This window comes from Populus nigra, chromosome 13 (assembly GCF_951802175.1).
Source record: "Populus nigra chromosome 13, ddPopNigr1.1, whole genome shotgun sequence".
NCBI classification, from domain to species: Eukaryota; Viridiplantae; Streptophyta; class Magnoliopsida; order Malpighiales; family Salicaceae; genus Populus; species Populus nigra.
The window spans coordinates 155,982-228,070 of NC_084864.1; the positions used below are offsets into that span (position 1 = coordinate 155,982).

At 37.8% G+C, this 72,089-nt stretch overlaps 4 protein-coding genes across 4 annotated transcripts; 2 read left to right on the top strand and 2 right to left on the bottom strand.

Moving 5' to 3' along the window:
* Positions 1–16,543: 16,543 nt before the first annotated feature.
* LOC133671679 (polygalacturonase-like) lies at positions 16,544–18,142 on the top strand. The gene is made up of 3 exons (XM_062092503.1): positions 16,544–17,020; positions 17,108–17,397; positions 17,532–18,142. The coding sequence occupies exons 1-3, from the start codon at positions 16,589–16,591 to the stop codon at positions 17,983–17,985; spliced, it is 1,176 nt and encodes a 391-aa protein (XP_061948487.1). The 5' UTR covers positions 16,544–16,588; the 3' UTR covers positions 17,986–18,142.
* Positions 18,143–36,007: 17,865 nt separating this feature from the next.
* On the top strand, positions 36,008–37,510 carry LOC133671425 (uncharacterized). The gene has a single exon (XM_062092195.1). The coding sequence runs from the start codon at positions 36,008–36,010 to the stop codon at positions 37,508–37,510; it is 1,503 nt and encodes a 500-aa protein (XP_061948179.1).
* A 16,186-nt stretch (positions 37,511–53,696) lies between these two features.
* On the bottom strand, positions 53,697–55,682 carry LOC133671427 (uncharacterized). The gene has a single exon (XM_062092198.1). It carries the CDS (start codon positions 55,680–55,682, stop codon positions 53,697–53,699), a length of 1,986 nt encoding a protein of 661 aa, XP_061948182.1.
* Positions 55,683–66,977: 11,295 nt separating this feature from the next.
* Positions 66,978–68,976, bottom strand: LOC133671624 (polygalacturonase-like). Its single transcript, XM_062092433.1, has 4 exons — positions 68,486–68,976; positions 67,986–68,275; positions 67,487–67,715; positions 66,978–67,392 (listed from the first exon to the last, which is right to left on the bottom strand). The coding sequence occupies exons 1-4, from the start codon at positions 68,918–68,920 to the stop codon at positions 67,174–67,176; spliced, it is 1,173 nt and encodes a 390-aa protein (XP_061948417.1). The 5' UTR covers positions 68,921–68,976; the 3' UTR covers positions 66,978–67,173.
* Between the last annotated feature and the right edge of the window lie 3,113 nt (positions 68,977–72,089).

A 72,089-nucleotide genomic window follows, 5' to 3' on the forward strand; every position in this document is an offset into this window, starting at 1 on the left:
AAATCAAATGAAGGACAGTTGAAATATTGCATCACCACATGGAATCTAGTAGCTTATCAACCTTTGAAATATTGCATCAACTTCTTAGATGAGTTGAAATATTAATTAATTGGCTTATACAAGTCAAATAAGAGTTCATTTTTTCCTGAAAAAAAACGCTCTAGGGTCAGCACTAAATATGCTTCTTAACCATTGAAGCCAAATTCATAATCGATGTTTAAGGTTTTAGGTTAATAGCCTTAGTTTAATTTGCAAAAAAAAAAATGTTGCTGCAAATAATATTATTAAACTCAGTGATTTATTGATCCGAGATCTAATTTGAACTGAATTTCAAATTAAATTATATGAGAGTTGATCTAGTTAACTGAGTGAGTCAACTCATTATCCTATCAAAATCTAGATTGATTTTTTTAAAAAAAAATTCAAAACTATATTACTTTAATTTTTTTAAAAATAAAATAAAAAAATATTATTTAATCTAAGTTAACTCTCTCTATTATTTGTGTTTTGGGCAAAGCTAGATTTAATAACATTGGATTTAAGTAGCATGAAGTCATAATTGCACAGAAAATGGCCTCCTAACTTACAAGATTGGTTGTAGAATAATTAAGTCGCTCAGGTTGTTCAATGTGCATACTAAAGAAAGCTTATAAATGCAAATACCTCATTTATATATGTGCGTGTGTAAATGGAGTTTCTTAGTCACCATTGAAACGATGGAAAGAGGTCACATGCATGCATGGCATTTTAAATCAGATTATTGAAGAAGAAAGCCCCATGTGATGAACTTGAATAATAATTCAATGTCTTCGTCTTATCCCGAGAGTTATAGTCTCTTTGCTTTGTGACACATCAATATTAATCTATTTGTTTATGTTGTCCTTGCATTTATTTTCAAGATCAGGAGAGTTGAATTTCCAGTATATATGATGTGCCGTACAGTTAACATGACCAAGATCATGTGGTAAGTTAATTAGTTTGATACTCCAAAAATACAGGCTGCCTAAAACAGGGAAGCCCTCAAACAAGGCAGGTGCACTTATGACCATACTTGTCTTTTCACATCGATTTGCTTCTTCTAGATAGCTACACAAATGATCTAGCTGGCTATTTTTTCCCTTGGGGTACGTGGCTAGTTAGTTTCTAAATAATATAGTCTCATCTATTGGATAATTTTTATGTTGATATCTGATGATGTTTAAAAAATTTAATAAGTTTAATAGTAAGGTTTATATGTTGGATTATCTATTAATCTCTTGATTTTAGTAATTTAATTTATTTTTTATGATCAAAGTAGCATAATATTATTTAGTTGTATTTGTTGAATTTGTTTATTAAATTTAATATTTTATTCAATCAAATGATATTAAAAATAGACAAACATATTAAATTGATTAAATAAAATAAAAGTGCAAAAAAAATATTATGCAAGGAATATGTACATATCAAAAATATTATCTGAATTTATTTTCAAAAATCAAATATGGACAACACGATCAAAAAACAATCTCTATAAAAAAAAATTAAATAAGCAAAAACAAAATTACAAATGAGAAATATTAATTGAAGCATAAATTTAAAAATTATTTTTTAAAAAAAATATAAAAAAAAGATATCAGTAAAAAAATTCAAAAAAAAAATTATTGTCAAGTTGTTGTGGCTTAACTCGTCAAACTTATGACTCAGATCATGAACTTAACCAGATTCAATTGTTTTTCCCTGAAATTTATATTCAATCTAAAAAAAAAAGAGGGCCCCTATTTTTGAGAAAAAAATTAAGTTGGTGACACGTCGTCCACCAAGATAGACGACATACCATCTAGAAGCTGAAATTGTGCAACTAGTCTTTTAGCAAAAAAAAAAAAAAACCAATTTGCAAGCTATTTCAACTTAAAAACACCTTATCAACACCCTTATAACATCCACAAAAACATTTCATCAACTCCAAATACCTAAAAAAATAGTTTTTCTTGGTTCAAATCTGGTTTTTCATGCAACATCAAGACTCTAGACAACCACCATGAAGCCATTCTCATCTCATGGAACCCTTGGACACCAAGAAAATCCATTTTGGTGGCCGGAAACAGAGTGAATGGTGACTTCCTCTCTCATAATCAGATTCCAACAACCCCTCTCTCTCTCTCTCTCTTCTCTTTCTAACCAAAAACTGAAAAATTACACAAATACAATTGTGTATCAAAATTTATTTTTTAAACATTTAAGGGACCTGAATTGTATACATAACATTATTTTAAAGATCAAGGACATAAGTGTATTTCTCATGCAATCTCTAGCACGCCACCCATGTTTATTTTGGCTCTCATTCTTTCATTAATAATAATAATAATTATAAAGAAGGAAAACCAAGTTTATTAGAACCATGTAGTAAAAAGTCTCCATATATTGGAATCAGAATGGAGGACATGAGGCTAACCTTTAAGAACCAACAAGCAGGTGATTCTAGTAACAATAATGATAGAACAACTTTGGGTTCATTCGGCCTAGTAACTGCCTTTAATTAGTACCAATCCTACAGGAAAACTATATCTTACATGCAAGCGATTAGATTAACTAAGGAGTTTGTTGCTTGAGCTTATGGGTAACGAAAGGGTTGACATTGCGTATAACATGAACTATATGAAGGTATTTGAGTGATTAAAAGAGGATTCATTACCTTAGGTGAATTAATTTTTTTTTTCATTTGTTCTCAAATAGTATTGACTGAGAAATCCTTTGTGAGGTGGAATGAGATTTGATAAGGAATTCAAATCTTATTCAAACGATCAATGACTATTATGTAGAGAACAAACATATTTAACATGACAGACATACTCCATGCTTTTATGTTAAGTTGGAACATAATTGATGAAAAGATATTAATGAAACTGAGAAACTGATCACTAAAATAATATTAATTATTGAATTGATAGTAAATTAAATTGTTTAATTTATTATTTCTTTTTAATTGTAATTATAATTATAATTTTGGCCAACATTTTAGGAATCTAATAGGACACATATATTATTAAAGAATGTATATATATAGGAAATATTATATGCACTATTCTAGTGTTGTAATCTCTACATTTATTATTGTATATTGCCCTACACATATAAAAATAGAAAATGATTGACTAATAATAAGTTAAGTCTCTTACTTCTTCTCAACTTGGTATCAGAGCCTTCTACCTTCATAACTCCTCTCTTCCTCTCCCAAGTGGACTCTATTATTGTTGCCGACTTCTCCTTCCACCATACTAGCATTGCAACCAGGCAGTCGACCACTCACAAGCTACTATCGGTGGTGCCCTCCCACAGCAGCAACAACCTCCTCTAATTGTAGAACAAAAAATTGACTCTTCTTCTCATGTTTCTATCATTCCTCTTCACATTATAAAGATATCAACTCCAACTATAGTTGCTTTGTTTAACACTTAGCAAGTTATTTCGTTGAAGCTTATGAACACAAATTATCTATATTGGCGAATGCAGATGAAGCCATACCTTCTTGGTCAGGGTGTTTTTCACTTTAGTGAGGGCTCAATGTCATGTCATCCCTCTTACATTTCTGAGAGTTCTACTGGTTTGTCTTCGGCAATCAACCTCTCTTTTCTTTGTTGGAAGCAACAAGATCAACTTATTTTAAGCGCATTACTCTCCTCTCTCTTCATAGATGTGTTGCACCTTGTGGTTAATTATCATACCTCGCATTGTGTTTGGCGCACCATTGAAAAAGCTCTTGCATCTCTGTCTAATTCTCGTATTATGCAACTTCATGAGTCCTTTCAAAATCTTCGGCAAGGTGATACTTCGATTACTATGTATATGCAATAAGTAAAATTGTTATTTGATGAATTGGCTACTGCTGACCGGCCCATCTCTCTTGAAGACTTCAATCTCTATGTGTTTTATGGTCTTCAATGTGAGTTCAAAGACTTAGTAACCAGCCTCATGACCAAGGTAGAATCACTGTCATATGCCAACCTTCATAGCCATCTCCTTACCTATGAATTTCTACACAAGACATCCCTTCTATCCATGGATACAAGCTCACCCCTACTGCCTCAGCCATCACTACTACCAATGCCTTCTGCTCATTTTGCCATATCCCAGCACAACCCCAATTTTAGTTGTAACAAGGGTTGTTCTCGTGGCAACTAGTGTCCCAATAACAACCGCCATAACCACCAAAATAGGTTTGACTATCGTGGCTTCCATTCCTATACTTCTGCTGACTAGAGGCAAAGCAACTAGCAGTAAAACAGGCGCCCCTCTGGGTTTGGACAGTGGTCCTATCACTAGTTTTCTAAGTAGAATGTCAAGTGAAAATTGTACTTCACCTTTGGCCTCACAGCTCCACATTATGCACAGCTTTGGGGTAGTGGCTAGAAACCTTCTGCCCACCTTGTTGTTGGTAATGTTTTTGGCAACACTTGGTTCCCGGACACTAACGCGAACCAACACATTACACCTGATCTTGCAACTCTTTCACGCATCTGTGTTTTATGTAAAGGATCTCATCACCAAGGAAGTGCTCCTTTTTTTGTTAAAGTAATGATGATCTTTATGTTCTATCAGAGTCTTTTGCCATGTCCATTCCTCAAGCTTATTGGTCTCTTTGGGTCTCTGCGATTGTTGATCTGTGGTATCGTTGATTGGGTCATCCTACTTCCTACATTTTAAATTTTTTAGTTTTCAAAAAATAAAATAGTTTGTACTTATAGATGCTCTTTTACTTAATGTCAAGCTTGTTCGTTAGGCAAGTTGTCGTGTTTGTCGTTCAGACCTATAGGTCACAAAATTACTTCCCCACTTGATTTAATATTTAGTGATGTTTGGGGTCTTGCTCCTATATTTTCTTTTGTTGGTTTTCGTTACTTTGTTATCTTTATCAATGTATATACAAAACATATATGATATTATCCTATTGTAGCAAAATTAGATCTGTTTTCTACATTTCATCGCTTTCAAACACTTGTTGAGCATAAGTTTTTATGTAAAATTAAATCTGTTTAAACTAATTGAGGTGGTGGATATCATAAATTAAATCGATTCTTTCAGACTATTAGTATTCATCATAGGTTAATCTATCCTCATATCCATTGTTGTACCCTCTCGAGAGCTCGACGTCGCGGCGACCCTTCCTGGTAGCAGGGATTGAATGTTGGGGTCTTTGTTTAGTGAAAAAGGGAGTCGCCACCTAGTATTATGGTTACTAGGAAAGCTAACTGGTCTTTCAGAGATTCTAAGGCAAGGGACTGGTTGCGTAAAGGGAAGGTTTTAGCACCCCTAGTACGCCTTACCTAAGGTAAGCTGCTTGGTGTTTGGTTTGCCTATAATTGCTATGGTGTTGATGTTCTCTAATCCCATCAGTTTCCTAGGATAAGTCTGCTATGATGAACGAACTTGGGTTCAAAGTCTACGGGGAAGAACCCTTGGCCAATACGGATCATACTTTTAGATATGTCTATAGAGTGCCAAAGAGAAACGATGCAGATCTCTTGAAGTCTATGCTTGATTTGAAATAAATTTAGAATTTATGAATTTAGAGACATCTAAGATAGAAATCTGAGGAGATTCAATGCGCTTAAGAGCTCATTTTTCCCTTAGTATTTCAAGTGTTTCGCGACTCGTAAATCGCAGGGAAGAGAAACAAAACAACTAAGTTAGAAAATCTAAGGAAATTCAAGGTGCTTTAAAAGCCCATTTTTGCCTTAGTATTTCATATTTTCTTGACTCATAAACTGTGGAATCAAAATTTTGAAATGTCCCCAATTATAATTGAGGCTTCTTTCTAGGATGTGCAATTAAATTGTCCTAAATAAAATTTTAGGCACAAATCTGTCATTATGTTAAAAATAAACAAGTTGTATTCCTATTAATAATATTTTGGACATTTACCTTTCATAGGTTTATTTTCCCTTATATTATTAAGGGATAATGACTTTGTTGTTCCTAAAAAATATTTTGATATTTACCCCTTGGGGTTTCTCTATCTAAATATTAATAGTGAAAAATGACAAATTATTCCCAATAATATCTTGAATATTAATCCCTTTGGGATTTCTTTATCCAAACATTGGTAGTGAATAATAACAAATTATTCCTAATAATATTTTGGATATTAATCCCTTTTGGATTTCTTTATCCAAACATTACTAATGAATAACAAATTATTCCTAATAATATTTTGGATATTTACCCCTTTGGGATTTCTTTATCCAAACATTAATAGTGAATAAAGATGAATTCCCAAAAGTAAGATTTTTATATTTTTGGAATATTGGCCAATACCCTTTAGAATTTACAAACATGTTGTAAATCCAAGATGTAAGAAAATAATTTTTTTGTGTTTAAGAAATCCATGCTAAAACACATTTTTTTTAAACCTCGAATATTTGCTTTTCTAAAAAAAAAAGTAATTTAAAAATATGTTAGGGTATTAACCGTATGCAACACGCCAAAAACATTTTTATATTTTAATTAAAAAACACTATTCATCACAACAATTAAATACAAACATCACAGCCGAAATTAGCAAAACATCATAACAAGTTGTCACATGGTGTAAAGCACTGAAACTAACATTTTGAACTAAAAAGAAACAATGATTAATCGCTGTTATCCTAAAAAGTAACATTTTGCATTTAGGTGTAGTGGTAGCAACATTTTGAACTCCAAAATTCCGCAAAGATTAGTAGCAGAACTCCAAACTACAAAAGTAACATTTTGAACTCAACATCTTATGCCAGTTTCGGTGCCCCACAACCCATCCTCTGTTATCCTAAATCTTGAATGCCGCCATGCTCATGAAAGGCAAGAAACTTGCGGGGCCTAGTACTTTTATCCTATGCATTAGAAACCAATGGCTAGCTATCTTGTTAAAAAAACATGATCTGAGAGTCTGTAGAGAAAAACAAAACCCCGTCTGAAAAGGAAACCTCCCTCATGCCCTTTTATTTTCTCCTCCCCAAAACTTCCCTTACGTTATATACTTCCTTCTCTGCCCAAAGCTTTGTTTAGAAACAAAACTGCTCCCCCTACGACATTCTGCAGCACCTGCTCGCAGAACCAAGAAAATGGGGCGCAAACCGCTGAGCAATCTCCTCCTTACTTTACCTTTGACCCCCAAAGGAAACCTTCCTATTCTTGCCGTTTGGAGTTTTTTTCAAAAAAAGAACTCTTTAGAGCTTGTTAAACTCCTTTTCGGCAAGGTAGGATAGATTGCAGTCGAGCTCTTCTCTCTTTTGTTATTTCCTCCCTCTGTCTTCTCTATTGCGTTTCTTCCTTCTCCGTGTTCACCCTCTACATTTCCCCTACTCTCTTTGTTTTCTCTTCCTCCTCCCCACATAAAAACTGCGCTTCTAAAACCACCACCATTCCTATACTACATTCCCCGGCAAGGAGACACTTGAGCTGAGGGAGGAAGACGCAATGAAGACCATAAATGCTCACGGTCTCTCATAGAAATAAACTAAGAAAGGAGCATGGAACTTTAATGTAAACAATAACCTAACTAAAGATCATGGAAGTATCAGTGGGCAAGCACAAAACCTTCTGTCCAAGCCAAGAAAAAAACTGGACGTTTAGAGCAAAGCGGGGAACAGGTTTTGGAAAATAAACAAGCAAAAGACACCAAGTTTCACTACAGCAGAAACTAGCAGCTATATCTGAGGATGCTGCTCGGCCATAAACTCACGGTCCCTCATAGTAATAAACCAACAAAAAAAGCATGCAGCCTTAACGTAAGATCAAGAGAAAAACGCAGCTGCAACGATACAAGTAATCCAAACTATAAAGCATCGCAATGACAGTGGGCAAGCACAATCATAACAGAACATCTAGAGCATAAACCTTAAAACAGGTTTTGGGAAAGAACCACACAACAAAATGCCAAGCTTAAATATGTAAAGATATAAAGGCTCTAGTCCTGCCACATGTCAAAAGATTAGAGAATGAAATGGTTAGAATGCTATTAGTAGTTGTTACTCTTGTTTGTCAGTTAAGAGAATTAGTTAGTATTGTTTAGTGAAGAATAGATAACGTGAATAAGCTTCTTACTGTAGCAATATATAAACTGATGTCAAATAAGGGAACAACATTCACTTAATAAAACAGTGAATCAAAAACAGAATTTCTTCTTCCTCTCTATTTAACAGAATCCTTCTCTGCTTTTCTTCTTCTCTCTCTATTTCTCTTTTCTGTGTAAATCTTACTATCCTAACATGGTATCAGAGCTTAGGGATTCTTGATCTTGAGACCTTAGCTTCTGCACTCTATGATTTCTTACTCTTGTTTCTGATTCTGGCTTCATTCTCATCTTATTAATGAAATTCTTCTGTATTCGTTGATGTGTCTATTATTTGTTTGATATATTGTCAAACTGAAAAAATTCTTCTTCAAATCTTCAACTTTCTGCAAGATTCTTCCTTCTCAATCTTTGATTCTCTTCTTTTCTACTTCTTGCACTCTCAAAAATGGTGACTGCTTCTCAACTTCAGATTGTTCAATCTCCTATCAATATTTGATTCTCTTTTTTTCTACTTCTTGCACTCTAAAAAATGGTGACTGCTTCTCAACTTCAGATTGTTCAATCTCCTATTACCTGTTTGCTTCCTACGGTTTCTACTGTTGTGACAATCAAGCTTGATGATACATATTATCTCATATGGCACTTTCAGATGCAAATTCTTCTGGAGAGTCATGGAATTTTAGGATTTGTTGATGGCTCAAGAAATTGTTCTAAGTCAAATTGATGCAGATTCTGATCTTGAAGGTGTTGGAACTGATGATCATCAGCTTCGAAAAATGCAGGATCGAACTACAGACCTTCAGTTTACAAGACCTCCAGATTGATTATCATTTTGTATCAAGGGACTACTGTTACAATCTCATGCTTGGCTCCTCCAAGCCTGTGATTGAGGGGGAATGTAAAGATATCAAAGGCTCTAGTCCTGCCACATGTCAAAAGATTAGAGAATGAAATGGTTAGAATGCTATTAGTAGTTGTTAGTCTTGTTTGTCAGTTAAGAGAATTAGTTAGTATTGTTTAGTGAAGAATAGATAACGTGAATAAGCTTCTTACTGTAGCAATATATAAACTGATGTCAAATAAGGGAACAACATTCACTTAATAAAACAGTGAATCAAAAACAGAATTTCTTCTTCCTCTCTGTTTAACAGAATCCTTCTCTGCTTTTCTTCTTCTCTCTCTATTTCTCTTTTCTGTGTAAATCTTACCATCCTAACAAAATATAGCAAAGAAGAAAAAGACTAGAAACCATACCTGCGGATGCTGCTGGTTCGAATGAGGTACAGACAGGGGTGAAAACCGCTGTTTTTCTGCCTTTGAAACTTAAAGAAAGCCTTCCTCTTTTTGCCGTTAAGAGTTTCTAGAAAACCCGTAGGTTTGATGAACTCTTTTTGACAATGTAGGATAGACTGAAGATGATGTTCCCTCTCATTCTCTTTGTTTTCTTTCTGTGCTAGCTCTCCCTGTTCTTTTCTTTTTTTCCTTTGTGTTTAAACTCTCCCTGTCTCCTCTCTTTTCTCTCTGTACTTAAACTCTCCCCGTTCCCCTCTCTTTTCTGTTTTTTCTTGTTTTTTTTCTTCCTCTCCCCCTCCCCTTTTTTACAAAGCAGTCTGTTATATATGCAAGAACTGAAGACCACCCTCACATTCTCTCATCTCCACCGTATGTCTTAGGGAAACAATCCCAGCCCTTAGATGATGATGAGGCTCCTCTTTGCGTCTTCTTTCATAGCTGGCTCAATGAGGTGCAACGGTTTCCCTTGTGAAATCTTGACTGGCAGCTAAGGACATGGCGTGAAGAGGTGTGTTGTCCTGCACACGCCAGGTTGCAGGGGATGCAAGGACGGGAGATTTCAAAAACTAGCAGGAAACGGTTGTAGAGGAGGGAAGGGAATGCAGACGGGGTACAGTACCATGCTAATTGTATTTTCAGGATGGGGTTGTTCTCATGCGGCACTGTTTAGCTAAAGAAGTGAAAAAAAAGAAAAAGAAAAAAAAAGAGACAGAGACAGTGTCGTTTAGAAAGGCAGTAGAAATGCAACCCATCGTGACAGAATTTCTGTCATTTTCTAATCCTATCCCTGTTTTTTCTATTTCTTCCCAAAACCCAACCAAGCTCTTCTAATCTTTATCTGCAATTAACTCCCTTATTTCAGTTTTTTTTTCAATTCAGTCTTGCAAACTTGGGGGGCAAAAAACCTTTTTGCGCAGATTTTTTGCGGCAAGATTTTTTGCGGCAGAATTTTCACTTTCTCAATAGATATTCAAACATGAATATCTTAAACTTCTGATATCGAAATCAAGCAATTCAAAAACCAAAATTCATCTATGTGTGTAGGACTACAACTTTCACGAAGGATTCAAGGTGAGATAAAATCGTTTTACAGAACAGAAACGAGCAGCAATCTGGTTGGTAAAAAAGGGTCTCCTTTAGCACATATGGCTTAAAAAATGGGTAACAACACCCATGAATAAAATGGCACAGTTGAGCATCGCCATCGACATATTGTCAAAACCGGTCTTACCCTCCTAGGACAATGTAGTGCTCCGTTAAGATTTTAGAATTATGCATCTGAATCATCATTATATCTTATTAATCGCATGCCTACTCTTGTCCTCCAAAATAAATCTCCGTTTGAGTGTTTGTTTCATCGTACTCCTGATTATGATTTTTTGCATACTTTTAGGTGTCTTTGTTTTCTTTTTTTGTGTCTATATCATGCTCATAAGTTGGATTTTTGTTCATCTCCATGTGTGTTCTTAGGATACAGTTCCTCTCATCTTGGTTAACACTTTCTTGATCTAACATGTCAATGTATTTATATCTCCTATCATGTTTGTTTTCATGAATATATGTTTCCTTTTACAAATTCTAAACAGATAGCACAACAACCATTCACCTCCTCCCAATAAACTCACCTCCTAACCTTGGGTCCTTCCCTAAATTTTCACACTACTTCCCCACTAATTCACCAAACCAACAGCTCTAACCAGCCACCTACCGCACCTCTTTTGATCCACCACTCGTCCACCATGTCTGCCACTATTCCATTGCCACCCAACCCCTCTATCAATATTTGCTTTTTTTCTAATGATCATTGTGCAAGAACAAGTTCTCCTTCTTCAGAGTTGCATGTTTCCAGTTCTGCTACTATAGAGAAGCCTGGTTTTGCCATAGGTTCTCCACTCTTTGTTGTTGCGCAATTCGGTCCTTCGACAAGTTCTCCTACTAATCTACAACTCTGTGTCGATCTCTCCTCATATCCTCTCCAGTAGCTCACGAGTTCAAGTTCTTCTCCCTCTTGATCTATCGCTTATCAGTATCCCATGGTCCTCCATCCTCGGCTGTCGAAAACCTCCTTGCTCGCAGCGTTTACAGCTACCTCTGTTACTCCAATCTATCAAGTAGTGTCTCCTCTTACCTATGAACCTATTGTTTTTTCTGATGTTGACAGGTATGAGGCTTGACATGCTGCTATGCACGAGGAAATTCAAGCCTTGTGCTCTAACAACACCTGGTCCTTGGTTCCTTTTCATCCTTCAATGAATGTTGTTGGTAGTCGATAGGTGTACAAGATAAAGCATCATGTTGATGGAAGCATTGAAAGGTATAAGACACGTTTGATTGCTAAAGGTTTTACTCAGTAAAAAGGCATTGATTACTTTGAAACTTTCAATCCTATTATCAAGCAGACGACTGTCAAATTAGTCTTCTCCATTGCTGTTTCGTGTAATTAGAAGATACATCAGCTTGATATCTATAATGTCTTCCTCAATGGCTTTCTTGACAAAGAGGTCTATATGAAATAACCCTAGGTTTTGTTGACTCTGCCTTTCCTTCTCATGTGTGTAGATTGCATAAGTTGCTATATGGTTTAAAACAGGCTCTGCGGGCTTGGTATACTTGTCTAAATGATTTTCTTTTTTTTTATTGGCTTTCACACCTCCAAGGTTGACACCTCTTTATTTATCTTGTTTATTGGTGCTGATATCTTATATCTTTTGATTTATGTTGATGACCAAATACAGTTGTTGAGCTCAGAGTTCAAGCTTCATGACTTAGGTGCCGTTCATTATTTTTTAGGTATTGAAGTTTAGTCCACCAGTATTGGTTTGATGTTATGACAACATAAGTATATTCTTGACATCCTCACTCTGGCTGGTATGACTTCTTGCAAACCTATTGATACTCCTATCTCTACCTCCAAAGTTACCATATTGTCAGATCCCTTGGTTTGTGATCCTACACGGTTTTTTTCATATCATGGGTGCTCTTTAATATCTCATCTTTACAAGATTAGATATTTGTTTTGCTGTTAATAGAGTCTGTCAGTTTATGCATGCTCTTACAGATTCTCATTGGGTTGCATTAAACGTATTTTGCGTTATCTTCAGGGTACGACAACCTATGACTTACATATCACTCGCAGTTTATCTTTTGCATTACATGGCTTTACGGATGCAGATTGGACAGGTAATATTGATGATCGTAAATCTATGGGTGGTTACCTTATTTTATTTGGTCAGACATCAATTTTATAGGAATCAGGTAAGCAACGTACAATTGCTCGCTCCTCTACTGAGACTGAGTATAAAGCCTTAGCAGACAAAACTGTTGAGGTTATCTGGTGTTAGTATTTATGGACATATCTACATATCCCTTCTATTTCTGCTCCTACCATTTGATGTGATAATCTAGGTGCTACTTATTTATTTATGAATCCTATCTTTCATGCCCATACAAAACAGGTTGAAGTTGATTATCATTTTGTATGAGATAGGGTTGTGAAGAACAAGATTTAGATTTGTATTATCTCCTCTCAGGATTAACTTGTAGATGTCTTCACCAAGTCACTTTCTACTACTTCTTTTACTGTTTTTCACTTCAAGCTTTGGTTCGATCCTCCACTCTTGGCTTTAAGGGCCATATTATAGAATGTATAAATATAGAAAATATTATAGGCACTATTCTAATGTTGTAATCTCTACCTTTACTATTGTAAATTTCCCTACATATAAATAGAAAAGGATTGGCTAACTAATAGGTTAAACCTCATACTTCTTCTCAACTCACATTAAGAACCATTAATCAAAAATTGAACTGAGATAATTAATCAAGTGTAACTTGATTGAAAATAATTTTAGAAGTTAAGCACTAAAATATATTTAATTCAAAGATTATAATTTTTGTATTAGAATATTCAAGTAATGACTTGATTGATTAAATTTCTAAAATGATCCTTAAATAATATAATATATAGATATTATTTAAGGGCAAAATGATATTTTACCGTTGTATATGGTTTTTAGATTTTTTTTTATAAATAGTAAGTTACACCTCTTATTTAAAGAGTTGTTGTCTATTAGATAGAAAAACTAAAAAAACACAAAATTAGAGCTAACACTCTAGGTATAACAGTTCCTCTTTCCTAAATACGATTTAGGAGATTCTGTTTTTTTTTTCATCAAAGGTAAGTAAATATATCAGATCAAAAAATATACAAGGTTGAAGAACCAGTAAGTACATAAACAAGATTTACAAAAAAAGGAACTTACTCGCTGAACAAAACACCAAAACCAAAAAGAGAAAGCACTATCAAGCTAAAAGAATTAGCTGACAATGGTTAGATGAGGAACCTAATCAAAGATAAGATGTTGAACCTAACACATGGCACAAAATAATATAAACAACGAGAATGACTAAAGTGGCAACCAGAACAAAAAAGGAGCTCTTAACTATAGCACCAAAGCAAGACAAGCATGAACAGCCTCAGCAAACTAAAAAGCAATACCAACAGCCATCCTGAATGATAAGAAACTATTCATGAAAGTGCAAAATCATGTAGAACAGAACTTGGAATTTGCGAAAAACAAAAGAGACTGGATTGCAAGAGTTATCAAAGACTCTCTTGTTTCTCTCTTCCCAAATTAAGTAGATAAGAATACTGCTAGCAGTGTTGCTTCTGCCAGAAGGAAGATCACAAATTGCACTATTAATTGTCGACATTCTTTTGTGCCGATTTATTGGTGATTCTTATTGGTGGTTCATGTGAATTACCGTTGGATGCCAAACAATTTGATGACTTATGATTTGCGACAACCCAACTTTTTAAAAAATATTTAAAGTTGAAGAAGATCAGATCTTCAGGTAATAAATCCTTATACAACTCTAGATCAATTTAATAGGATCCTAAGACCTTCTGAATAATTTTGTTTTATTATTTCAACTACGTATATGATATTTGGGAACCAACATGTTGAGCAGATAGAATATGCATTAAAAAGCTCCTTGATTCCATAGAAACTTCCTTGATTCGATCTAGGGCAGTACTACCATAGATCTGGGAATAATAATACTCCACCAATTTCATCTTGAATCGAGGATCTAAGATGGCTGCTACTGCCCAAACCCAAATTACACTTGCTTCAATATCTATCAACTTGGCTTGCATCTTCGATGCCATGGAACTAAGAAATGTTTAAAACACTATACACTCAAGTATTTAACTTCTCAAGCTCTTATTCATTTACATTCTAACACACAGCAACACGCACAATTCTGAATGCATGGCAATTGTATTTATAGAGAGATTATAAGCGCAATACTTCAGCAATTGATCCCAGATCCCAGACACCCTTTTTCATTCATAATTCGTCTTTTATTCTTGTCATGAATGGATAATTTGAGTATTACTGTTACAGAATTCTCTTGTGCGACGGAGTTTGTAGAAGACAGCAGTTTACGAAGGTGAAGAATTGCACCAGCTTCTACAATGAAAGCATGGTTTTCTCTTCCTACTTTTGCTAACAAACGTATCCCACGAGCAGCTACTCTTGCTGGCTGATGAATGTAAAGTGTTGTTGTTCGTCAGCTGGCTTCAACTGCAGCTTTGGAAGGCATTGCTGCTACAAAAGCCTCCATAGATGAATCTGTATTCTCTCTCTGAACTTTTTCCTTCACTGGAACAGGAACCTCACCATTGACTTCAACCTTTTCAGGTCCTGCTGCCTCTGCAACTGCTTCAGCAGGTTCCTCGGGCTCAGTAGCTGGTCTAGATGCTGCAGCCTTCTTCTTTAATTTCTTAATTAACTATGATTTGTTTTTTATTTCAATATAAAGAAGAAATTAATCGGACTTAATTTTGTTGTGTATTTTGTAGGTACTTGGATTTACCAAATCAGAAAGTGTAATGATCATGGGATTAAGATGTTTCACATAGTCATCAATGGCTGCCAAAATATAAAAATGCAAGGAGTGACGCTCTCAGCTTCCCGTAAAAGCCCAGATACAGATGGTATTCACGTGCAATTATCTACTGGTGTCACTATACTAAACACAAAAAATAAAAACACGAGAAAATTTTTATTAATTGGTGTCGGCACCACTAATTTATCTATCGAAAATGTTGCATGTGGTCCTGTCATGAATAAGGTAATAAAAACAATTTTATATACATTTCTTATTTGTTTTCTTTGGATTACAAAGGAGAGACTCGAAGCTGATATCTGTAAGGGAGAGGAGGGGCATGAGTGATAGCTAGACTACAAACTCATAATTAACTCATAAACATTTCTTTGAAAATTACTGTGGTAACTATATATAGTAAGTTTTTTTGTCATTAAATGGAGCAATGGGAGTCTAGGCAAGGATCTTGAAGAGCCTGGTGTGCAAAATGAGATGGTTAAAAACGTTACACACGCAGGTAGCCAAAATGGTTTAAGAATAAAGTCTTGGGCCGGGGAGACCTAGTAATGGTTTTGCCAAAGACATTCTTTCCCAACTTGTTGCTATGAACAATGTCCAAAATCTAATTGTCATTGATCAAAATTACTGCCATGAAAATAAAGATTGTCGTGGTCAGGTAACATGAATTCTTAATGATCTGAGAATAACAGGGATTCCATTGGAAGATGTAAAACTCATAGAAATGGACCAGCTGACTAGCTATATTGCACCAAATTAATTACTTAAGTGACATTCTTAAAATTTACTGTGCTCTTGATTTCTAAAACTATACGTACGTCTCACATGGCTGAATTATACTGTACGAGTGCTCCATACTCAAGAAGAACATGCATGCCTTTTTTGTAAGCCACCCAAGCAAATTAAATTATTAAACACCTGGCCAATCAACCAGAAACTCCAATATGTTATATAGTTTATACATGCAAGAAAATGAAAAACTAGACGGTATGATCATATTTTGATGCATATCAAAACATGGGCATAAGTTATTATACTCAATCATCTAGTTAATATACGACATAGCAGAGGCCTAATCGCATTGAATTAATTCTTAAGCATTTACAGATATTAGCTTAAGAAATTATACAAACAACTCATTGACACCGTACATAACACAAATTACGTTAAGTACATGACAACATGAGTGGAACATGCAATTTCACTTGTTTTGTACGACAACAATATTTAATTCGTATGCTAGCTAGCGAGTCCGACACCATATATATATATAAATGGCTTTAAATATAGATATTGTGTTCATCTAATTCCAATATCTCCTTTTCATCATTTCTTGAAATTGAAACCGTAAGGATGGTGAAGATAATACTAGTATATTGTGTTCTTTTCCTCTTATTTGCAGCCTCCTACCAAGCATCAAATATGGTCTACAATGTCGTCAAACTTGGAGCGAAGCCAGACGGCAAGATCGATTCTACCGAAGCATTTACGAAGGCATGGACGTTAGCATGTAGCTCAACATGGCCAGCCATGGTATATGTTCCTAAGGGGAGTTTCTTGATCAAACCTGTAGTGTTTGGTGGTCCATGCAAGAATAAAATATTGTTCTCCATTGATGGAACAATTGTGGCACCATCAAATTACTGGGTTTTCGGCAATTCTGGATTTTGGATTTTGTTCTACAAGGTCACAAGGGTTACTGTTTATGGTGGCACTATTGATGCAAAAGGAGGTAGCTTTTGGGCTTGCCGGAATGCTGGAAAAAATTGTCCACCAGGATCTAGGGTATGCTACTTATTAGTATTCTAATTGCATTTCATTGAGGTATGGATAACAAAAGGTCTTTAATTTCTTGATTAATCAATGTTGCAGTCCATATCATTTGTGGCATCTAGCAACATCATGGTTAGCGGATTAACATCAATCAACAGTCAAATGTTTCACATTTCTATAGACCATTGCCATAACATTACACTTGAAAACATGAAGATTAGTGCCCCTAGTTGGAGTCCCAACACCGATGGCATACACATGCAATCTTCCACTGGAATTTCCATCACCAACAGTATGATACAGACAGGAGATGATTGCATATCCATAGGTCCTGGCTCCAAGAATTTGAGGATCCATCGCATTGCTTGTGGTCCTGGACATGGAATAAGGTCTATTGATTTTCACTTCAATTTTTTTCTATTTTTCCTTATTGATTAATTCATAACGAGACAAAGCTTCTTCCAAAAGAAAAAAACAATTTTCCTTCTAACGTCTTTATAAAACATTCTTTATGCTCTTGCAGCATTGGTAGTCTAGCCCTACATCAAAATGAAGATGGTGTGGAGGATGTGAAGGTAACGAGTGTTGTTTTCATGGGAACTCAAAACGGAGTTAGGATAAAATCATGGGGAAGACCAAGCACAGGGTATGCTCGAAACGTTGTTTTTGAAAACATTATCATGAAATATGTCTATAATCCAATCATCATTGATCAAAACTACTGCCCTAGTGCCAAAGGTTGTCCTAAGCATAGCTCTGGAGTGAAGATTAGTGGAGTGACATATAAGAACATAAAGGGAACATCTGCCACACAATTAGCAATGAATTTTGTTTGCAGCTCAAGTAATCCATGTAAAGGACTCAAATTGGAAGACATAAAGCTAACGTATTACAAAAAATCAGCCGCTGCCACATCGTTTTGTAAGAATGCAAATGGGAGCAATAAGGGACTTGTGATTCCCCCGAGTTGTTTGTGAAGACAAAAGTAAATTATTTTCTTCATATTCAAATTCATTTATATTCATTAATAAACTCAAAGAATGTGACTGGATATAATATATGTGTTATGTATAAAGTACAAGAAGAATAATAATTTTTTTTTTTAATAATCAAGAAGAATAATATTTCTATCAATTATTGACTTCTTTTTCTTTCCTTTCTTTTATTTTCTTTCCAATTCCTTTGTTTTTACAAGTCTATATAAATAAGGTTGCAATTAGTTAGTATACTAGGAAAAACATTTTGGGAATTTATTCTCCAACATAACATTAATATTGTCGGAAGAACATTTTGGGAATTTTGTTTTAAAAATGGTTAATAGACATATCAATTTGTGAAACCTAGATTGACATATTTTTTGTGAAATCTAAAAACTCTATCTTTCATGTCATATCCTAATTTTGTACTCCTTATGTTTGTAAAAAATGTGAAAAAAAAACATGTCTTTTCAAAAAATTTAATATATTGTAATTATTTTTATTTAATTTTTTTTATAAATAAATCATAAAAATCATAAAAAAAGATATATATAATTGTCATAACCCAATTCTGGGTTATTCCCCAAAAATTCATTATTTTTTCAAAATAAAAATCAAAAAACTAAAATAAAGGCTGGCAACGTGGAGAAAGCAGGCCGGGAAATCAAGCTACAATTTTTGGAGGAAATTCAAGGCCTAATTGTACCCCATTATGCCCAAGAATGGAGAAAAAAATGCAAATTCATTAAATGATTATTGGACTAATTTGCATAAAACTTAAGTCCAATAACATAATTAAATTTTTAATAGGCCAATTTGATTTAATCATGAGCCAAATTAAATTTTAATTATGTTTAAGAATTAATTTGGGTCCAATTGAAGGATTTAATTAAGTGCAAGGACTTAATTATACTTTAAATGAGTCAAATTAATTTTATTTGGGGCTTAATTTGTGAAAAATTAAGTTTGGTGCTTAATTTGGGCTTAATTGAGAAGATTGGAATTTTAAGAGACCAAATTTAATTTTTACCAAGTTAATTGATTGAAATTAGGGGCCAAATTGCAAGAACATTGAAGTTTTGGGGTCAATTAGGGGTTAAATTGAAGCAATTGACAGCCAAGGACGTTTTTGTAAAAGGCGCCAAACTATAGGGGTGAAATTGACAAAAAACCGGGGGTGAAATTGAAAGTTTAATGGTCAATTAGGGGTTAAATTGACAAAATCCGAGACCAAGAACAATATTGTAAAAGGCGCGTAACTTCAGGGCTGCAATTGAAGTTCATTAGGGCTTAATTGCATTTAAGCAAAAGTTTAGGGTCTATTAGGGGTTCAATTGAAAGCATTTTAAAGAGGGAGGACTGAAATGAACTTTGGCCAAAATCAGAACTTTGGTATTGTTCATCTTCTTCTTTAAATCTCTGAAATAACTGCTCAGGTTACCTACTTCGCAGGTACATTTAATGCCTCTACACTCCACCAAACTTGCACGAACATGATCCACTACAGTTCCTCTACAGCTCCATGTCAATAGTTCAGTGTGAATGACAATTAATTGACGCCGCCATCGGCCTAAACATGCCAACTTAAGCAGCTTTTTCTATAGATTTGACAGTGCACCATGCCTACTTTGAGACAATGGATGGGATCCTTCCAAATAGAATTAAGGGCTGAAATTTTACCCCGGTGTAGACAAGATTACCCTCTTCCACTGCCTATAAATAGAGGCTCCATTGGTGACCTGAGGGAGGAAAACATGGGGTCCAAAGTAAGCCCCAAAACCAGCCTTCCTCCCTCTTCCAGCTGTAGATTTTCTTCTTCTGTTTCTTCTTCTTTCTTCCTCCGCCACAGGAAACTAGCATCGTCACCATTTCTTCCTCCAGCTCCGCCTTGAGCAACCAGCACCACCAAGCTTTGCCAAGACCACCGGCCAGCCACCACTACGTCTGTAATAAGCCACCGTGAACGTCTTTCTCTCCTCTGCAAGACGTTCCTTCTTCCTTCATCTCCACCGTGTCTTCAGCCCCTGAAGACCCCGCAAACACCTTTCTCCTCCACCAACAGACGGCGGTGCAGCCTCCCTGCAAACCCAAATCCACACTAGTGGAAGAATAGCCACCGCGACCATCGGTCCCTCTCCCCCTGCAGATTTTCTTCTCCTTCATTCATCCTGCTCTGCCACCTGCCACCAGCTTCACCACTGCAACCACTAGCAGCACACCGTCATCCTCGGCCAGACCACTGCCGCGCCAGGTTGTCCGCCTTGTCTCCCCTTCCGCTTCTTCTTCTTCTTCTTCGCCGTCTCTATTCACTGAGTGAATAGTAGGACGTGAATTATAATTCATGTCTACTGTTCATGCAGTGGACTATATCTATTTTAAAAAAAATTCAAAAAAATTCATTTCAAAAAATTGTGGTTTTCTCAAATATATTTTTGCCAATTTTTCATTATATCGGGTTGTATATTTACACTATAAAATACAAATCTGGTATTAAAATACCGGTTTTCTCCGAAATATTTCAAAAAAAATTCAAAATATTTTTTAAAAATATCAAAAACTTTTAAATCAAATTCCCTTTTCAAAAAAAATAATTTATGCATACGGCCAAATTCTAAAATTTTTTCAAGCATATTTTTCATTAAAAAAATAAATAAATAAAAATTGCATCTTTTTCATGTTTAAAAAATAAAAAATGGATATCATAACCAGTTTATGATTATCCACTAGAATTTGGTCAAAATATCAAACACCTTTTTCCAATCCTTTTTTAGGATCTAGATGTAGACTTTAATATTTGTGAGGTGTAAAATTACACGATAAAGTACACCCTTAGGTATTAAAGATGCAAAGTGTATAAATGCAATGCTAAAAATTCAGACTTTAGAATGGTTAGGATTTAACCCAACTCTCTCACGAAGAGAGATCTGCCTTAAACCTTAGAAAAGACCAACGAATAGAAATCCGACTTAGAAAAAATTAATCAAGCAACAATGCAGCTTACCTTAGGTAGAGTGCATTGGGGGTGATGCGTATTCCCCTTGCACAACCAGTCCCTTACCCAGACTCTCGCAGACCATAGGTTCCTAGTGATCATAATACTAGGTGGTGACTCCTAAATATTAATCATAATTTTATGATTAAGTCCAAAAAACCTTCCCAACACACAACACCTCACACCAGGAGGCATGACAAGAGCCTCCGCCGTCGCCAGACGACGTAGCGCCGGTGCTCGCACACCCCACGACAAAAATAATAAAACACACACACACACACACACAGAGTTGGGGTTTGAAATTGGACCAATAATTGAGTATCACAAAAAAAATGTTTGAGAATTGTTTGGTTATAATTGAGCGTTGAATTGAAGAAGAAATATAAGAAGAAAATGGTCTGATTTGGCTAAGATTGAAAGAAATTGGATGAGTTTGAAACAAATAATCAAGTTAAAAAATCAATTAAGGACCTAATTGGAAAAAAAACTTGACTTGAAAATAAAGATCGGAAGAACTAACAACTAAAATGAAAGAAATAAAGAAATTAGAGGAGTCTTCCTAATTCGGCTAGGGGAGAAATTGAAAGAAATCAAGAAAAAAAAAGAAATTAACAAAAAAAAAAGTAGTTTAGAGATCGAAGAGCAAAAGGCGTTGAAATAGGAGGACTTGTCTTAAATTTTACTTAATTCAATTAGGAAACCTAATTCTAATTGAGGAAAAGAAATGACACGATTTCACTTAATATGAAATGATTTATTTTGCCTAAATTAGAAAAGAACATATTATGAAGATTCAAAGCAAACAATGTCATTTTGTTCCTAAAAGTTTGTAGATTTTTGGTAATTGAAGAAGATAATAAAATAGGGTGTTGTGTAAAATAGGAAGTTTAAACTAATGTGGCAGTCATCCTCTCTTTATATATATAAATAGGGAAACATACAAATGATAATGTAGACCATATTACATAGAATAAATCTATACAAGAAAACTACAATATTTTCTATAAGATAACACATTCTATAATACACCCCTTCAAGTTGAAGGTGGTGTCCACATGAAGTTTGGACCGTAATTAAACAAAGGTAGAGTGAGATAGTGGCTTAGAAAGAACATCAACTAATTGGTCAGTGGAGGATATGAAATGAATCTGAATCTCTTTTTTGGCTACTTGATCATGAACAAAGTGATAATCAACTTCAACATACTTTGTATGAGCATGAAATATCGGATTAGTAGACAAATAAGTAGCATCCAAGTTGTCACACCAAATAATAGTGACAAAACTAGGAGAGAAACATAAATCTCATAAAAGATAGTGAAACCAAAAAACCTCAGTAATGTCATCAGTTAAAGCTTTATACTTATCTACAATAAAGGAGCGAGCAACAATCCGTTGCTTGTCAAATTTTCATAAAATATGAGTGGTGCCAAGAAATAAAATGTAAGCCTCGATGGACTTACGATCATTAATACTATTAGCCCAATCAGCATCAGTAAAACCATGAGGAGATAATGAAGAACCATGCGTAAAGTGCAAGCCAAAAATAGTCATACCTTTCAAATATCACAATAGGCATTTAACAGTAGCCCAATGGCCCTCGGTAGGAGTATGCATAAATTGATAGACCTTGTTCACATCATAATATATATCTCTCCTAGTAAAAATGAGATATTGAAAAGCACCAATAATTTATTGAAAGCGGTGGAATCTAAAAATAACTCACCAAACTGCAATCCAATCTTAGAAGTAGAGGCCGAAGTATCAATAGGTTTGCATGATGACATACTAGCACGACAAAGAATATCAAGAATATATTTATTTTGATTAAGCATGAGACTCATACTAGTAGGAATGACTTCAATTCCTAAAAAGTAATGAGCATCAACCAAATTATGAAGGTTTAGCTTAGTAAAGTAATGAGACAATGAACCAGAGCAGAGTTACTACCAATGAGTAAAATGTCATCAATGTAGACAAGAAGATAACATATATCACAATCCATAGACAAAATAAATAAAGAGGTATCAACTTTGAAAGCCCATGAACCAATAGAAAGAAGAAAGACACTTAGTCGTGTATCTGCTTATGTTTTTCAGACCAGGTTTGCCTTTTCTCCATACTACTGTGTTTCGGTGCTGCAACAAGTGGGAGAGAGTTTTATAGTGTATGAAACAAATTCATCCCCTCTTGTATTCTCCACTGTCAGAGCCACAAACAAATCTCTGTAGAGAGAGCTCTACTATGTTGAAGTTCAATGTATACTCATGTTTCTTAGACCAACATCCTATGCTACTAACTGGAATGGTGCTAATGATGGAGGCAGTTGTTGGGTTCTACTGGAAGATGTGGAGGCTTTGAACAATTAACAGTGCAACTGAAAAGAAAGGAGATTATCTTTCAATGAGGACTAAAGGTGTTGCTATTGCTATTCACAACTAAAATGAAGGAGAGGTAGTGCAACTTTAGTGTTGTGGTCACTGCTGGTGGAGTGCTGAGGAGAAGAGCTAATTTTTTCTTGTGTGTGAGACGTGGACTGACAGTGTTTCCAACAAGAGACAGTGCATATGTTCCCTTTCCATTCTTGAAACTCAGCACTTGTTCAAGCAAATTTATGAGTCTAGCTACTTCACCTTTACTGCTTTCAACTTCCTTTTGACAATGAGCCTCTCTCTAAACCCTTTCTTCATTATCCATCTTTTTTCACAATCTAGTGTAATAGACCTCAGATGGGGGAGCCTATATTTCAACCATGGAGTATATATAATAAATGTATAAGGATGTTTTATATGATAAACTCACCCTTTAAGGGATGACATATGGTCGTAACTCTTGTATAATGAAACAAGAATTTTTATTCTTACTCAAACTCTACAACAGAAATTTCATAAGTGATGGCTATTATGTCACCTGTAAGTCCTGAATTCAAGATGCTTCAAGAAGGACTTGCTTAGATGCAAAACAATATTTATAGAGCATACATCTTAAAGGCAAGTTCTAATCTTTTTACATGAGACAGAGGGTAGGTTTGCTACTTGGTCTCTACCAAAAGGGTCTCTTGTTGTCCTAGTGATCACCCTCTTGAAGACAATATAGGGGCTTAGTAGGCAATGGAATGGCACGTGTACCAATCATTACCATTCTAAGCACTCAGAGAGGAGTTGGGGTTTACACAAACTTAAACTTTGAATAAAATTCATAACGTATGTCGCACCCTCGCGAGCGGAGCGCGGCGTCGCAGCGATCCTCAGTTAGTTTCGGGGTCTTTGTTTTGTTTGTAAAGGAGTCGCCACCTAGTGTTATGGTCACTAGGAAACCTAACTGGTCTTTCAGAGATTCTAAAGGCAAGGGACTGGTTGCATAAAGGGAAGGTATTAGCACTTCTAGTACGCCCTACCTAAGGTAAGCTGCTTGGTGTTTGGTTTGTCTTATAATTGCTATGGTGTTGGTGTTTTTCTAATCCCATCAGTTTTCTAGGTTTTGATTCAAACTAAAATTATTAGGATAGAAATCCAAGGAAGTTCCATGTGCTTTAAAAGCTCATTTTCCCCTTAGTTTTTCAAGAGTTTGCGACTAGTAAATCGCAAGGAGGAGGGACAAAAATTTAGAAATCTAGGGTGCTTTAAAGACCTATTTTTTTTGTCTTAGTGTTTTATACTCTCACATCTCATAAACCGTGGAATAAAAAATTGAAATGTCCTCGATTATAATCAAGGCTTCTTTCAAGGATTTGTGCGGATTTATTACTCCCAATAATATTTTGGATATTCGTCCTTTAAGGATTTCTTTACCCAAACATTAGCGGTGAATAATAGATGAATTCCTCCAAAAATAAGATTTTTGTATTTTTTTGGAATATTGGCCAATACCCTTTGGAGTTCTACAAACATGTTGTAAAATCCAGAAATGCAAGAAAATAATTTTTGTGTTTAAGAAATCCATGCGGAAACACATTTTCAAAACTTCCAATATTTTTGTATATATAAAAAAAAAATTCAAAAACATGTTAGGGTATTGGCCATATGCAACACACAAGAAAACATTTTTTATATATATTTTTTGTCAAAATGCAAACATCACGAAAAATATTCACCTATTCCAAAATTCGCAAGAAGCTTAAAACAATTAATCTCAAATAAACAAGGTTCGGCACACCAATTTAAAACACAAGTCAACGTGCACAAAACATAAAAAAACAAAGTCCTGAAGCTAAAAAAAATTACAACATGAATCGTGACCCCCCCTGCAAACTGAAAAAAACAAAGAAGAAAGTGTGAACCCAGCATCGGCAGAAAACAAAAGAATCCTTAACTGAAGAAAGGGACCCTCCCTCACATTTTTTTCAAACTCTCTCTTCTGCACCTAAGCACTTGTTTCTATATAGCGTTCCATTGCAAGAGAACGCTTGAGCGACGAGAGAAAGGGGTGGTGGAGATTGTAAAAGCTCACAGTTTTTGATCACCAGGGAGTAAAACACAAGAACGCATCTCTAACAGTGATAATAAACTAAACTTAAAGACATGGGAGGGACAGTGGGCAAGCAAGCAACTTTGTTGCTAAGATGGAAAATGAACGTCCCCGAAACAAAAGCAGCAATAGATTTTTTTGAAAAAAAGAACAAAAAACCAAACAAAGCTTTAAATATGTCAAAGATGAAGGAAGTCGAGACTCATACCTGCAGATCCTGCATGTTTCAAATGCAGATAATGAGACACAAACCGATGGAAAAAACTTCTGCCTTTTACCTCTGAAAAACCAAAGAAAGACTTCCTCTTTTGTTCTCTTGGCTTTTCTGGTTTTACTGTCGCCTGCCTCTCTTTTCTCCTCTCTTTTTTCTTTCACAGTGACGAAAGGATCAAAGAAAAAAAACCTCTATGTTCCCCTGCTATCTGTGTTTTCACTCCCTGCCTCTGTTGCGTTTTTCTTTTCTGTCTCTCTCTTTGCTGTGTTTTTTTTTCTGCCTCTTACTCTCCGGTTTTCTCTTATTTTTCTGCCCTCTCTTTTCCATTTTTCTGCTCTCTTTCCTCCCCCTTTAGGTCATTAGAAGGGCTTATATATAGTCTAAATATGTCTCTATTTAGGAAGGATTTAATGCATTAATCCTAGGACGTAAATCCCTACTGATTTGCAGTAAAAAAAAAACGCAAAAGGAAGCTTTAATATTCTGATTTTGTTCTGGTTCTTTACGTCTGATTTCTTTCCAGTTTTAGAGGAGGGTGTGACTATTTTCTTTCCTTCCATAGGGCCAGCTGCTCCCTTTGAAATAAGACAATAAAAACTTGGTCTTCAGCTCCAAAAATCAGGCGTGATGATAAAGGAAAAAACAGCAGAGAAAAAAAAGAAAGAAATCAGCTGGAGTGTGCAGCTGCAAGGTCCTATTTTCCTTATTCGGTGTGGTAAAAATCCTGTCATTTATGATGATCCAACCCCCCTCTCCAGCTTTCAATGTCCTTCTTCAATTCAATCCCTCAATTTAGCACATTTCAATTCAGTCCTTGGTCCAAAAAAAATCCTTCGAATCAGTCCCGCGAACTTGGGCAAAAATCCTTCTCGCGGTCAGGAATCCCTACTTTCACACTAGATATTCAAACGGGAATATCTTGAGCTTCTGATATCGAAATCAAGCGATTCAAAAGCCTAAATTTATCTACGTGTCTAGGACTACAACTTTGATGAAGGAGTCGAGGTGAGATAAAATCGTTTTATAGAACAGAAACTGGCAGTAATCTAGTTGGTCAAAAGGGATTTCCGGGTCTGACTCAAAAACTGACGAATGCCGAGAATCCTGATATGACTGAGAGTATGAACTACGAACAAAAATCACAAAAACTAAGCCAAAAATAGAATTTTTTTTAGTGCAGACTCGGGTCAATATCCTTCTCGCGGCAGAATTCTCTGCCTTCACGTTAGATATTCAAATAGGAATATCTTGAGCTTCTGATATCGAAATCAAGCGATTCAAAAGCCAAAATCATCTACGCGTCTAGGACTACAACTTTGATGAAGGAGTCGAAGTGAGATAAAATCGTTTTAGAGAATAGAATCTGGCAGTAATCTAGTTGGTCAAAAAGGTTCTTGATCTGACAATGCTAAGCATCCAAATCTGATTGAGAATCTGCCCTAAGAACAATGATCTCTAGGACCTAATAAAGGTGCAGGTCAATTTTTCAACATGTCATGAGTGACAGAATATACCTAGGATGGTTAGATATCGTACGAAACTGAGTCAGAATCGGAGCCTAAGTTGGAACCAAAAAATTACGACAGCAGCAGAACTATTTTTTAGTGCAAATTCTGAGGGATTTATTCAACCTTAAAGACCAGATAAAAAAGAACGAATTTAGCATTATGAAGACTCCTAATCGACCTAAGAAAACCTGATGATTTTGGTAGTAAAGGGGAAGGATAAAAAGAGCAGAAAACAGCTCAAACAAGGTTTCAAAACACAAAATATTTCTTTCTATGCTTTTGTCAATCTTCTGGCGAATATGAGCTAAAATCCTATACTCTGTTTAAAAAAGGTATACACCGTCTCTAGCACGTGCGGTCCGAAAATGAGTAACAACAGATGCCCCCTCTTTACAATGCTTACGAAGCAAAAAATCCTCAATGTTTTGCATAGTAAGCTTGTAAAGAAATAAAAGGTCTTCTTGGCTTGCTAAGTGATCTACTCATCCAAAGACTTCACTTCTTTTCTTTTCCTTTTTTTTTTTAGAAAATTGGTCTATTTTCATGGGCTACCTGCCCTTTTGATTGGGTTAACCTAAGATCCTATCTAGCGATCTCCTTTAACCAAAGTTAAACTCTATGTGTGGTTGGGTTAACCTGAGATCCCATCTGGCGATCTCCTTTAACCAGAACCAATACAAAAATGTGTGTGTAGTTTTATTATGACGGGTGACCTGCCCAAAATGAAAGATGGTCTCATTATAATGGGTGACCTACCCAAAATGAAAGATGGTCTCATTGTGATGGGTGACCTACCCAAGTGGAGAGAAGAGAAGAGTGGTCTCATTCTTATGGGTGACCTACCCAGGGGAAGAATGGCCTCATTATAATGGGTGACCTACCCAGGTAAAAAAAAATGGAGAATGGTCTCATTCTAATGGGTGACCTACCCAAAAAATGGTCTCATTGTGATGGGTGACCTACACAGGTGGAAAAGAGGAAGAGTGGTCTCATTCTTATGGGTGACCTACCCAGGGGGAAGAATGGCCTCATTATAATGGGTGACCTACCTAGGAAAAAAAAAGATGGAGAATGGTCTCATTTTAATGGGTGACCTACCCAAAAAATGGTCTCATTATGATGGGTGACCTACCCAAATAGAAAAGGGGAAGAGTGATCTCATTCTAATGGGTGACCTACCCAGAAAAAATGGTCTCATTGTGATGGGTGACCTACCCAAGTGGAAAATGATGGTCTCATTATGATGGGTGACCTACCCAGATGTAAGAGAAAATGATTTTAGAAAGGGGTCTCTATATCTGGAGACCTGCCCGTTTTATTTTATTTTTATTTTTTTATTATTATTATTTAGAAAAACTCCATGCTTTTTCTAGGGAATGGTCTCAACATCGGATGACCTGCCCGTTTTGAATTTCAAAAGAAAACATCTTACCTCGAGGAAATGAAACAGTGCTGGTTCATAATTCATATTCTTTTCCATAGTACGTTGACTTAAGACTCTGTCTCTTAGTGATTCCCAAAAACTTGGAACTAATTTGGCTTTCGTCCCACCTTTCCTGCCATGTTAGTGTTATGACAATATAGCATGCATGTTTTTGTTACCTATCTTTGGAAACATAGGTCCCCCTTTCGTTGTAAACTTCTTCGAGCTCTTGTTTCCATTTGTTTGTCCAACCTTTTCTCTTGAATCGGAATATGCTCTGCACACTATACTTCATATCCTCTTGGTGAAGAGATCTTTGGTTCCTTATGGGGCCCTTTCTTGCTCCATTAAGTATTGTCTTTTATTATCATTTTAAAAGGAAAACTCAAAAGATTTGGTTTTGTTCATGAAAACTGAAACTTTCAATGCAATTGACAATTCTCATAAAAAGATGCTTTTGTAGAAGTTCTTATGATGATACCCCTTTTGTCTTTGGTTCACTATAGACCCCAATGTGCTCTTAGTACACTTCTTGCCCCCAGTGTGGTATGCATAAATATGCCAAGTTTAGATTTTATTTGGTTCCCTCCAATTGATGGAGTCATTTACTTAGTCATGTGTAAGAAAAGAGTTTGTTTAAGTGAAAGATTTCAAATGCTATGAGATCATGCTTTTTATGAAGAAAGGTTTTTTTTTTATAGAGAAAATTCATGGCCAAACTTTATTTTATTGATTGGGAGATTACGGAATACATCAAGCGTAATATTTCCTTACAGAGTCAGAATTCACTGGCCTAACTAGATCTTCTCCATCCATTCTAGATAACAGCAAAGCTCCTCCCGAGAATGCTTTCTTCACCATGTAAGGGCCCTCATAGTTCGGCGCCCATTTACTCTGATCTTCTCCTGGTAAAGGCAATATTTTCTTCAGTACAAGATCTCCTTCGTGGAATCCTCGAGGTCGAACCTTTTTGTCGTATGATTTGGCCATCCTTCTTTGGTTAAGTTGATGATGACAGATTGCGGCTATCCTCTTTTCACTGATCAGATTCAGCTGTTCATATCTAACTTTTGCCCATTCTACCTCTTCCAGCTCAGAGTCTACCAGTACTCTCAATGAGGGGATTTCCACTTCTAAAGGCATAACCGTCTCCATTCCATATACCAACGTGTACGAGGTGGCTCCTGTTGAGGTTCGGACTACAGTGCGATACGCATGAAGGGCAAATGGCAACATCTCATGCCAATCCTTATAGATGACTACCATCTTCTGAATAATCTTTTTGACATTCTTGTTAGCAGCTTCTACCGCACCATTCATCTTTGGTTTATACGGCGAAGAGTTGGAATGCTTGATTTTCCACTTAGCGCAGAGTTCTATTATCATCTTGCCATTGAAATTCTGGGCATTATCAGTTATAATCTTTTCTGGTGGACCATATCGACAAATCAGATCTCTCTCAATAAATTTCTTCACTACTTTTTGTGTCACATGAGCAAATGACCCGGCTTCTACCCATTTTGTAAAGTAGTCGATAGCCACGAGAATAAACCTATGACCATTGCTGGCTTTTGGGTTTACAGGTCCAATCACATCAATTCCCCACATCGCGAAGGGCCATGGAGATGTCAAGTTAAATAGAGGAGTTGGATGGGCGTTGATTTTGTCACTGTATACTTAGCACTTATGACATTTTCGGACATAGTCGATGCAATCCTTTTCTAATGTTATCCATAAGTAACCGACTCTTTGTATCTTCCTAGCCATCACGTGTCCATTAGCATGGGTTGAGCAAATCCCTTCATGGACTTCTCGTAACGCGCTTTTTGCCTCAAATTCATCCAAACATCTCAACAAAGTCCCGTCGGATGATTTCTTATACAAAATCTCCCCATTAAGATAAAAATCCATTGCCAACCTCCTCAAGGTCTTCTTGTCGATTTTGGATGCCCCCATGGGATATGCCTGGTTTTGGATGAAATTCTTGACATCATAGTACCAAGGGTTTCCATCCACTTCTCTTTCGACTGAGCAACAATGAGCTGGGTTATTTCTGATATTGATGTGTACTGGTTGTACCTTGTGCCTAAAGTCTATTTTGGCCATAGATGCTAGTGTAGCCAAAGCATCTGCAAACTAGTTTCCTTCCCTTCCTAGATGGGTGAACTCTATTTCCTCAAATTCTCCAGCCAGTTTAGACAGGTATTCTTGGTAAGGCTTTAACTTCTCTTCCTTGGTTTGCCATTCTCCTTTTACTTGGCAAATGATCAGCATTGAGTCTCCATACACATCTATCTTTCTAATGTTTAGCTCCAATGCAGCCTCCAAACCGAGAATGCAAGCTTCATACTCAGCCATGTTGTTGGTGCACCCGAACTGTAGCTTAACTGAAACCGGATACTGCTTCTTATCAGGAGAGATTATCACTGCACCCGCTCCGTTACCACATACATTTATAGCACCATCAAAGTACATAATCCACCAATCTGATTTCTCTTCCTCGATTGCAAGCACATCTTCATCGGGAAATTCAAAGTCTAATGATTCATAATCTTCCATAGCATGGTCAGCCAGGTGATCGGCAATAATACTCCCTTTTACGGCTTTTCTTGTCATATATACTATGTCATACTCAGCCAATAGAACTTGCCATCTTGCAATTCGGCTTGATAAATAGGGCTTTTCACAAATATACCTCAACAGGTCTAATTTGGAAATTAACCACGTAGTGTGATACAACATATACTGACGTAATCTCTTTGCAGCCCATGTCAGTGCGCAACACAGCTTCTCAATCACAGTATACCTAGACTCACATTCTGTGAACTTCTTGCTCAGGTAATAAATGGCCCTTTCCTTCCTTCCGGTTTCATCGTGTTGCCCAAGTACACATCCCATTGCTGTTTCTGTTACTGTTAGGTACAATATCAATGGCCTTTCTGGTACAGGAGGAACAAGCAGGGGTGGACTCAACAAGTACTGCTTGATTTTCTCAAAAGCCTCTTCGCACTCTTCATTCCAAATTCTAGGGTTCTTCTTCCTTAACAAACGAAAGATCGGGTCACAAGTCGTGGTTAATTGGGATATAAACCGAGCAATGTAATTCAACCTTCCTAAGAAACCTCTCACATCCTTCTCAGTCCTGGGAGGTGCCATAGATTGAATAGCCTTTACTTTGTCGGGATCCACTTCTATCCCTTTGTCACTCACCACAAATCCTAACAACTTCCCAGATTTCACCCCGAACGAACACTTCGCCGGGTTATGTCTTAACTTATATTTCCTTAGTCTTTCAAACAATTTCTTCAATATTTGGACATGATTCTCTCCCTCTCTAGATTTAGCAATCATGTCATCCATGTATACTTCAATCTCTTTGTGCATCATGTCATGAAACAAAGTCACCATAGCCCTTTGGTAGGTGGCCCCAGCATTCTTTAAACCAAATGGCATGACTTTGTAGCAAAATGTTCCCCATGGTGTTACAAAGGTTGTCTTCTCTTTATCCTCTTTCGCCATTTTTATCTGATTGTAGCCCGAAAATCCATCCATAAAGGAATATGTGGAGCTGCGTGCTGCATTATCAACCAACATATCTATGTGTGGTAGAGGGAAATTATCTTTAGGGCTAGCCCGGTTTAAGTCCCTAAAGTCCACACAAACTCTGATTTTACCTTCCTTTTTGGGTACCACCACTATGTTTGACACCCATTGCGGATACTTGACTACTTCCAAAAAACCAGCATTCCATTGTTTTTCAATTTCTGCTTTTACTTTGATTAAGACCTCCGGATGAGTTCTCCTCAACTTCTGCTTAATCGGTTTGCATCCTTCCACCAGTGGTATCCTATGTACTACGATATCCGTATCCAAACCAGGCATATCCTCGTAGGACCATGCAAAGATATCTACGTAACCTCGGAGCAGTGCAATCAATTCTTCCTTTTCTTCAGGGGTGATCAAAGTCCCTATTTTCAGCTCTCTCTTGATTTCTTCATTACCCACATTTATGGTTTCAAGTTCCTCTTTAGCGGGCCTCCAAGCCTGTTCATGCTGTTTTATTAATTTTATGAATTCCCCTATGTTTTTCTCCTCCCATTCCTCATCTTCTACAGCTACTATGTATTCTTTAAAGTTTGGCCATTCATTCTCAATGTAAAGTGCAGGTGTTGTTGTGGAGGATCCACTTTCAGGGTTCCTGAAAGCGGAAAGTGATGTGTAAATGCTCAGTAAGACATTAAGATGAATTTTGAAAATGCATGATCTCATTAAAAGGAAAGGATTGGCTCAAAAACAAAAATAAAATCCAATTAACATCTTGAGCCTCGATTGTCAATGAATAAAAACAAAATAAAAAAAAGGCAAACAACATAGATAAAATTATAATCCAACAAATCCTTGTTGATTACATTTTGAAAACCAATAGAGCTTCTTGGGTCTCCCAATTCTGGAACTTCTCTCCTTCGGCTAGCTTTCGAATGAAAGTCCTGTCGGTGACTTCTTCCAAAGTGTGTGTCATCACCCAATTTTGGGTGATTCCCCAAAATTCGTTTTTTTCCAAAAAATAAAATAATCAAAATAAAAAAAATAATAAAATAGAGGCTGGCAATGCGGAGAAAGCTGACCAAGAAAGGCTGCAAAAATAGGCAAAAATCAAGCTGCAATTTTCGGAGGCCCAAATGTACGCTGTTATGCGCAAAAATAGAAAAATGCAAATTCAAAGGTCAAATTAAATGAGTATTGGACGAATTTGCATAAAAATTAAGTCTAATGACATAATTAAATTTTTAATGGGCCAATTTGATTTAATCATGGGCCAAATTGAATGTTAATTATGTTTAAGAATTAATTTGGGTCCAATTGAAGGATTTAATTAAGTGCAAGGACTTAATTACACTTTAAGCGGGTCAAAATTAATTTGAGGTCTTAATCGGTGAAAAATTAAGTTTGGGGGCCTAATTTAAACTTAATTGAAAGATTGGAATTTTGAAAGACCTAATTTAATTTTTACCAAGTTTTTGCAAAAAAAAAAAAAAAAAAAAAAAAACGGGTCACTGTTCATCATCTTCCCCGCGAAACTGCCCGAGTGGCAGACTTCAAGGAGCATTTTCGGCCTCGTTTCTTCCTCCAAATCCGACAACCCGTGCACCAAAATGTCCACAGGAAACCCCTTTATCCTCGAGAATGGTCCGGTCGGGTCGAAAAACTTTGAAACGACTTCGTTTATTGGCCCAAAGTGGCCACCTCGTTCAGTCTGCAGCCTTGGATTGCCAAAATTTGGCAGCTCGAGGTGCACACTTTGAACCAACGGCTTGGATTACTCGAGTCGAATCAAGGGCTGAGACTTTTTCCACATTGAATACAAGATTACCCTCTTTCCAGCCCTATAAATAGGAGCAATTTTCATGCTCATAGGACGGAGGAAATCGAGCTCAAAGTTGGCCGAAAACCAGCCTTCTGTATTCATTTTTCCTGCAAACAATCCTTTTTCTGCTTCCTCTCTCCACCGTGGCCTTCAGCCACCACCACCTTCATCACCTGGCTTCTCACCATCATCCCCACCTCCAGTAGCCATAAAACCATCTCACGTGACAGTTGCACCACTTCTCTCCCTCTCTCCTCTGTAAAAATCTTCTCCTCTGCCACCGTGACTCCAGCAGCGGCGGCGACAGCAGCGGTAGCATCCACCACCTTGCCCAGAAGCTCTCTTACTTCCCAAAGGCAGCCGGGGTAGCAGTTCTCTCCTCAGCCACACCAACAGCTCCAGTCGTGAGCTTTCCTTCTCCTCTGCAGGACTCGTTTCCTTCTTCTTCCAGCCGTGACCAGTGCACGCCGCCGGCCTCACCACCTCCAGTTGCACCGCGCTCCACCAGCCAGGCCGCTAACTCCCTCCACGCCAGGTAATTCTCTCCTCCCCTTCCCCTTCTTCTTCGTCGTCTCAGTTCTCTGTTCGAGTGAACAGTGGACGTGAATTATAATTCACGTCCTACTGTTCACGCATGAACAGTAGACGTGAATTATAATTCATGTCTACTGTTCATGCAGTGTATTATATCTTTTTTTTCAAAAAAAAACAATTTCAAAAATTAAAAAAAAATCCAAAAATCATTTTAAAAAAAAACTTGTGACTCTTTTAAATATTTTTCTGCCAAGTTTGCTTAATATTGGATTGTATACTTACATTGTAAGATACAAGTTCGGTATTAAAATACCCGGTTTTCTCCGAAATATTTTTTTTTAAAAAAAAAATTCAAAAAAAAGAAAATTTTTTTATAGCATACGGCCAAGTCCTAAAGAATTTTCCAAGCATGTTTTCAAAAGAAATTCTATCTTTCTCACATTTTAAAAATCCAAAAAAAATGGATATCATAACTAGTTATGATCATCCATTAGGGTTTGGCCAAAATATCAAAAACCTTTTTCCAACCTTTTTTTTTTAGGATCCAGATGTAGGCTTTAATATTTGTGGGGTGTAAAATTACATGATAAAGTACACCCTCGGGTATTAAAGATACAAGGTGTAAATAAATGCAATCCTAAAATTTAGATTTTAGAATGGTTAGGATTTAACCCAATAAGATAGAGACTCCCTCACGAAGGGAGATCTATCTTGAACCTTAGAAAAGAGCAACGAATAGAAACTCGACCTAGAAAAAATAATCAAACAACAATGCAGCTTACCTTAGGTAGGGTGCACCGGGGGTGATGCGTCTTCCCCTTGCACAACCAGTCCCTTACTCAGACTCTCGCAGACCATAGGTTCCTAGTGACCATAATACTAGGTGGCGACTCCAAAGAACCAAGCAAAACACAAATAATAGAAAAAATCGCCAGCGGACGCCGCGCGGATTTCCGAAGTGCGACAGAATGGCGACTCCACTGGGGATAGCCATGTCTGGTCGGACTAAGCATTGATTGTTTGATTGTTTTCCTTTTGTTGGTCTTTAATTTTAGCTCGCATTTTTACTGCTTTAGCATGCATTTTAATTTTGCGAATAAACCCAATTCTAGGATTAGGTGGGGAGTAGCGGTCTGCCTCATGACTTTCAGTCGGGGTTCAGATTCGTGAAACATCCAACTATAAACTGAGTGTTTACTCGGTAATAGCGGTCACAATGTGTCCTAATCATTCCTTGTAAACCCCTATACTGCCTTCACGTGAGGTGGTCACTGGGCAGTTCATAGACCCTTTTAAGACTAGGTAGAAAGCCTACCCATCATGTAATGACCTAAAACCTTCCTTTAGAGCATGAACCCCTTACATATTCATTTTGCATGGGTTTTTTTCAGTCATACCCAATGTACCTACATTTGCATCCACACACATACATCCATCCATTGTAAATAACATACATACATGCAACAGGTTGAAATATAGGTCCCCAAATAGCCTATAACACCCGACTCTGAACACAAAACATGGAAGGTGAAGAGCGTGCTCACCGTGACGCCCATTTCCAAGAAGAGTTAGAATCTCTGAAAGCAAGCGTGGCTCGCCTCACTAGCTTACTCGAGCAAACACTTAGAAATGCCTCTGGTGAAGGTCCTTCCAACCGGCCTGCTATTTTTGTTCAACCTCCAGCAACAGCTCAACCCGAAGAAACAATGAGTGAACATGGTCATGAACCTCCACACAATCCAACTTTTGTGCACTCAATGCCACCAGCACCAACCCCCGCAATCATAGATGCATTTGCCAATGAGTCCCACAAGACCAAGTCATCTGATGACATTGATAAGATGGCAGCGCTAGAAGCTCGAATCAAAGCCATTGAGAGGGTAGACTTGTACAATCCAGTACGAGCAGTAGAAATGTGTTTGGTCCCAAATGTGGTTGTCCCGAAGAAGTTTCGTGTTCCTGAATTTATCAAATATACTGGAACACAATGCCCCATAACTCATCTCAAATCCTACTGTAACAAAATGGCAGAAGTAGTACATGATGAAAAACTACTAATGCATTTTTTTCAAGATAGCTTAAGTGGGGCGGCATTAAACTGGTACATGAGATTGGACAACACCAAGATCCAAAGATGGAAAGACTTGGTGGATGCTTTTGTCAAGCAATACAAGTATAATATGGACATCACTCCTGACAGAACCAGTTTGTCCAACCTAGAGAAAAGGGACAAGGAAAGCATAAGGGAATATGCTCAAAGGTGGAGAGACCTAGCTGCTCAAGTACATCCTCCACTCCTGGATAAAGAGATGGTCACTCTATTTGCCAACACGCTCAAGGACCCATACTACGAGCATGTGATGGGTAGTTCAGCCCAACAATTTATTGACGCTGTGGTAGTAGCTGAACGCATAGAGCAAGGAGTAAAGAGTGGTAGAATCTCTGTATCTGTGGAGAAAAGGGGCTTTGAAGGTAAAAAGAAAGAGGTTGACTATGTTGAAAGTGGATATAAGGGTAGGAAGAACCCATTCCAGAACTATCACACTCCATCCCCTTCGCCCCAAATTTCTAACATCAATCTCAACCCTATATTTCCCACAAGAAAACCTGAGCCTCAAACCACACACCAAAGAGTCCAAGAACAACTACCTCCATTACCGATACCCTTAAATGAGATGTACCAAAAGCTACTAAGCATCGGGCATATAGCTCCAGAACCCTTGGCACCTCTGCAACCACCTTACCCTAACTGGTACAAGCCTGACCTTACTTGCGAGTACCATGCTGGTGCTGCGGGACACAACATTCATACTTGCAGTGCCTTCAAGAAGAGGCTTATGCATTTGATTAAAGCTGGATGGATAACCTTCGAAGGAACTCTAAACGTGGGTTCGAACCGTTTACCCAATCATGCTTCAGGTACTGGTTCGGTGAATGCACTAGAGGTGGAATGTTTTGAAAACCTCAAAGCACTGATGGCAAGAGCAAGGTGTGAAAAAGGAAATGTGCACTCTCAAGGATAGAGAACAAAGTTCTGCTATAGAATGGGAAGATGGAGCCTACCCAATTATTTCCTTTTGTTTGATCATGTCTGTTTCAACCTGTTTTAGTCTTGTTAGCAATTTAGCTCATAATGCCACAAGACTTTCTCTGTCAAATGAGCCTTTCCTGTTAATAAAATCATGTGTTTTCCTGTGTTCATGACATACCTTCATTTGTTTTGTTGTTTCATGTAAATAACACATTGAACATAACCTTTAAACATGAAACCATTGTGCCAAGAATCTTTGGGCGTGTTTCCCCTTTCTTCCAAAACTATGCATGTTTTCACAAGGATTTTTGGGAAATCAAAGTTTAGTACAAAAACAAAAATCATGTTGGTGTTTGTTCAAACAAACAAGTTCTAAAAATTGAGGTGATTCCTTAGAGAGGTAACCATACACCTAGAAAACCCAAAAAAAAAACACCATGAAGTGACTCCAAAAGCTGGGTTTTAGTTGCATGAATAATGAGAAATCACTTTGCATACTCGCATGAAAGCAAGGCTTACCGATCCTAAATGCATGCATTTGAGATGAAGAAAGGCCATCTTTGATAATCCTCTCACTAGGCTGAAATATATCCTTTGCAGTCCCCTTTTGAGCCTAATAGTGTTTTTTGGAAATAACCTTGACTAGGATCACACCCTACACTGGGGGGCAAGTGCCCAAAAAAATCCTTAATGATTGAAAGTGCCCAAATAACTGTTGGGGGCATGAAAAACCTCAACGATTGAAAGTGCCCGAACAATACTGGGGGGCATAAAAGAAAATTCTCAATCATCGAGGGTGCCCATACAAAGCTAGGGGGCATGAAGAAAAATCCAAAGGATCAAAGAATTCTGAGCATAAAAAAAAAACAAATGCAATGATGCTCAAAATCAAATGAAAAAAAATGAGAAAGAGCCCAAGCCCAACATTGGGGGGCACCGTGGACCATTTTACAAATCAATTCCAAGGTCCAGAAATCTATGAACAAAAGAGTTTGGGATATAAGCACTAGTGATCCTTAGTCTTAAAGTCCCTTAAACACCTTTTAAGCCTACAAATATCCTTTTCTTCATAGCCAAGAGCCCAAGCCTACGTTACGTGCCTAATCAAGCCCTTTCTGATCAAAGGCAAGCAATTTGGATCGGTAGGCAGTGCTTTCTCATACGAAGCAAAATCATTATTCATGCAAATAAAATGAATGCTTTAAAGACGGTTCTCAATAACCCTAAAATTGATATTTCAACCTTTCATGTCACTTCTTCACATTATCGTCGAAAAACGGTTCTCAATAACCCTTAAATTGAAATTTCAACCTTTTGTGACCAACCAGATGTCACTTCACATTTTCACCAAAATCAAAACAAAACGTTTCCATCATTTCTGAAAACCTCTCCATAGGAATCACTTGAATTTTATCAGAATGAGTTCTGCTTTGAATCGATGTCAAAATGATTTCTGTATTTGGAATAGCTTTGAAATTCCAAAAATTCATCATGAAAACAATTCCTTGTCAAAAATCAAATCTTCCTTCATATAGCCTCATCCCTAAACCCGAATTGAATACTGGGGGGCATGATCAAGCTGGAGGGCAATCAAAAACATCTAGTAGAGCTGGCTCCATGATTCCCTTTCTAAGAAAATCGTCGGGTAAAATTGGCAACCCTTGAGTTAAAAGGGCGGAGGACAAAGAAGTATGATGATATCAAGTCCTTCCAAGTGGTCAAGATCACAAGATATGACTCGAGTAAGCAAGAGCGGAAAGAGCCATCGAAGCTTACTATTAGAGACTCAAACTTTGAGGAAAGGAGAACTCCATGAAGAAAAGGGGACCTACATTTCTCAGGTAAGTATACATGCATATTGATCATGATGCATTACTTTCATCTTTGATAGATCAGTGTCTCATCATCACCTCTTTTGAGCAGGCTGTTAAGCCCTCATCATTTAGGTAGTGTGTTTTCTAACCTTGCCTCCTTTTTTTTTTTTTTAAGTGGGCCTTCGTGCCCTCACATTTTAGGTAGTGTGTTTTCTAACCATACCTCATTTTTAGTGGGCTTTCGAGCCCTCACATCTTAGGTAGTGTGTTTTCCAACCATACCTCCTCTTTTGAGTGGGCTTTCGAGCCCTCACCTCTTAGGTAGCGTGTTTTCCAACCCTACTTCCTTTTTCGAGTGGGCTTTCGAGCCCTCACATTTTAGGTAGTGTGTTTTCTAACCATACCTCATTTTTAGTGGGCTTTCGAGCCCTCACATCTTAGGTAGTGTGTTTTCCAACCATACCTCCTCTTTTGAGTGGGCTTTCGAGCCCTCACCTCTTAGGTAGCGTGTTTTCCAACCCTACTTCCTTTTTCGAGTGGGCTTTCGAGCCCTCACCTCTTAGGTAGTGTGTTTTCTAACTTTGCCTCCATTTTTAAGTGGGCCTTCGTGCCCTCACATCTTAGGTAGCGTGTCCTCTAACCCTACCTCCTCTTTCGAGTGGGCTTTCGAGCCTTACTTCCTTTTGAGTGCGCCTTAGAGCCTTCAAACACCTTAGGTAGCGTATTTTCCAAACCTACCTCCTTTTTAATGTGCTTTCGAGCCTTCACATCTTAGGTAGTGTGTTTTCCTACCGTACCTCCTTTTTAATGTGCCTTCGAGCCATCACACCTTAGGTAGCGTGTCTTCCAACCGTACCTCCTTTTTTATGTGCCTTCGAGCCATCACACCTTAGGTAATGTGTTTTCCAACCATACCTCCCTTTTAATGTGCCTTCGAGCCATCACACCTTAGGTAGCGTGTCTTCCAACCGTACCTCCTTTTTAATGTGCCTTAGAGCCAACAAACACCTTAGGTAATGTGTTTTCCAACCGTACCTCCTTTTTAATGTGCCTTCGAGCCATCACACCTTAGGTAGCGTGTCTTCCAACCGTACCTCCTTTTTAATGTGCCTTCGAGCCATCACACCTTAGGTAGCGTGTCTTCCAACCGTACCTCCTTTTTAATGTGCCTTCGAGCCATCACACCTTAGGTAGCGTGTTTTCCAACCATACCTTCTTTTTTATGTGCCTTCGAGCCATCACACCTTAGGTAGCGTGTCTTCCAACCGTACCTCCTTTTTAATGTGCCTTAGAGCCAACAAACACCTTAGGTAGCGTGTTTTCCAACCATACCTCCTTTTAATGTGCCTTCGAGCCATCACACCTTAGGTAGCGTGTCTTCCAACCGTACCTCCTTTTTAATATGCCTTAGAGCCAACAAACACCTTAGGTAATGTGTTTTCCAACCATACCTCCTTTTTAATGTGCCTTCGAGCCATCACACCTTAGGTAGCGTGTCTTCCAACCGTACCTCCTTTTTAATGTGCCTTCGAGCCATCACACCTTAGGTAGTGTGTCTTCCAACCGTACCTTCTTTTTTATGTGCCTTCGAGCCATCACACTTTAGGTAGCGTGTCTTCCAACCGTACCTCCTTTTCAATGTGCCTTAGAGCCAACAAACACCTTAGGTAGCGTGTTTTCCAACTCTACCTCCCTTTAAGTGCGCCTTAGAGCCATCAACCATCTTAGGTAGTGCGTTGTCCAACCCTGCCTCTTTTTAAGAGCTCCTTCGAGTCCTAACCTTTTAGGTAGTGTGTTTTTCTAACCTTACCTCCTTTCGAGTGCGCTCTCTAACCCTCAAGAGGATTCATCATTCATCAACAAGATGAGTCAATCATATCTCATCCTTGTTTTTCTTCTTTAAAATCCTTACTATCTAAAGTCTTTTACGAGACTTTCTACCGTAAGAATTGTAAAGAGGGGGGCAACTGTCATCACCCAATTTTGGGTGATTCCCCAAAATTCGTTTTTTTCCAAAAAAATAAAATAATCAAAATAAAAAAAATAATAAAATAGAGGCTGGCAATGCGGAGAAAGCTGACCAAGAAAGGCTGCAAAAATAGGCAAAAATCAAGCTGCAATTTTCGGAGGCCCAAATGTACGCTGTTATGCGCAAAAATAGAAAAATGCAAATTCAAAGGTCAAATTAAATGAGTATTGGACGAATTTGCATAAAAATTAAGTCTAATGACATAATTAAATTTTTAATGGGCCAATTTGATTTAATCATGGGCCAAATTGAATGTTAATTATGTTTAAGAATTAATTTGGGTCCAATTGAAGGATTTAATTAAGTGCAAGGACTTAATTACACTTTAAGCGGGTCAAAATTAATTTGAGGTCTTAATCGGTGAAAAATTAAGTTTGGGGGCCTAATTTAAACTTAATTGAAAGATTGGAATTTTGAAAGACCTAATTTAATTTTTACCAAGTTTTTGCAAAAAAAAAAAAAAAAAAAAAAAAACGGGTCACTGTTCATCATCTTCCCCGCGAAACTGCCCGAGTGGCAGACTTCAAGGAGCATTTTCGGCCTCGTTTCTTCCTCCAAATCCGACAACCCGTGCACCAAAATGTCCACAGGAAACCCCTTTATCCTCGAGAATGGTCCGGTCGGGTCGAAAAACTTTGAAACGGCTTCGTTTATTGGCCCAAAGTGGCCACCTCGTTCAGTCTGCAGCCTTGGATTGCCAAAATTTGGCAGCTCGAGGTGCACACTTTGAACCAACGGCTTGGATTACTCGAGTCGAATCAAGGGCTGAGACTTTTTCCACATTGAATACAAGATTACCCTCTTTCCAGCCCTATAAATAGGAGCAATTTTCATGCTCATAGGACGGAGGAAATCGAGCTCAAAGTTGGCCGAAAACTAGCCTTCTGTATTCATTTTTCCTGCAAACAATCCTTTTTCTGCTTCCTCTCTCCACCGTGGCCTTCAGCCACCACCACCTTCATCACCTGGCTTCTCACCATCATCCCCACCTCCAGTAGCCATAAAACCATCTCACGTGACAGTTGCACCACTTCTCTCCCTCTCTCCTCTGTAAAAATCTTCTCCTCTGCCACCGTGACTCCAGCAGCGGCGGCGACAGCAGAGGTAGCATCCACCACCTTGCCCAGAAGCTCTCTTACTTCCCAAAGGCAGCCGGGGTAGCAGTTCTCTGCTCAGCCACACCAACAGCTCCAGCCGTGAGCTTTCCTTCTCCTCTGCAGGACTCGTTTCCTTCTTCTTCCAGCCGTGACCAGTGCACGCCGCCGGCCTCACCACCTCCAGTTGCACCGCGCTCCACCAGCCAGGCCGCTAACTCCCTCCACGCCAGGTAATTCTCTCCTCCCCTTCCCCTTCTTCTTCGTCGTCTCAGTTCTCTGTTCGAGTGAACAGTAGACGTGAATTATAATTCAACATGTAATACGGGGTCCCATCTGGCGACCTCCGAATAGCGAAACACGAGATCCCTTCTGGCGATCTCCTTTAACTTGGAATCCCATCTGGCGATTCCTTTTATGAAAAAACGAGGTCCCATCTGGCGACCTTTAAATAGTGAAACACGAGATCCCTTCTGGCGATCTCCTTTAACTTGGAATCCCATCTGGCGATTCCTTTTATGAAAAAAACGAGGTCCCATCTGGCGACCTTTAAATAGTGAAACACGAGATCCCTTCTGGCGATCTCCTTCAATCTTGGAATCCCATCTGGCGATTCCTTTTATTCAACATGTAATACGGGATCCCATCTGGCGACCTCCGAATAGCGAAACACGAGATCCCTTCTGGCGATCTCCTTTAACTTGGAATCCCATCTGACGATTCCTTTTATGAAAAAAAACGAGGTCCCATCTGGCGACCTTTAAATAGTGAAACACGAGATCCCTTCTGGCGATCTCCTTCAATCTTGGAATCCCATCTGGCGATTCCTTTTATTCAACATGTAATACGGGATCCCATCTGGCGACCTCCGAATAGCAAAACACGAGATCCCTTCTGGCGATCTCCTTCAATCTTGGAATCCCATCTGGCGATTCCTTTTATTCAAAGCTGAAATACGATGTTGTTCTTCCTGATGGCAGGGTTCAAAACTTTTCATTTTCTATCTTTTTCTTGTTCTTCTTGTTGTTCCAGAATCCACTACGGTTCGAAACCGTAATTCTTTGCTATCACCCACTATGATTCTTTCTTCGTCTCCAATCTTGCTGGAATGTATTAAGAACTCCTCCTGTAATGATCCAGAAAGCATATATGCAATGATTTATGATTAGATGCCATGCATGCATTCGTACCTGGTTTTGAAACATAGGCCCCATCCTCTTCTTCTAGTTCGTGAGACTCCCTCTTGCTTGAGCTTGCTTTTGAAGTCGTATGCTGGATTCATCTCTCGTGTTGTCTCTGACTTTCTTCGAGTAGTCCTTTTCCCAAAATGTATGATTTGTCATTGCCTCTTTGTCATGCTTTTGTCAAATGCTTTAACTTGGTTTTCAAATCTATAGGCTTCCGTACATTTTAAACAAGTAAAACTTTTCATGAAAAAATCTCTTATTGCCCCCAGTGTAGGGGTGTGATTTTAGTCTAGGCTTTTGTATAGAGAAGAAATTCGTTCAGCCGATGCTAAACTTTTTAGGTGCGATAACAACAAGACATGCACTGTTGGTATTAATGCAAAAATGATTGTTGTGAGATCAATGCAAAAGAGAAAGAAGTCAATAGCCAAAGCATAATATCTTTTTACAGAGTGAGACTTCATAGGTCAAGCTAAGTCTTCTCCATCCATTCTAGCCAACTTCAACGCTCCTCCTGAGAATGCCTTTTTTACTACGTAAAGACCCTCGTAATTCGGTGCCCATTTGCTTTGATCATCTCCAGGTAGTGACAAAAGTTGTTTTCACCTTATCCTCCGGAGCCATTTTTATCTGGTTGTATCCTGAAAAACCATCCATCAAAGGAATATGTGGAACTCCGGGCAGCGTTGTCCACTAAAACATCTATGTGTGGTAGAGGAAAATCATCCTTGGGACTAGCTTTACGCACACTCTAATCTTCCTTTCCTTCTTAGGCACCACAACAATGTTAGATACCCATTGTGGATACCTAACTACTTCTAGAAAGCCAGCATCCCATTGCTTCTCGAGTTCTGTCTTGACCTTTATCCAGACATCCGGGTGGGCCCTCCTCTGCTTGACCGGCTTACAACCTTCTTCCAACGGTATCTTGTGTACTACAATATTTGTATCCAAACCTGGCATATCTTCATAAGACCAAGCAAAGACATCTGTATATTCCTGTAATAGGGCGACCATTTTTGTCCTTAGTCCAGAAGTAATTAGGGTACCTATTTTCAACTCCTTCTTGAACTGATCACTACCTACATTGATGGTTTCGAGTTCCTCTGCGGCAGGTTTCCAAGTATGTTCCTGCTGTTCTACTAGCCTGGTGAATTCACTGATATTGCTTTCATCCCACTCTTCTTCTTCCATAGCTATCACATGTTCGTTCAAGTTTGGCCATTTATTCTTGATGCTAAATGTATGTGATGTTGTAGGAGATCCGCTTTCAGGATTCCTGAAAGCGGGAAGTGTTTGGTGTAAATGCATAACAAAGAAAGCAATTTGTGAAAAGTGCATGATCTCACAATTTATTTAAAGAAAAGGTGGGCTCCATGACAGCATGATCTCACAATTTATTTAAAGAAAAGGTGGGCTCCATGACAAACAAAATCTAGCTGACATCATGAGCCTTGATTGTCAACTAGAGGAAATAAAAGAAAACATAAGCAATGACAAAAGCATGTTAAGGCAAACAAAGTTGGTTTACATTTTGAAAACAACTGGAGCTTCTTGGGTCACCCAGTTCTGGAACTTCTCGTCCTGACCTTCCATCATACTCACCTCACCCCTACTCTCCATGGGTTCAATTCTCAATTGCCCCATTTTCAACATTTTTGCAATCATTTCACAAAACTCGATGCAATCTTCAACATGGTGTCAATCTCTTCTATGGAACTCACAATAACCACCTTCCGCCGGATGGCTTTCCACATTTGCCTCTAGAAATCCTGATCGTACTAACATGTCGTACATCTTTTCCATAGACACCTTCAACACCTTGCATTGATTTCCAACTTCTATCATGCCTATTCCACTACTACTTGAGGCATGTTTAGGCAACGGGTTTGAATTCATATTGGGCTTGTCCTCAAAGGATACCCATCCTATCTTAATAAGCTCCAACAATCTTTTCTTGAAAGCATAACAGGTTTCAATCCCATACCCGGGATTACCCGCATGGTACTCACAAGTTAACTCGGGCTTGTACCAAATTGGGAATGGTGGTTGTAATGGTAGTGTAGGGATAGGAGCGATGTGCCCAATGCTCAAAAGTTTGGCGTACATGTCCTTCAAAGGCATGGGTAGTGGCGGTAGTTATTCTGCAGGGTATCTTATATAGGGTCTTTGGTAGTGATTTTGGTTGTTTGACTGGTTATTTAGTCGATTAGGGGAAAAAGGTTGGTTAAAGTTCATGTGTGAGAATTGAGAGGTAGGTACTTGTGGATTGTGGGAATCTACTTTCTTGCCCTTATACCCGCCTTCCAAGTTGTTAACATCGCCTTCTCTCTTTCTTCCAATAAAACCCTTATTCTCCAATGGCTCAGCTATACGTCCAGCTTTAATCCCTTGCTCTATCCTTTCAGCTATGCGTACCGCATCGTAGAAATGCTGAGACGAGCTACCCATTAAATGCTCATAATAAGGTGCCTTGAAGGTATTGGCAAACAAGGTCACCATTTGTGTTTCTATCAGAGGGGGTTGGACATGCACGGCCTCATCCCTCCACCTTTGTGCATAGGCCCTTACGGACTCTTAGCTCCTCTTCTCCATTAACATTAGACTTGTTCGATCAGGAGCGATTTCCATGTTAAACTTGTACTGTTTGAGGAAAGCCTCCACCAAGTCTCTCCAGCTCTTGATCCGGATGCTGTCTAACCTCATGTACCAACTTAAAGCGGATCCTGCTAGGCTATCTTGAAAGAAATAGATTAGCAATTTATCATCATGGATTACTTCCGCCATTTTGTTGCAGTAGGATCGAAGGTGAGTGTTTGGGCATTCCAAACCGGTATACTTAATGAACTCTGGTATTCGAAAATCTTTTGGCACCACAATGTTTGGTACCAAACATACTTCGGCTGCTCGCATAGGGTCAAACCAGTCATTACCCTCAACTGCCCTTAATCTTTCTTCTAGAGCAAATAGCTTGTCTCGGTCCATCACACTGGGAGACCTATTATCCGGGACTCCCTCCGTTGTTAAGTCCACAGTGATTGGAGCGTGAGTTGGCTGGATAGGGGTGATAGGCACAAAATGTTGTTCATTGGCCGAGTTTGCCCCCTGGTTTTGAGATGCTTGCGGGATGTGAGCTGCTGGCGCTGCTTCAAGCTGTTGTGCTGATGTTCCCTCCCCATTCTTAGCTCTCAGAAGCTGCTCAAGTAAATCGGTCAGCCGAGAAACTTCATTTTTTACGGACTCCAACTCGGTTTGATAATGTGACTCTAAGTGAGCTCTTTCTTCGTTCTCCATTCTCGCTCTAAACCGGGTGTTGTGGACTTTGGATGTGGGACCTATGTTTCACGATCTGGCGTGCATATGATGTATTAAAAATGAATGCTTGATGAAAATATGATGCTCGTGAAATGTATATTTTAGAGTCGACTCATGACTTTCGTAATCCTTTAGGCAAGATTTCTGAGTTGACCCGATTACTGTAAAGGGGGGTTTGCCAAGTTCTTATCATAGCAGCTTACCAAACACATTAGAAAGAAAGATAGGTCATGGCCTTCTTATAAATAGAAGTCGTTCATACAATGATTACAAAATAGGGTGTTATACATTGCTACCCTTAAAAGGCATTTCCTCTATTAGCTAAGTCCCCAATAAAACAGGTGATGGCCGCCATATATTCTCGGTACTTTGAAGCGTCATTTCCAACTTGGGTAGCTTGTTGTTGCAATCTTTCTGCATAGTGGGCTGCCTGCTCGACCTGCTTCGTTATGTGCCTTAACTTATCATGGAAAACGGTGTTATCTGCAATTATCACTTCATTGCTGGCTCCTAGGGCTTCATTACTTCTTTCCAACACCCGGACCATATCCTCTGACCGGGCCAACTTATCCCTTACCCTCTGTAGTTCGTCCTTTTCGATATCCAGCTCGGCTATTTTGGAGTTAATTTGAACTGTAAAGCTGTCCATGTAGTCTTGACATTCTTGACGCTCTTGCTTAGCCTTACTGAGCTCCTCTTCCATCTCGAAGTAGTGGCTTCTCATCTCTTTTAACTCTTCTTCTCGTATCTCCATCTTCGATTGTAAAGCCATCATCCTTCCTTTCGAAGACTCGGCTCTCTTCTGGTAATCTCTCATATCAGACTCTGCCGCCTTTCTTGAACTTCTCTCTTCCTCCAATTGCATCATATATTGAGCTCTGATCCTTCTTTCCTCTTCTATGTCGAGATGGGCTAACCGATTTTTCTCTTTTTCAACTTCTACTTTCTTTAAAAGAATGCTCCTTTCTTTCTTCAAGGAATCCATTATCTCTTTATCTACCCTCATGTTACCTTTTATTGATCTTTGCTCTCTTTCTGTGAGCCTATTCTTGTTAACCAACTCGTCATATTCGGTTATTCGATCCTTTAACTCAGCCTGAACTGCTTTTGCTATTTCTTCAGCTACCTCTGCCCTTTTTTGCCATTCCTTTAAGGATGTTAATTGCTTATCCTGCTTTTCCAACTGCTGGTTCAAAAAAAACCCTCATCGTGTTTTCTTCTTCTAATTGATTTTCTAACAGTCGTTGCTGCCCTTTGCTCTTGCTGAGATCGATTCTACATTGTTCTAGCTGCTTTCTCAACTCTTCCTCAATATCAGTCCTTTTCCTTTTTTGTTGCTCTATTGTGGATTCTGGGTGTTTTGGTATTGAGAAATCCCTCACTTCAGAAAGCTCTTCGTTCCTCCAAACTGCATAGTTCTGGCTGAATGATGTTTCAAATGTGCTCCCTTCTTGCCTTTTCACCATCAGGGGTCTTTCCCAATCTTGTCGGATAAGTTCCATCTCCTCGAGGAAAGGTTGGTGCTTGAATAAACCGACGAAATCAGCTAACCCCAGAGTTCTTGGTGCATACTGCATTCCACCCAACTGCCTTGTTACTAAGGCGGGCGCGTAACTGATGTACCCGGTTACACCAATCAAAGGAACCCATATCTTGCTTCCACAGCTCATTGTGCAGATGGCGTTGTTCATCCATGGTGCTTTCCATTTGAAGTTGCTTCTTGGCAATGCTGCATATTTATCTATCCATGCTTTCTCATCCCAATTCTTCCAAGTCTCATCCATGGTAACCTTTAACGGTCGAAGGTCAAACCACCAAAAGTTGTTAAAAATGTCCCTTGGTGTTTCGATATGACTGATAATCCATAAATACAACATAGGGTGCAACATCTCATGGCTCCTTTTCCATGTGTTCTACAGTGGTTGAGTGATAGCATGGTTTCTCCCAAAATGGCTGACGAGGGATTGATCCGGTCACGCTCATATTCTACGAAGACACTTGCTGCTTCCAAACTGATGACTCCGATCTCGGAGGGGAATAATACTAGCCCAAAAATGGCGAAGGCCACCAACCTGTATCGTTCCTCTCCCAACTTGCCTTCTTCAGCATTTTTCTTCATTCGGGCTTCAATGACCTTCCATTTAAAACCCCCCTCGGCGACTCTACATTGGCTGATCTTTCCCAAGCCTAATAAACTGATTACTTCTGAAGCTGTGTCTTCAAATCTTCGCCTTAGGTAGATCCTGTGGCTGTTGTTCGGAAAATCCAGAATCCTTTCATATTCCTCCAAAGTCGGTGTCATATCAATGTTCCCAAAGGTAAAACTCCGATAACTAGGATCCCAAAAATTCAGTAGGGCTTTGATTGCTGCTGCTTGTACGGGTAACCTCATTAGTTGTGCAATTCTCCCATATTGCCTCTCGAAAATAGTCTCATCAATATATTCCATAATAGACACTAACTTCCCCAAGCCATTTACCATGTGATTTATCTTGGTAATGCAAGGCAACCTACTAGCATCGATTCTTGGACATTTTCCTTCAGCTACTTGAGTCAACTCAGATTCTTGCCCAAACTCTCGGAAAGATAGGTACTTAGTCATGATTTCGGCTCAAAAACCTGGATTGATGAATTTAGCATTATTAATCATGATGTGAATGAACGTAAGATAGATATCCTAAGGACAAGTTCTATGTATTACGTGAGAGCGGGTAGGTTTTCTATATGATCTCGAAGGGTCTCATATCTGCCCAGTGACGTTCTTCGTAAAGACAGTATGGGGGCGTTGCAAGGAATAGTTAAGGTAAGTATACCCACCATTACCGAGCAGGCACTCAGATATGAGTTGGGTGTTTCACGCATCTGAACCCTGACCAATAGTCATAGGGCAGATCGCTACTCCCCCACCTAACTTAAAGCTTGTGTGTGCTTCTCAAAATTAAAGTATGTGATGCATGTGACAGTTCTATACAAATGCATGAACAATATTGCGTAAAAATATTTAAAGCATATAAGCAGATAACAAAAGGAAAGGCAAATTAACAATAAACCCATGAAAACACAAATAAATCAGACAAAAACAAAGCTTAGTCCACAAGGTCCCCAGTGGAGTCGCCATTCTGTCGCGGGTGCGCGGCGTCGCGGCGAAATATTCCACTTTAAAATCTAGGCAGGTGTGTATGGTATCTATCTGGCAAATATGGGGAGACAAGAAAATATTGTCTTTTTTGTAGAAAATGGAATGGGAGTCGCCACCTAGTATTTTGGTCACTAGGAACCCTAACTGGTCTCAGAGATTGGGTACGGGGACTGGTTGCGTAAAGGGAAGGTATTAGCACCCCAAATACGCCTTACCTAAGGTAAGCTGCATTGTTTATTTGTCTGATAAAATTCAAGGTCTCGTTGTGTTTCCTAGTTGTTTGTCCGTCTATGGTTCAAGAAAAGTCCTCCTCAATAAGGAGGTCCTTATCTGATCGGGTAAAACCTAACCGTTCTAACACCTATATAAAAAACCCATATTTTTTAATATCAGGAATACGTTTTACGTATAAATTCGTAATCCCAAATACTAAAAGAAGACAAAAAGATTTTTTTAGAATTTTTGAAATATTGGCCTAGTTCTCATGGCTTGAATAAACTGGTTATTAAAGCCAAAATGCATGCTAATACATATATTGTTTTGAAATTTTCTTTGTTGTGTGAAAATATGATGTTATAATATTTATATATATATATATTGGAGAGACTAGGCCGTATGCATGAAAACAAAACTTTTTTTTTTTTGAAGACTTGACTAAAACCAGGTATTTTAATACCGGATTTGTATCTTTACAGTATAAAAATACAAACCGATATTGGTCAAAATACAGTAATAAAATTACATAAAATCATATATTTATTGAAATAATTTTTTTCAAGAATTTTTGTTCGAACGGTCCAGACCCGGCCCAAAAGGAAACTGGGCCGAAATCAGCCCAACATAAATTGGGCCTACTTCCTACAGGGCTGGACTCAGCCCAGCCCAAAACCACATGACTGGTTACTGTTCACTGTACAGGTGAACAGTAACCCGTTAATTAATTAGCCGGTTACTGTGCACATGCACAGTAACCGGGTAATTAAATTTGCAAAAGTGGAAAGAATGCAGAAGCTTACCTGATAGCTGACGGGCGAAGATGATGATGCTGCAGTCCTCCCGCACAAACGGTTATCACTGATTCTGGAGATGATGGCGAACGCTGGTAACACTGGTGTTGGTCTCTGTCTTTCTCTTCGTCTCCTTTCTTGTTACCGATTCCTTGCTCTGCTGCCGCTGGTTCTTGCGGATGGTGTTGTACAAAGGTGAAGCTGATGGTGATGTGTTTTCTTCTTATTTTTCTCACGCTGGGTTCTTCTTGCTTGGTCTGGCTCCTGTGTGTTTTTTCAGCCTTTATTCCCTCATGTTGCCCATGTTTCTCCTTTTTCTTGTTCGTTCTTCCTCGGTTTATTTTTTTTATGTGTGTTTTTCTTTCCCTTCTGCCTCCTGTCTCTAACGTCTCCCCCCGCTGTTCGCTTGGCTGAAGGGTTTGTGGCTGCTGTGATGAGTTGGTTCCGGTGGTTGCAGCGGTGGAGTTGGAGGAAGACGGTGTCGGTTTCCTGTGGCAGAGGAAGAAAGAAGAAGAAGAAAAATCTGCAGAAATTGGGCGAAAATGCTGGTTTTTTGGCTGACTTTGGACCTGAATTTCTCCCCCCAAATATCATCAAATCCGACTCTATTTATAGGAAGTGGAAGAGGGCAATCTTGTCTACGTTGTGGAAAAATTACAGCCCTTGATTCAGTTGGGAAGCATCTCAACCGTTGGCTCAAAGTGTGCACCTCGAGCTGCCAAATGTGGCAGCTCCAGGCTGTGAACTGCCCGAGGTGGCCACTTCGGGCCAATGAACGGACCCGTTTCTAACTTTTTCGACCCGACCGGACCATTCTCCGGGATAAAGGGGGTTCATGTCGACATGTTGGTGCATTCTTTGTCGGATTTGGGGGCCAAACGAGGCAGAAAACACGCCTGGAAGTCGGCCACTCGGGCACCTCGGTGGGGAAGAAAATGAACAGTGCCTGCCCAAAAAAATGCAAAACGGCGCCGTTTTGCTAAAAATAGGGATTTCTTTGCCAATTTTCAATCTAGTCCTCCGACTTTCAGTTTCGTTCAATATTATTCCCTAATTGACCCTAAAACTTCTTATTTGATGCAATTTAGTCCCGGCGTAACTTCATCTTTGGCCCCAGAGTTACGCGCCTTTTCCAATTTGGTCCTTGGTTTCGGATTTCTTTAATTAAGTCCCTAATTGACCCTTAAACTTCAATATGTATGCAATTAGGCCCTTGATTTAACCAATTCAACCCTCAAAAATTATAATTTGACCTCAGAACTTTAATTTCTTCCAATTAAAGCCTAAATTGACTTAAAACTCAATTTTCCTTGCAATCAAAACCTCTATAAATTCAAATAAACCTTCAATAAAATCCAATTGAGTCCATAAACATCCAATTTTGGCCCTTTTCTCTTCAAATTAAATTTTCTCTTCCGACAGGGCTCTCCTTAGTCAAATATATACGGTAAAATCACTCCTTGCATTTCTGAACCTCCTTAATCAATTTTTTCTGATTCTTTCTGAGCGCTCCCACCTTTTATTATTTTTTCTAAATTCTTCCGGCTATTTATTTTTATTTTTGTGGGGGGGACCCAAAAGTGGGTTACAACATTCTTCAGGCTTCCTTCCTTCAATCCTAGCCATTCTTTTCTCCCTTCTTGCACCAGCAGCTCACTTGTAATCCTCTTTCTTGGGCTTATATCCAAGCCCAAACCTCTGTTCTGCAGCTTTCAACTTGATTATATCAATCCATTTAAGTTTTCCTTTCTTGATGACATATGGGCAAGGAATCTTGTGCTTTAAAAAGCTTTTAGCGGCCATTTTGGTGGCCTCCGAGAGTTCTGGTTTCCTCACCACAGTGTTCTCGGGTACCCACTCGGTATTCACAACTTCAAATGCATGAAGGTTTCCATCCTTACAATCTTCGGCTTCAATGAATGGAACCGCCACATTTCTTACCATTGATATAGTCTCCTCAGCCTTAACAGTAACCAGAACGCCATTGGCAATGTACTTCAAACATTGATGCAGCGAGGAGGTGACAGCTCCCGCAGAATGTATCCATGGCCTTCCTAACAACATACTATAGGAAGGGTGGATATCCATCACTTGAAGGGTTACTAGAAAGACTTGTGGACCCACAGCTAGTTCGACCTCAATTGTCCCTATCACTTGCCTTGGTGAGCCATCGTACGCTCTAGCCGTCATCACACTGGGTTACATGTGTGAGGGATCCATTGGCATTTCATCCAGCATATGCCTTGGTAACACATTAAGGGCTGAGCCGTTATCGATGAGAACTTTACCAATGAGACAATCTTTGCATCGGACCGTGACATATAAGGGCTTGTTATGTCCAGTTCCTTCAGCGTTAAGTTCATCTTCCATGAAATATAAGTAATTGGCAGCATGGATCCTCCCTACTAGATGCTCCATAGTCTTTTGTTCAATATCTTGGGGTACGTAGGCCTCATTCAGTACTTTTTGCAAAGCATTACGATGCGGCTCGGAACTGAGTATTAATGACATGATGGAGATCTTGGCAGGTCTTCTTCAACTGATCCACTATACAGTACTCACTATGCTTCATGAATTTCAAAAACTCATTTGTTTATTCCTCAGTCACAGGTTTATTCACCTCAAACTCTTTATCGAGGTCCAACACCTCCTTGCCCTTAGCCTTTCTTTGTTTCTCTAGTTCTTCAGGTGTGAAACAACGACCACTCCAAGTTAGTCCACTTATCTCAGTTCGGAATAGCGGCAAAGGAGTTTCAATATTCGAGGAATAACCATAATCTCCAGGCATCACTCCATAGTCTACTTTGTTTGCATATGAGGGCTTAGTTAATACCAATTTTGAGAGCCCATTAGCTGTTAATTGGACTCTACATTTCCCCTGATTCTCTATCATCTCGATCTCTTCATTATCTCTTGCAGCCTCAATCCTTAGCTCTCCTAAAGTCAGCATTCTCGCAACCTTTTGATGAAACTCAATGCATTCATCAATGTGATGCCCTTTCTTTTTATGGAATGGGCAAAAATCATTTTCCCTCATGTAATGTTCAGATGGTTTCTCTATATGTCCAGATTGTACCAACATCTCGTACAGCCTCGCCATGGTCACTTTTAGCACCTTCTCTTTGCTACCGACCTCCATAGTATTCACTCCACTACCACCTACAGCATGTTTAGGTAGAGGGTTTGAATTCACATTAGGTGAATCCTCGAAAGTGACCCATCCAACTTTGATCAGTTGCAACACCTTCCTTTTAAAAGCAAAGCAAGCCTCAATGCTATGACCTGCGTGACCAGCATGGTATTCACAAGTCACCTCGGGGTTGTACCAGGCAGGGAAAGGTGGTTGCATAGGGGGTACGGGTAGGGGAGCTATCTGCCCAATACTCAACAACTTGGCATACAACTCTTTTAAGGTTATTGGTAAAGGTGGTAATTGTTCTTCCGATGGTCGGTTGTCTCTTCTTTGGTAATTTCTTTGGTTATTTGCTGGGAATTTTGTTTGATTGGGTTGCTTTGGGATGAAGGGTTTGGCAAAATTGATACTGGTGACTTGGGTGGTAGGTGTTTGGTAGTTTTTGCTTCTCCCTTTGTATCCACCTTCTAGGTTATTCATCTCATTTTCTTTCTTTTTTCCAATGAAACCTCTCTTCTCTATAGGTTCTGCAATTCTCCCACTTCGGATTCCTTGTTCAATCCTCTCAGCAATCCGCACCACATCATAGAAATGTTGTGCTGAACTACACATAAGGTGTTCATAGTATGGAGCCCTAAAAGTATTAGCAAACAGTGTCACCATCTCCGTCTCTATTAGTGGAGGTTGTACATTGATAGCTTGGTCACGCCACCTTTGAGCATAAACCCTTACGGACTCTTGATTTCCTTTCTCCATGGTAATTAGACTGGTCCTATCAGGAGCAATCTCAAGATTAAACTTGTATTGCTTTAAGAAAGCATCTGCCAAGTCTGTCCACTTCTTGATCCTAATATTGTCCAGCCTCATATACCAACTAAGGGCCGATCTTGTCAGGCTATCCTGGAAGAAGTAAATTAACATTTTATCATTGTGGATAACTTCTGCCATTTTGTTATAGTAAGAACGGAGATGGGTCTTTGGGCATTCCATCCCGGTATACTTAACAAACTCTGGCACTCTGAACTTCTTTGGAATAACAATGTTAGGCACCAAACATACTTCAGCAGCCCTAACTGGGTCAAATAAATCATTTCCTTCAACTGCCCTTAGCCTCTCTTCTAGTGCAGTCCACTTATCATACCCTTCATGATTAGAGAGTTTGACATCATGTGGGTCCTCGTTTGTTAAATCCATTGTAATAGGGATTTGGATGGGCCGAGTGGGATTAGGACGCTGCTTATTTGGTGTATTTGCCCCCACGTTTATAGGTGCGACAGGAATTTTAGCTGTTGCTGGTGCTTCATCAGGTTGAGTAGACGTTCCCTCTCCATCTCTGGCTCTCAACATTTGTTCTAACATACTGGTTAGGTGCGCCACATCATTCCGAACTCCTTGAAGTTCTCTTTGGTACTGAGCTTCTGGTTGTGACCTTTCTTCGTTTTCCATTCTTTTTCTTTGTCGAGTGTTGTGGATTCTAGAAGGAGGACCTATGTTTCTTAATCTGCAGATGCGTGTATAGATGTATGAGAAAAATGCATGATTGAGAATGCTGTGTATATTGGGTATGGATGCAACTTTCTTATGAACGAATAATAGCCACCACTTTATAAACATAGGTTCTTTTGTCACATTGCTAGGAGTACTACCTTTCAAGTCGTTTGCTTGAATCATTTTCACCAAGAGACAGATTTTGCATAAGAAGATGGGTCAACGCCCTTTTCATTAATGCTTGATAAGTTTATTACATTAATAAATAAAAAGGAAATACAAAATTTATTAATCCCTTTCCTCTACAAACTCTCTAGCCAAAGGTAAGAAGGCAAAACCACGGTTCTCAATCTTCCCTAGAAAGGCATCGGTTTCAGCTAGGCTTCAGCGATAGCAAATGATGTCCCCTCCCACATTCCGCGCATTAATTCTAATAATTCAAGCATGTGCAGCAGCTTCATCCATTTGCTCATCTGTCTTGGTCATCTTTTCTATGAGTAACATATTGGTTCTATTCAAAGCAGTGTTGTTGGCGTCGATTTGATCCTTGTGTTTTTCCATTGCTGCTAGCTTCTCGTCTAAATACTTCACCTTTTCACGTTCCTTGTCCAGCTTTATCCTCATAACTTTTATCTCATTCTTCTTAACCGCTAATTCTGTTTCAATAGCCTCAAAACCTTTCCTTTTATTTTCTTCTTTTGCAATCTCCATCGAACGGCTTTCCAACTCCATATATTTCTTATTCAAATCCTCATACTTCCCAATCCTATCCATCAATTCAAACTAGACTTGTGCAAATTTTTCTTGGAAATATTCTGCACTTCCTTGGCAATCGTTAAAGTCAATCTCCATTGCTTCAAGTTCAGAGCAACTTTGCATCCAATCCAAACCCATCCCTCTTAGCTCCTTCTCACTCCTTTCCCTAGCAATCTTCTCCTCACCCAACTTTAACTCAAGCTTTGTTATTCGCGCATCTCTAGATTGTATTTGCTCATCTAGAAATGCTCTCCTTTTATCTTCTTTTAGCATCATTTCTTCCAACATTGCCTTGTCTTTTCTGCTTTTGCTCAACTCTGTCCGAAGTTTTTCCACTTATCTTCTCAACTCCTCTTCATTATTGACCCTTTTCCTTTTGACAGGCTCTTCTATAGTTTGGGGAGATTTGACTTCTACACAAGGCATGGCTGAAGCAGCTAAGTCTCTCCATCTTGCATATCCTTCACTTGCACTTGGATCCTTTAAACCTTCTATCTCAACCAAAACCAAATGCTTCCAATCTTGTTTGATGATCTCTAAAACTTCTTGTGCAATGGAATCTTTGAACAAACCAAAGAATTGAGCAATTCCCATAGTCCTTGGAACAAACTGCATGCCCCCAAGTTGCCTTACCACTAGGGTAGGAGCATAACTCACATAACCTGTAATCCCTACCAATGGCACCCAACATCTTTGTCCACAACTCATTAGGACTTCCACTGTCGTTACCCATGGTGCTCTCCACTTAAAATCACTATTAGGCAAACCTTCTAATTTGTCAACCCAACCTTGGTTATCTAGATCTCCCCATTCTTCTTCTTCTACTAACTTCAGGGGTCTTTGGGTGAACCACCAAAAATTATTGAAGACAGGTTTTTTTGTTTCGATATGGCTAACCATCCAGATATACAACAATTGCGTGCAACATCTCATTGCCCCTTTTCCGGTCCTCCTACAATGATTAAGCGTCAAGATAGTTTCAGCTAAAATAGCAGCCACTGGATTGATTTGTGTATTCTCATACTCTACATAAGCAGCAGCGACCTCCAAACTCACTAAACCCGTCTGACTTGGGAACAACACAAGGCCAAATATGCCCAAGGCAATCAATCTCTCTTTTTCTAATCCTGACTTCTTTTCCAGTTCAATTTCTAGCATCCTCCATTTCAGACCGGTAGCATTCTTTTCCAAAAACTTTTCCAAGTTGGAGATTCTGAGCAGTTTTGACAGTTAGGGGATGATCTTGTCAGATCTCAAAGGCAAATAAATCTGATACAGATTGTTTGGAAACTCAGTCAACATCCCATATTCCTCCATAGTGGGACATAGGTCTATGCTTCCAAAAGAAAAACACCGGTAGTCTGGATCCCAAAAATGAACTATGGCTCGCACAGCTGGGCTTAAAACTTCTACCCTTGCAATTTCCATCAAACGTCCGTATTTATTAAAAAATGCATCCTTATCCACATTCTGAAAGTGAGTCGTTAACCTATTCACCTCATTCATAATGCAATTTAGGTTCTTGATTGGTGACAGTTTCTTAGCATCGCTTGTAAGGCAGTCTCCTTCAGTCAATTGTGACAGTTCAGAATTTTTCCCATATTCTATGATGGAAAGTTTAGCAATGGTGGCCATTTCGTTCACAAGTCCTGCAATTCAAAATGCCTTGGGGGTTAGACTTGTTTTGATGCAAAAGATATTATGGATCATACACCCTAAGGATAGGTTCTAGTTCCTTTACGTGAGACATAGGGTAGTTTTACTAATTGGTCTCTAAAAAAGGGTCTCTTGCTGTCCCAGTGATCGCCCTCGTAAAGGCAATTGGGGGTTCGGCAGATAGTGGGATGGCACATGTACCAATCACTATCAGTCTAAACACTCAGCAAAGAGTTGGGGTTTACACAAACTTAAACCTTGACTCAAGTCATAAGGCAAGCTGCTAGTTTCCCACTTAACTTAAAGTTTAATGTGTGTGCCCTCAAAAAGATAATAATCATAAAGTGATGAATGACTATATCATGTATGACAGAATGTAAAGATGCATGCTAAAGCTTTTAAACAAAGTATCATTCATCTAAAAAAACAAAAAACCAACATAGCATAAACAAACAAATTACCAAGCCTAGTCCTAGGGTCCCCAGTGGAGTCGCCATCCTGTCGCAACCTCGCGAGCGGAGCGCGGCGTCGCGGCGATCCTCGGTTAGTTTCGGGGTCTTTGTTTTGTTTGTAAAGGAGTCGCCACCTAGTGTTATGGTCACTAGGAAACCTAACTGGTCTTTCAGAGATTCTAAAGGCAAGGGACTGGTTGCATAAAAGGAAGTATTAGCACCCCTAGTACGCCCTACCTAAGGTAAGCTGCTTGGTGTTTGGTTTGTCTTATAATTGCTATGGTGTTGGTGTTTTTCTAATCCCATCAGTTTTCTAGGTTTTGATTCAAACTAAAATTATTAGGATAGAAATCCAAGGAAGTTCCATGTGCTTTAAAAGCTCATTTTCCCCTTAGTTTTTCAAGAGTTTGCGACTCGTAAATCGCAAGGAGGAGGGACAAAAATTTAGAAATCTAGGGTGCTTTAAAAACCTATTTTTTTTTGTCTTAGTGTTTTATACTCTCACATCTCATAAACCGTGGAATATTTGTCCTTTAAGGATTTCTTTACCCAAACATTAGCGGTGAATAATAGATGAATTCCTCCAAAAATAAGATTTTTGTATTTTTTTTGGAATATTGGCCAATACCCTTTGGAGTTTTACAAACATGTTGTAAAATCCAGAAATGCAAGAAAATAATTTTTGTGTTTAAGAAATCCATGTGGAAACACATTTTCAAAACTTCCAATATTTTTGTATATATAAAAAAAAATTCAAAAACATGTTAGGGTATTGGCCGTATGCAACACACAAGAAAACATTTTTTATATATATTTTTTGTCAAAATGCAAACATCACGAAAAATATTCACCTATTCCAAAATTCGCAAGAAGCTTAAAATAATTAATCTCAAATAAACAAGGTTCGGCACACCAATTTAAAACACAAGTCAGCGTGCACAAAACATAAAAAACAAAGTCCTAAAGCTAAAAAAAATTACAACATGAATCGTGACCCCCCTGCAAACTGAAAAAAACAAAGAAGAAAGTGTGAACCCAGCATCGGCAGAAAACAAAAGAATCCTTAACTGAAGAAAGGGACCCTCCCTCACATTTTTTTCAAACTCTCTCTTCTGCACCTAAGCACTTGTTTCTATATAGCGTTCCATTGCAAGAGAACGCTTGAGCGACGAGAGAAAGGGGTGGTGGAGATTGTAAAAGCTCACAGTTTCTGATCACCAGGGAGTAAAACACAAGAACGCAGCTGTAACAGTGATAATAAACTAAACTTAAAGACATGGGAGGGACAGTGGGCAAGCAAGCAACTTTGTTGCTAAGATGGAAAATGAACGTCCCCGAAACAAAAGCAGCAACAGATTTTTTTGAAAAAAAGAACAAAAAACCAAACAAAGCTTTAAATATGTCAAAGATGAAGGAAGTCGAGACTCATACCTGCAGATCCTGCACGTTTCAAATGCAGATAATGAGACACAAACCGATGGAAAAAACTTATGCCTTTTACCTCTGAAAAACCAAAGAAAGACTTCCTCTTTTGTTCTTTTGGCTTTTCTGGTTTTACTGTCGCCTGCCTCTCTTTTCTCCTCTCTTCTTTCTTTCACAGTGACAAAAGGATCAAAGAAAAAAAACCTCTATGTTTCCCTGCTATCTGTGTTTACACTCCCTACCTCTGTTGCGTTTTTCTTTTTTGTCTCTCTCTTTGCTGTGTTTTTTTTTTCTGCCTCTTACTCTCCGGTTTTCTCTTATTTTTCTGCCCTCTCTTTTCTATTTTTCTGCTCTCTTTCCTCCCCCTTTAGGTCATTAGAAGGGCTTATATATAGTCTAAATATGTCTCTATTTAGGAAGGATTTAATGCATTAATCCTAGGACGTAAATCCCTACTGATTTGCAGTAAAAAAAAACGCAAAAGGAAGCTGCAATATTCTGATTTTGTTCTGGTTCTTTACGTCTGATTTCTTTCCAGTTTTAGAAGAGGGTGTGACTATTTTCTTTCCTTCCATAGGGCCAGCTGCTCCCTTTGAAATGAGGCAACAAAAACGTGGTCTTCAGCTCCAAAAATCAGGCGTGATGATAAAGGAAAAAACAGCAGAGAAAAAAAGAAAGAAATCAGCTGGAGGGTGCAGTTGCAAGGTCCTATTTTCCTTATTCGGTGTGGTAAAAATCCTGTCATTTATGATGATCCAACCCCCCTCTCCAGCTTTCAATGTCCTTCAATTCAATCCCTCAATTTAGCACATTTCGATTCAGTCCTTGGTCCAAAAAAAAATCTTCGAATCAGTCCCGCGAACTTGGGCAAAAATCCTTCTCGCGGTCAGGAATCCCTGCTTTCACACTAGATATTCAAACGGGAATATCTTGAGCTTCTGATATCGAAATCAAGCGATTCAAAAGCCTAAATTTATCTACGTGTCTAGGACTACAACTTTGATGAAGGAGTCGAGGTGAGATAAAATCGTTTTATAGAACAGAAACTGGCAGTAATCTAGTTGGTCAAAAGGGATTTCCGGGTCTGACTCAAAAACTGACGAATGCCGAGAATCCTGATATGACTGAGAGTATGAACTACGAACAAAAATCACAAAAACTAAGCCAAAAATAGAATTTTTTTTAGTGCAGACTCGGGTCAATATCCTTCTCGCGGCAGAATTCTCTGCCTTCACGTTAGATATTCAAACAGGAATATCTTGAGCTTCTGATATCGAAATCAAGCGATTCAAAAGCCAAAATCATCTACGTGTCTAGGACTACAACTTTGATGAAGGAGTCCAAGTGAGATAAAATCGTTTTAGAGAATAGAATCTGGCAGTAATCTAGTTGGTCAAAAAGGTTCTTGATCTGACAATGCTAAGCATCCAAATCTGATTGAGAATCTGCCCTAAGAACAATGATCCCTAGGACCTAATAAAGGTGCAGGTCAATTTTTCAACATGTCATGAGTGACAGAATATACCTAGGATGGTTAGATATCGTACGAAACTGAGTCAGAATCGGAGCCTAAGTTGGAACCAAAAAATTACGACAGCAGCAGAACTATTTTTTAGTGCAAATTCTGAGGGATTTATTCAACCTTAAAGACCAGATAAAAAAGAACAAATTTAGCATTATGAAGACTCCTGATCGACCTAAGAAAACCTGATGATTTTGGTAGTAAAGGGGAAGGATAAAAAGAGCAGAAAACAGCTCAAACAAGGTTTCAAAACACAAAATATTTCTTTCTGTGCTTTTGTCTATACTCTGTTTAAAAAAGGTATACACCGTCTCTAGCACGTGGGGTCCGAAAATGAGTAACAACAACGTAAGCTGCTAGTCCCCCATTTAACTTGAAGTTTTCATGTATGAATTCAAAAATTAAAACGCGATGCATGAGACAATTCTATACAATGCATAGATAAAAAAAACATAAATAAACTAAAACAAATGCAAAAACTTAAACACACCAAATATACAAAGCTTAGTCCAATAATGTCAGAAACAATACCTTCCCTAGTGGAGTCGCCATTTTGTCGCACGTGCCCGCACGACGTTGATGACGAGATTTGTTTGATTTGGGAGTCGCCACCTAATATTTGGTTCAGGGTCACTACGAAACCTGAGTGTACTGGTCTTGTCAAAGATTTTAAGGTAAGGGACTGGTTGTGGCTATGGAAGGTATTAGCACCCCTAACACACCCTACCTGAGGTAAATTGCTTTGTGATTTTGATGTGTTATAGAAGTTTTTGACAGTTTTGTCTGGTTAGCATTCATCTTTTCATCTGATATTAGGAACACATCTTTCATATAAGTTCATAATCATTAACCGTATGCAAATCAAATCATTGAATTCTTCTTATCTTTTTGGGTTTTTCATTAAAATAAATAAATAAAAAAGTACAAACACACACAATTACAAGTTTACAATGTAATGGAATTTAAAATGATAACAGTAATTTAAAGACACATTTTGGCATCTAAAATTACAAAATGAACTCGAGAATAGTGCTAGAAATTTCTAAGTCACGGGAACAGTGGCGATGCGTTTGCTCCAATCATCAGCGCCACTGGCGGCGTGTGGGTTCACGCGCCGCCACTGGTGAAGGCAAGAAAACTGGTGGATCAGGTACGTCTTCTTTTTCATGGATCTGTTTTTTTTTCATTTTGGATATGCTTCTCTCTCTACATATTTGCTTTTTTTCTTTTGGTTTCACCTTCTTCTCTATTTCAAGTGGTTGGCGGAAAGGCCAAGAGGTTGCCGGTGACTGGGCTTCTGTCGTGTCTGGCCAACTGCGTTGGTGGAGAAAGGAGTGTTGTCTGGTAGTCAGTTTCGGTTGGAAATGGGGTTGGATCTGTGGGCGTTGTCGTGTATGGGCTGCTTCTGGAGGGTCTGATTCAGGTCTTGGCGAGCTGGGTGGTGATGGTGAAGAAGCTGATGGTGAACTAGAGGAAGATGAAGGTGGGGGTTGGCTAAGAAGGAGAAAATGAAGGAAAATGGTGATGGGAAGGGAGATCTAGTGAGGGGCTGAAGGTTTGTGTGGGTTTAGGGAGCTCAAAACAAAAGCAAGGGAGCTATGGTGTTTTTGCCCAGGTAGGGGGATTGATGTGGGAGTGGTCTTGGTTGATTTTAGGAGAAGAAAAGAGAGAAAACCCAAAAATAGAAGTGGTGGCGGCTTCGCATAATAGATGAAAGATTTATCTCCCCCTCTAAATTTTTATCCCCCTCTCCTGGTTCCAAAATTTTTCACTTATATTTATAGATAAAAATGTTGTCTTTTCAAATGCTTCGTGAAACATCTCTATTCTGATTGTTTTTTAAAAACGAGAAATATCAACGTTAACTCAACGAGAAAATTGATAATTTTGAAAATGACGCGTTAATAGTCAAACTTGTTTAACAGACCTTTGATATTTAAATGCTTTTGAGACGATGCTGAAAATGCTAAAAATGATACAAATATATCAAAAACACATTTTGTTTTGGGTTTTTGTTATTTTTCCTATTTTGGTTTTTTTTAAAAAAAATTTATCAAAAGATTGGGTCAAAAATTGAGTAGCAACATCAACTTAACCTAACCGCAAATAGATTTTAGCTTTGGTTAAAGGGAGTCACCATATTGGATTTTAGGTTGATCGAGCTACGCAGAGATTTTGGTTCTGGTTAAGAAGATCGCCAGATGGGATCTCAGGTTGACCTAGCCACCAACATTATCTTAGCATTGGAAGAAAAGTGAGAAGAACCCTACCATTAAGAAATTCTCAAAAGAACAAAGAAAGTTCAAACCCTACCATCATGAAGAACATTTTCTTTGTTTCTGGTTAAAAGAGATCATCAGATGGGATCTCAGGTTAACCCAACAAAAAAAAGAAAAAAAAAAGAAGAGAGAAAGAAAGAAAAAAGAAAAAGAAAGAAAAAGAAAAAAAGGAGCAAATTGTTTAGATCAGTGGATCATTCAGCAAGTTAGGAAGACAGGAAGACAAGTTTTCTTTACAAAGCTTACTATGCAAAACATTAAAGAACTTTTGTTTTGTAAGTATTGTAAAATGGAGGCATCTGTTACTATCCATTTTTTTACCTGATTAGTACTTACAAGTGCATTTTTATCAAGGTTTTATATCATCATTTTGCACTTGAAGTATCAATAACTCCTTAACTAAAACATGTCTAATAATATAAGATACCTTTAATTTATGGTAAATGTTCATCTTAAATGCAGGCCTATCACATAAATCAAAGGATTGATTGATGAGTTCAACTACTGAAATTGATAAGACAAAGAGAGGGTTAAGCTTAGAAAAGAGATGTTGGTTTAGTCCAAATTCGAACACTGTTCAGTCATTGAGTCATATCTGGAGCTGTAGATCTTGGATTTCAAATTGGTTTATATGGATAGAAAGCTAAGACATAGGCCTAAACATTCACGGGAATCCAAGACTCAATTCCGCTGTTTGGAAGTCCAAATCTTAACAACAACGAAGAAGCCAAAATCTGTCCACCAGCCCAGATATTATTCAGTGTTTAGCCCATATCTCGAGTTCTAGAAGTTCAAATGCACCAATTATTTTTTTGTTGGAAAGCTGAGACAATTTCCTAGAACTTTCATGCGGACAATCTGTTCAAATTCTGATGTGAGCAATGATGTTCTGTTTAGACAAGAAGATAAGGATTGTCATCAAGTCAAGATGTGGCCACCCACTCAATAATTAGTCATCAAATCAATAGTTCTGAATTTTGGCCTATAAAAGAAGGCATTTGCCATGCATTTAGGCATCTTGATTTTCAGATCAAGATCATGTTCTTGCTCTCTTTGTTTATATTTTTGTAATGCTTAAGTTTTGTTTATATTAATCTCTTGTTTATGCTTTTCATTTCCTTTCCTTTACTTAGTTAACTTATATCTTATTTATGTTCTTATCTTACTTATTTATGTTTCTCTCTTCCATTATGTTTAGCTAAGTTTATTATGTCAAGGTGAAAAGGTTACACTAATGGTGTAAGAATAAGTATGGTATAAACTCAACATGGACTTTAATGTTTGATACTAACATGTTTTGTATTTGTTATCTTGTTCACTTTTAATACTTTGCTTGTTAAATGGTTAATCTAGATTTATATTGTTTAACCCTTGGTACAACAAATACTTGGCACTTTCATAGCCCAACTGTATGGTATAACCGACACCTGTGTTATGAAAGAAACTTGATTTGTTGTTAACATAAGTTATAATCATGAATACCTAACAACATTTACAAGTATTAGCATTATTCAAATAAGATAACTAATGTAATCATGTTAACAATTTATAATCTGATTGGAACCTCCTTTGTGTGTGGTTTCTAATTGAGTAATAAAAAGAATTTATACTATACTTGTTTGAAATACCATTAGCGGATCCTCTAACCTTGACAATTATTTTATCCTTGTTTAATCCTTATATCAATATGAAATCTCAAAGCTCTCTTCAACTCCTTTTCTGTTATTATCTATTTTTTTAATTGTAGTTTATACAGTTAACCTCCATGTGGTTCGATCCCGGTCTTGTCGGGTTACTTATTACTTCGACACTCCTACACTTGGAAGAAGGCATCAACTCTTTGGTCATGTCATTACCCAATATTTTCGAAAAAAAGCAAAAAACAAGGAAAACCTAAAAAAAATATGCTCTTGATATATTTGCATTGTTTTTAGCATTTTTATTGTCCTCTCAAAAGAATTTAAATTTGTAAAGGTCTTTTGAACATGTTCAGCTTTTAATGCATCATTTTCAAAATTATTGATTTTCCTCATTGAGTCGACGTTGATATTGCTCATTTTCAAAAAAAAATCCAAAATACAAAAAAATCAAAATTTGCAAAAAAAAAAGAAGTTGAGGGACCAATATGTTTTGAGGACCAAGCCACTTTACCTAGAAATAGAGGTCAACACACACAGAAAAGGCTGGGGCCAGAAATTTAAGGGGGAGATTTTTGGAAAAAATTTAGTGGAAGGCATTAAGGAACCATAAAAAAACCCTAAACCTAAATTTTCTTCTGCTCCAGCCATTGCTCTCCCTTTCCAGGCCGACCCATCTTCCATCTTCAGGATTAGGAACATCTTCATCTGCTCCAGCCATTGCTCTCAAGGGATCATGCTGTGTTTTCTTTTCCCTTGTTGCAAGTTATCGTGACCCTTACTGCCGGCATAAAAAGACAAAGAAGGAGAAGATGTTCCTGATCCACCGGTTTTGTTGCCACCATCGGTGACGGTGGGTGAACCCTCACGCCGCCAGTGGCGCGTGGAGCAATGTGTCGATCCTGTTTCTGCAATTTCATAGGTTTTTCCAGAACTGTTCCTGAATTTTTGAGGAGTCCATTTTGTAACTTTGAAATTGTTTAACGTGTTGTTTGGGTTATTTTGAATTTTGATTGATTTATAAATATGTGAGGGTGTGTGAGTAAACATAGTAAAAAGAGAATGTTTGGTTGTGTGTGTTTGTAAACTTTTTAATGTATGTTTATATGTTAAAAAAATAAAAAGGACAAAAAAAATATAAAAATAATTAAATGTTTCAATTTGCATTCCGCTATCTTAAAAATACAAATAAAATCATATTGTATTTCACATGAAAATTTAAGAAATGTTTTTGCATGTATTTTAAAATTTAATAACTAGTTTATTAAAACTTTAATAATTTGGCCTATATTTCGAAAAAGACCAAAAACTATTTTTTTTCTTTTGATATCTAGGATTATGAATTTATACGTTAGATGTATTTATGATATTAAAAAAGTTGTTCGTTTTATTTTATTGATTTTTTTTAAACCTTAGACCACTAACAAGACAATTGCAAAACCTTTAAACTGCAAAGCAGCGTACTTCAGGTAGGGTATGCTAGAGATGCTAATACCTTTCCTAGCCACAAACAATCTCTTACACTCGAATTTCTAACAAAGACAAGTACACTCGGTATGCAATATTTTGATACAAAATTCAACGGCTACAATTGAAGAACAATATTTGTATCAGTGGGATTTACTACCACACTCAATCATGTTAGCTTTAATAGCTGCTTACACATGGTGTGTTTCACTTTCACCCACTAATCCAAATAATCAAGATAACAATCAATCCTAATTACTATACACAACTCTCAGGCATAAGGACTCCACTGCTGGTTCCACCTATGTTCTTACATGATGATGTTGCTGCTGTATTCAAGTAGGTAAGTTTTATGTCTTGTAATTTGATTCCCCTGCAAGGATTACTGGGGCTGCAATGAAATGTCACTGCCTCTGGTGTTGCCGATGTTCCTTGTATGTTCCTGTATGTCACTTGACTAATCTTCACCCCAGAGCTCTATTAAATTAAACACAAAACAAATTAATTAGATTTCATCATATGAATTAAATACATTAATTAATTGGCTAATTGAGATACTGTAATTAATTACCTGACGAGGACAGCCCTGGTTATTGGGGCAATAATTTTGGTCAATGATAATGGGGTTCTCAACATTTTTCATAATCAAGTTTTGGAACACAACATTCCTCACAAATCCATTGCTGGGCCTCGGCCATGATTTTATCCTTACACCATTGTCTGACCCACTGAAGATTGAATTTGTTAAGGTTATATTTTCTACACCACCTTCGTTGAATTCCTTGCCTAGACTTCCAATGCTGAAAAAATTTAAGGTACAACAAATTAATCAGTCAATCAATCAGAAGCACTTCAGTGTTGTACTGGCTAGGATTCTTAATTTGCAATTAAAACAGTCAAGACATGTTATCATATCTTTTTATGACAAAAGAATATAAATTTCAGTCGAAAACCATTATAGAAATACTGAATTTATCTCCATATCCCTGTCTCTTAAACTGAACATGTTTATATCATTTTTGAATACATTTCTTCTGTTTTAGGACACTAATGATGAAAACATAGGTTACCTGATACCATGTCCAGGGCCGCACTTAATGCTGCTCATGAGCATGTTCCTAGTGCTTGGACCGATTGATATGCAGTCATCTCCTGTCTGAAGTGTGCTGCCAGTGATTGTAACTCCGGTCGATGTTTGCACGTGAATGCCGTCGGTGTTAGGGCTTTGGTCTGGAGCAATTACCCTTACATTTCGGACCAAAACATTATTGCAACTGTTGATAACAAGGTGCATTGATTGACTGTTGATGGATGTCAAGCCGCTAATCAGGATGTCATTTGCCCAGTTGAATGTTATAGACTGCATTAACAAATTCATCCTGTTGTTAGTTAATTAATACATGAAACCACATGGACATGCCCTGCAATTTTTCTTTTTATCTGAACGTTAAGGATCTCTAGCATTGATTGAAAATATATATAATGCAACTTGTTAAATTATTAAATTGATTTTAAATTTCAAATGTATGTATGTGTATATATATATATATATATAGATACACACACTTACCCTAGCTCCGACAGGGCAATTCTGTCCAGATTTCCGGCAAGCCCAGAAGCCAGCACCTTTAGCATCAAGGGTGCCACCAAATACAGAAACTCGATTGACTTTTATGAACAAAATCCAGTACCCTGAGTTGCCTAGAGCACGATAATCTGTAGGAGCTACAAGGGTTCCATCTATCTGAACCGTAATTTTATTCTTGCATGGACCTCTAAACACTGTTTCCTTGAGCAAATACCTTCCTTTAGGCACATAAATTGTGGATGGAGAAGCTGAGCTACATGCAGCTGACCATGCCTTAAGAAAGGGTTGCGTTGAGTCAGTTTTGCCATCAGGTTTTGCACCAAACTTGATCACATTATAGGATGCAGAAGCTGCATTTGATTGCTGAAAAATGCAGAAAAGGAAGAGCACTACATATGAAACAACAAACTTAGCCATAGAAGAGAGAAATTATGAGCTAGCTTGCCAGGCAGTTCAGTTGGATGGTACAGAAATGGCAGTTAGGGAAAATATTTATAGGGAGGAGTGTATGGTGGTTTCGTATGATCCACTCCTCCAAATTGTAGCTAGCTAGGGATTGCTATTGCTGTTGCTTGAACATTTGTCAGCTGCAAATGATTATTACTTATTAAAATTAATTAAATATGTCAATCTTGAACTTTAACAATTTGCACGTCTCCATATGTACTTGTAGTGATTATATGTACGGCCACATGCATTCTTATAAGTTACGAGTCTAGATGAAGAAAAATGAACGTATCCCATGTGATAAGTTGTTGAGCACACAAAACTGTTTGTAAATTATGATGTTCCACAAGTAATTGATAACATGATTAAATAGGTGGTTAATGGCAATATGATCATGCACTATTATGTTAACGAATGAAAGTATATATATATATATATATAAAGCAATTCCAATACAATGGTTTGATTTAATCTAAAAAGAACTCGAATCATTAAGTTATTGAATATACTTGGTCGGTCATTACATTAATTCATATCAATATTTTTATTAAAATAATATTATTTTAATTTTAATTTTTTTAACTAGAAATCAAAATCAAATTTGATCAAGTTAAATAAATTATGATTAACTATAATCACCTGAATTTACCTAAGTTAAAATAATATAAATTAAAATTGATAAAAATTAAGTTTTAAATTATAAATTTTTCAAGTAAACTCGTTATGATGAACAAATTTTAATAATCATGTTCAATATGCTACTTCACACCAAGTATGTGTGTATATATATAAAACACATGTACACAAAATAAGTTACGTTTCGATATTTGATTCAAACACAATATTGCAAAGGAAACGTACTCATGATCAACTTAACTATACAATAAATTAAATTTGGTTTCATTTTCAGAAATTATATTCTTCTCCAATATTGGTATTTATGGTGGTGGCCTACGAAGGAGATGGGGAGACATATTATATGAATGCTGCGTTGCATGTGTGCTTGTAAGAGTTAAAGACTCAATGAAGATAATGAATAGCCGCCATCTCCTCCTTTTCCACGTGATGGGTGAGTAATTGCTGCCGGGAATGTTGCCTCTTTCCAAGCTATTTCCGATCATCAATTATCGGGTGATTATATATATATAGACATATGAGTCCCTCAATTATCGGGTGATTTTCTACTAGGAGCAAATAAAAAATATTATCAATTGGATCCAACATCTATCATAACATTAGCTAGCTAACGAAAATTGTTATATTATTCTTATAATAAATATCATTGGTTAAAAAATACACAAACATAGAAGAAAAAATCGCATTCGAATTACAAATATATAAGAATATCTTCTTTTAATATATATTTCTCTTTTTAGTAATTATCACTAACTATTTCTGAAGTAACAAGTAACGTAGCATTTTTCCCCGGTTAACTTCAGCCATTAAAATTTATAATATTTTTTAAAACAAATAGATCCTTGTTTTCTTCTTCTTTTTTTAATGATTAATTTCGAAGGAGAAAAAGTCAAGGATGAATTGAGTAACATCTAGTAATTAGATGAAAGCCCGATTATACGTTTTCGTCTGGGAATAAACATATCATTTTTCCTTTTCTTGTTTTTTTAAGTCAACCAATTAAGATTTGTGCATATAACATAGGCACATGTACATCCTTCGTACCTTTAATCTGTACATCGTGAAGTACGGTGAAATGATTGTTGGTTTACTAATTAACAATTTAATTTTCAGTTTCTTAGGTAGGGCTTTGCATGTCTTATTCATGATGTATAATGGGAAATCAATGTTTGTGGATTAATTGTGACCAACAATATCCAAGTTGCATATTTATAAAGAAAGGGACTAGTCAATAGAGATATAGGTGCCTGTGCCATGTGCAAGATGGGAAAAACCAGAAGTACACAACATCCATTCTTACAAACAACCTGAAATAGAAGACAATTTTTTTTTTTGATGAATTACGAGAGAAAACAGAAAGCAATTTATTCTAGAGTCCCTTGAATCAACATCCTGAAAATGATTTGGATTCCATGGCTAACAAAAGATGGCATGCGTTGAACTCATAGAAAGCAATTCAGGCATGTGTACCAAGCTAGAAACTAGATGCATAGAATACAATCATGTATCATAATTAATATTAGAGACACTAACCCTCCACAGGCTGAATAAATCATACAAGAACATTAATTATCATAACTCCTAAAGAAGTCAATCAACAAGTGTTGTTACTGATTAGTACTTGAAAGTGCATTTTTATCAAGGTTTTATATCATTATTTTGCACTTGAAGTATCAATAACTCCTTAACTAAAACATATTTTATAATAACATATCTAATTATATAAGATACCTTTAATTTATGGTAAATGTTCATCTTAAATGCAGGCCTATCACATAAATGAAAGAATTGATTGATGAGTTGAAGTACTGAAATTGAAAGGACAAAGAGATGGCCAAACTTAGAAAAGAGATGCTGGTGCAGTCTAAACTGGAACACTGTTCGGTAATTGGGTCATATCTGGAGCTGTAGATCTTGGATTTAGGTCCATTTTATATGGATAGAAAGATAAGACATAGGCCTACAACTTTCATGTGGGCCCAATATTTAACAAGGTTGTTTTCAAGTCCAAATTGTAGCAACAAAGAAGAAGTTCGAATCTATCCTGCAGCCCGAACACTGTTCAGTGTTCAGCCTATATCTCGAGTTTTAGAAGTCCAAATAATCTCAAATTTTTACCCTGGAAAGATGAGACAATTTTCTAGAACTTTTATGATTGAAGTTTGTTCAAATTATGACGTTATCAATGATGTTTTTGGCAGACAAGAAGATAAGAATTGTCACCAAGTCAAGATGTGGCCACCCACTCATCAATTAATCAACAAATCAATAGTTCCAAATTTTGGCCTATAAAAAGAGGCATTTGCCATGTATTTAGGCATCTTGGTGTTCAGATCAAGATCATGCTCTTGCTTTCTCTCTTTGTATTGCTTATGCTTTGCTTTCATTAATATCAAGTTTATGCCTTTCATTTCCTTTCCTTTACTTAGTTAATTTTTATCTTACTTATGTTCTTATCTTGTTTATTTATGTTTCTTTCTTTCATTATGTCTAGCTAAGTTAA

Excerpts from the sequence above, each read along its gene's own strand:
- LOC133671679 (XM_062092503.1), top strand. The coding sequence starts at position 16,589 with ATGGTGAAGATAATACTAGTATATTGTGTTCTTTTCCTCTTATTTGCA. Across the intron at positions 17,021-17,107 it reads ATTGTCCACCAGGATCTAGG|TCCATATCATTTGTGGCATC; the intron begins GTATGCTACTTA and ends TCAATGTTGCAG. Across the intron at positions 17,398-17,531 it reads GGTCCTGGACATGGAATAAG|CATTGGTAGTCTAGCCCTAC; the intron begins GTCTATTGATTT and ends ATGCTCTTGCAG.
- LOC133671425 (XM_062092195.1), top strand. The coding sequence starts at position 36,008 with ATGGAAGGTGAAGAGCGTGCTCACCGTGACGCCCATTTCCAAGAAGAG.
- LOC133671427 (XM_062092198.1), bottom strand. The coding sequence starts at position 55,682 with ATGGAAAACGAAGAAAGGTCACAACCAGAAGCTCAGTACCAAAGAGAA.
- LOC133671624 (XM_062092433.1), bottom strand. The coding sequence starts at position 68,920 with ATGGCTAAGTTTGTTGTTTCATATGTAGTGCTCTTCCTTTTCTGCATT. Across the intron at positions 67,716-67,985 it reads GGCCCTGGACATGGTATCAG|CATTGGAAGTCTAGGCAAGG; the intron begins GTAACCTATGTT and ends AAATTTTTTCAG. Across the intron at positions 67,393-67,486 it reads ACCAGGGCTGTCCTCGTCAG|AGCTCTGGGGTGAAGATTAG; the intron begins GTAATTAATTAC and ends TTAATTTAATAG.